The sequence below is a fragment of the Ictidomys tridecemlineatus genome, chromosome 7 (genome assembly GCF_052094955.1).
Source record: "Ictidomys tridecemlineatus isolate mIctTri1 chromosome 7, mIctTri1.hap1, whole genome shotgun sequence".
NCBI classification, from domain to species: Eukaryota; Metazoa; Chordata; class Mammalia; order Rodentia; family Sciuridae; genus Ictidomys; species Ictidomys tridecemlineatus.
In genome coordinates, this window is record NC_135483.1 from 26,133,074 (window position 1) to 26,205,162 (window position 72,089).

Below are 72,089 nucleotides of genomic sequence, written 5' to 3' on the forward strand. Positions count from 1 at the left end.
CATAATACAATTCTTGCTTCTATGACTACCAATTTTGATTTTGAAAAAGGGGATCAAGTTCCTGATTCCAGAACCATAATCCTATTCTTCTTGTTTTATTTATGCTTCTGAGACTTTTTCGTGATCCATGATACTTATTCATTTTATTTATTTATAACTGCACTATTAAAACTGGAGTTTTGAGATGAAACTCTATTTTCGTTTTCTGCTGGTAGGTAGGGTCGTGCACAAGCTGCAAACCTCTGCAGCCAAAAAGTGTGGTGTGTAGTGTTGCAGGAAGCCCAAGCAGCTCACTATCAGCTTCTTCTTTCTGTTTCTTGTCCCTGAATTCAAAAAATAAAATCCAGAGACAAAGACAAATAAATGCTGAGAATAGGATTTATTCAAGTGTGCATAGAAACAGAACTTCACAGTGTGAGAGGGGACCCCAGAAGGGTTGCTTTCTGAGTATGCTAGTCCAGGAGTTTATGTAGCACTTGGGTTGATGCTATTGGTCCAAACTTTTGCTAATCAGGGTTTGCAAAAAGTACCAAAGCTAAATAGGGTTTGGGGAAGTACTAATGCTATCAGTTAGCCCTGATTCCCATTCAGGTTTGCCTTGCTTCCATTTTCTCCCCACATCTTGGGAAATTAGAAGTTGAGGTCAGTGAATGGCACATGCTCTGTTGTGGTGGGGGACCTGAAGTTGCAGAGCTGTGTGGAGTGAGTATCTGCATTGGGCCTGACCGAGCTGTGCAGGATGACAGATATGTGGGTTTTGGCTTGCCTGCAGTGAGTGCTCCACTACGCCTCAGGCTGGTTTTCACCACCAGTGCTCCAGCCTGCCTAGATCACCACTCCCCCAGTACTCCACTTTGCTATACAGCTCTGCTGCCACTTCCTGAAAGGGACCGGTAGGCTGGCTCTTCCCCTTCGTGGTCGGGGGTGGGGGGGGTGGGGGGCTGTCACTGAATCAGGTAAGTGTGAAAGTCATAACAGATTTTATACTAAACCACACATAGAATAATTACATGGGGGTAAGACCACATTTTTCTAGTCTTTCTCCCTTTTCATCTTGTGATATGTAGTAAGTGATGCGAAGTTTCTGAAATTAGTTTTATTCCATTATAAAATGAGAATAATTAAACATATATCCTCATAATGATGTAACTCCCTTTATAATGGCACATGGTAAAGAATATTCTAAACTTGAAAATTTTTATGTTGATAATAATCATTTCTGTTGAAACTTCCAAAATAAATTTTAAAGAGTCATATACATATTAAAATTAAGTTCATAAAATATTAGAAACAATAAACAATTGTATTGAAAAATCCATGCAGAATAAAATTTATCCCTTGCTGCAAATAATAATAATAAACCACAAAACTCCACAGAAAAACCATAATGACCTTCAAATGATACAAAAACATTCATTGTATTAATATAATTTTGTGTGTGAGTTTTAGCTAACACTATACTATTATTTAAACTCTTAAACATAGAATAATTCGCTTCCATTAAGATTACTACAGCTTTCATTTTCCACTATCATAATTTTAAAAAGTTATGTGAAATGAGAAGTTAAACTTATATTTTACTGTCTCCAAATTTTTTTCAGATATCTTAAAGATCATTTTAACATAACAAAAAGATGTTTTATGTAATGCCAGTAGAATTACATTAAGTCTCCATGATATTGTCCTTTGAAAAGTAAGTTAGAGAAGGTAGGATTGCTAAAATGAGTTTCTCATAATGGGATGACTTTTGTTGCAAGTAATTGAAACTTAAGAATGCTTAAACAAAGAAGTCACAAGATAAAATGTCTGGAGACTTTATGGTGGATAACACTTATTAAGGGTTCAGTTTCCATTGCTGTATTTCAAACTGCCATTCTCAACATGATAATTGCGACATGGTTTCAGCAATTAAGATGCATTGTTTTCTTACAGGAAAATACTCAGAGGTGAAAAAGTAATTTCTTTTTGCTTTCCACTTTTTCCTTTGTTAGATAATTTTTTAGTTGTAGATAGACAAAATATCTTTTTTTTAAACTTTATTTAGATTTATGCAGTGCTGAGGATCAAACCTGGTGCCTCATACGTGCAAGGCAAGCACTCTGCCACTAAGCCACAATCCCAGACTGATTTCCACTTTTTTTTTCATAAAGAAAAACCTTAATGAAATATCAGGGGAACAGACTTACTGGGCACCTAGTAGTTGAGGGCTGAAACACAAGTCAGTTCTTGTCACCAGTTAAAAGAATAATCTTGGTTATCTTGATGGGTTAATATCTACTACCTGTGGCTCTAGAGAGGTAAACCAGACTGCCATCCCTGAATAAAACTGTGTATTCTTAGCCAGGAAAAGGGGGAGAATGATCATTGCTTAAGAGTGAGGGTTTGGAGGCCTCCTCTCAAATTGAATTCTGTTCTAATCCATAGAATGAGATTACAATATTCAAAATGTGTGTCTACATAGTCATCATATGAGGACATACAGATGCTATCCTGATGGAGAGTTCATTAAGGGATAGAGTGGGAGAAAATGAGTAGCAGGAGGAGAAAGAGAACTGCTACTGCAGTTCATCACTATGAAGTAAAGGATTATATTTCAAATAAATTGTATCAAAGAAAGATTTTCAACTTGTGATTCTCAGACCAGGGTGGAAAACAGATTTACCATAGAAATCCTCAAGTTTATGAGTTCCCTGCATTAACTTTTTAGATAAATAAAATGTTAACCCATATATATAAGAAAATAGGTGTCACTGTCGACTCTATTACTCTAAATGTATTACTGAATTAGTTAGCTTTTGTTTTAAAAAAAACATGACTACCCTATAGGGGTCTTAGAACAGGTTTTCTTTTAATTTTTAACAATAAAAAGTGAGGATCTCTTATAAAGACAATGTGTAATAAAGAAATAGTAGGACTTTCAAAATGAAAACTTACGTAAAGTAACCTCTGCACTTTTATTTTACCATCATCTTTGGAGTTTCTTAAGATAAGTTCTCCTGTGATATTGAAGCTCTTCATTAAGTGAGTCACTGGACCCATGGAGATAATGATTTATTCTTCTAGGTCTCCACACTGGGAGTTATAAATTATAGAGAAATGTGGGTCACCCCTAAGTCTCCTAAATACAATGCATGTGATGTATAGAGAATCTTGCTTGATGGTTGAAACATATCATAAAACACAAGGTTATTTCCAAATATTAAACATATACTGGGAAAGAGGTGATTCTCAGTTTAGCCATGTGCAGGCTGAAGATTTTCTGATTGAGCTCTCAGTTACAAAGTTTGAAAAGTTGAAGTATGGTACAACATGATGAATGATGAATATGATATTGTTATTGCTACTTGTAGGCATTGTAGGGAATGCATTCAGGTGGGGGAAGCAATAATTTTGACAAAGGTTAAGTTTAAGAACATGAAATAGCAGAAAGAGAAGCAATGGAAAACTGAATTCCTGGAAAATAGATCAGAAAAATAGATTAGAATTAAACTATGGTGAGTTTGGTGAGGCCTCTCTTTTCTCATTAAAGCTCTGCTTGATGCAATAATAGTTTCAGGTGGAAAGGGGATTATATGAAAAGGTAGGTGAGGATCAAATGTGATTTAAAGACAATGCCTCTAGAAATAAGATTACCAGGATATAAATCAGGAAGCTCCTCCTGCAAGATCATTAAGGCAAATGTATCCTTCTCTGTGGCTCAGTTTTGCCACCTATAAATGCAGAAAAATAATATTCTTATGCACTGGCTTGTAAGGGTTAAATTAGGTATACAACATAGAGCACTTAACAGAGGGCCCATAAGCTAATATGTGCTCAATAAATGTTATGTAATGTACTTCCATCTCCCTTACGTTTAAATATGAGAAGAAAGAGACACATGATGAATGTATTTGAAATCATTTACTTCAAAATATTCAGTTTAATATTTGGACAAATGCGTTATCATGTAGCCCATTTATTATTATTGTTTATTTAATTCAGAGTATTTTTCAATATGTCAGTATGGGACAGCTCTTTTATTCAAAAGCCATACAAGCACATTGTATTAATGTACATCTTTTCAAAGTGATCACTTTCCAAAGAAAAGACAATTGTTAAGATAGGGTTCCTTTTATTTATACACATCATGTATTTTTCTTCAGATAATAGAATAATACTCGAAAGCAGGATTATGTAAATGCAGAACTACAAAAGCAGCTTAGTTCAATGGTCTCATTGAGGGTCATGCATTAACAATTTTATGAGAAACCCTATGACAAGAAAAGGATTTAACATATTAGATGACAACATGCAATTGAATTAGTTTCTTCAGGAGAAAGTTCTGAAGTTTCTATTTGAGAACATTTTTATGAGAAAAGGCCTGTTTGTATTTTTACTGACACATGTTTTAGAGACAAGGCACACACACCTGTGGCACTCTAATCTGTTCCTAAGCATAGTAAAAAAAAAAACACGAACAAGGTTGGAAGTAATTATTAATAGATAAAGTGACATTGCTACTCATGTAAGCATGTGATTAACAAGATTTGCATAATACAAATAAATGACAAGAAAAATAAAATCACGGAAGCATAACAAAAATGCATATCACTGTCACTATCATTTACTTCCTTGAATATCTTGTCAGAGAATATTCACATTATTTAAAGATAACTGGATAAGGGAATATACTGAGTTCCATTTATTGAGTTGGTACCATGTGCCAGGCATTGTTATTCTCTTATGTACATAAGCTACACTAATTATTACAACTAATTATGCTGATATTATTGTTTCCATTTTATTGATTAAGAAACTGAGGCTCAGATATCAGGTCTGTCTCAACTTAATGACTATACTCCTGGAATTATAGTATATAGTCTCTTGCATCATAACAATCACAGGTGCTTGATATAATACAGACTTTATAGTACATATCTCAGAATTATTAATCAGACTCTCAGGAGACAGTTCAGGTACAGAATTGTCATTTTAGCATGTTGCTGGGTGATTCTGATATTCAACAAAATCTGAAAAATGTTGCTTTATTGACTAGCAAAACCAATTGATCCTGGCTATACTCTAAATCACACATTGTTAAGAAGTTTTACAGATTAATAAATTGAGTTTGAGAGAGGTCACTTATTTAAAATTGTAATAAAGTACATACATTGCATTGAATAATGGTCCAATTAATTTCTGGATAATCATCAATAATGCACTTATGTAGCCAGCATGTAAACAACTAATCTTTAAGAAGGAATCATCAAAGATTTATGTTCCTATTCTATGATGATCATGAGAGTAATGGTTATTTAAAGGAGCTGGAAAAGAAGTTTTCAACATGATCTCTGTCTTCAAGTTTCTTATAAATTTTATTGTTCTTTGCTTGTTCCATGATGGAAGTTTTCTGACTATTAAAAAGTACTTAGATTTTTGCTAGTCTAACTTTGGCTTTAAGGCTTTCAGGATTGGTCTGAACCTTTATTTTTGTATATTCTTTATTTTACATTTAATCTTTATCTAAAAGTAGTAAGTCTCATTTGCCATAAGCATGATAAATATTATAATGTATACAAATTTTAAAAATAATAATTACAAGTTTATAAAAATATTTAGGTGGATTTAGGACAAATTTCATGCTACGATATTGTGCTAATATAGTTTTAGATAATGACTACTATAGATCAAACTTCATAATGCAGTCTATGCAGATCACTATTGTAAACTAATAAAATTGGTGGTTGAATATACTGCAGTGAAGGCAGAACTAAGTTTTATCAGCTTAATGTCATATTCAGAACTACTGGGATCATATAGAATGCAAAATAAAAATAGCAGTCTATACACGTGCTAAGTATATTTTGTATATTTTTGTTATTCTCTCAGGATACTATTATACTAGCTCTACCTAGTGGTCAACTACAAATATTACACTTAGCTAATAAATTAAGAATTAATAAGTGTGCTCTAATTTACAACCTATTACTTCTAGTTGACATTTTTGAACTGAAGTCAAATGATTTGAACTGGAGTCAAATTTTTGAACTGAAGTCAAATACAGAATTTTCAACTCCATTGTCATTGATTGGTATAGTTTGTTTTGCAATTTTTTTAAAAAATTGTGGTGTGAAATTTAACTTGAGCTCTATGTTCTTACATGTTCCAGTGCACAACAGAGTATTGCAACCACAGTTTCACCCAGCAGATCTATCATTTTGCATAATTAATTTTTTCCCTTTGGTAAAAGGGAAATGAAGAGGTGCTATTTCAGCAACACTGCTAATAACCACCATTCTTCTCTCTGTTTCTGTGTGTTTGCCTGTGACAGAAGTAATTTGTAAACTAGGCTTATTTATTAAAATGGAGTATTTTGTTTTGTATTTTCTTGGCACTGAACTTTCAGTACCAAAACCACATTACTTGAACATTGCATTCCATGACCAAATCACGTCACAAGGCAGGTGGAAGGGGAAAGGAGAGACTCCCATCTTGATGTAAGTGGTTGTAAAGTCACATTGCAAATGACACAGATACAGGGAGAGGTAAAGAACAATGGTCACATTTTTAATCTGTCACAAGTTTGAGAGGATTTTATAGGTATGCATTTGTATTCATTGAGAGTGGGAGTTTCACAGACGTACTATGATTCAACATGAGGCCTTGTATTAAGTTTATAGACAAACATTTATAGCACCTTTCTTTAAATTTTAAGAGTGATAATTATTCCTTTGGGATAAGGATTGGTCAATAGACATCTTTGTTTATACATTTAATAAGATTAATTGCAATTTAATTTATTTTAGCTCTATGCCCCAAATCTATACTCTTCAGTGGAAATCAAAACTTTGGACTAAGAGTCAAAGGACCAGATTACTACCCCAATTGGTTGCATGGTCTCAGGAAAATCATATCCCCTCCTCTATGTCTCCTTTTTTTGTCTGTCTATGCAATGAGAGTATCAAATTGAATAGGCTTCTAAAGTATATTTTTCTATTTTAGGGTTTCTTCTAGTGTTGTCTGTGATAAACCTCTCCATGCTGTCACAATCCAGTATTTTCTCTGCTAAAAGCATTTGAGAATATTCAAACTAGCAATTCCTTGCTGTTCAATTAGAATCATCTTAATATTGCCTAGACTACAATGTGCACATCAGTCAAAGATAAATTACTATTCTCAACACCTTTGTGACAATGTCCACCCTGTTTATTATTTTTTTGACATGAAATTTTAGGTCTACATTCTCTGAAAAAAGGACAACAATAACAAGGACAACAACAATAAAAAATACCCAAACTTCTCATTGTTCTCTGTGTCAGATAGAATGACACTGTAGAGGCTGTATTAGAGTGTTTTGTTTTCAATTATTCACACTTAACACAAATGCTGCAGTGTACATGTGTCCCACCTCCCTACCCATGTTTATCATCAGTCTATTTGCTGTCTCTAGACTGCCCAGGAAAAGTGAAAGTATTTGGTCATTGGAACATGTAGTTTAGCTCTAAAAAATGTGTTTGCAGTAGCAATGTTTTTCAAGTTTTGATAAATGTATTGCTGGAATGCAAGAAGATAATGGTACTCAGGAACTCTGCACTATCTTCATGACTTTACTATAAATCCAAACTTATGCCAAAATAAAAAGTAGACCTAAATAAGATGAAAAGAAAAATCATGTTATGAACTTGTCTATTTATTTGTAAGTGAGTGAAGACAAATAAATTTTTTTTGCTTTGTTGTATATTAATACTACACTATAGTTAATGAAGAATTGACCAGATCAATGTATACATAAATATGGGTAGAGCTTGCAAGATATAGTTTTGAAAAGCAAATTATAAGAGTATAAGATTTAAGTAAAATTCAGAAAATGTTAAAATACTAGTACATATTTTTCTTATGAAGGCATATATATGTATTTAGGAAATTTTAAAAATCATGAGCAGACTATATACTGAATTTATAATAGCAATGCAATATGGCTAGGGAGAGAAACTTGAGGAAATCCATTCTAATCTGTAATGATGGTTTTTTAAGGGGATATCTTCAGCAAATTTGTCAATGAAACAAAATAAAAATCACTTTGTTTCAAAAATATCTGCTATAAAACCATCAAAGTGAATTTCTGTTAGCTAATTTTAACTATTTCTACACTCTCTTTGCTGTATCTGAATTTCTGTATTGGAGTAAATATGAAGAATACTTCATCACCAATTATTTTATCTCCATCAGTGTCTTCTAACTCTCAAATCCACCTTCTCCTTTCCATCCCAATTACTCTCATTCTAATTTTAATGAGGACCTCTAATCCTTGCACAAAGCCTTCTGTCTGTTGCCTTTTACCTAATTGGTCTTCCTGTCTCTGGCTCATCCACCCTCTGACTCATCCTGTGGCTGATAAAAGTTCCTCAAGTACAAAACTGATTTAATCCTTCTGCTGCTCATCCACCTTAAATGACATCCGAGTATCACTGAATTAAATAGAAATCTCTCCATCTGATTTTCAAACAATTCCATAAAATGAACTTAGCTTAAACTTTCCTGTCTATGTAATACTTGAGCAACACCCTTACACACAATACAGTAGTTGTTTAGCTCAACTGATTGTTTCTGCATGAATTTCATGCATCACTACCTTCATTTTTTTTTTGTACCTGTTAATTCTTCAATTTGGAATAACTTCTATAAACTTTGACTCTTGATAGCCAGTTTTCAAAGGAAACATCACTCTCAATAATGGCATGTTGGGATTTATTTTATCTGGTCTTGATTGACTCTTATACCCTCAGAAATATGATATTTCTTTAGCCACTCATAAAACTTATCTTGTACTTTTAATGTCTCCTGGATATATATATATATATATACACTTGCCTTAAAGCTTTGTAAATTGTTAGCCCTAAAAAGTTAGGATTTATGCTAATCACATCAGTTGATATGATTGAGGAAATCAATCTCAAAATAGATAGATTTGGTTATGTCTGGAATTGAAAAAAAAATGGAGTTGAAAAAATGGATGAAAAATATTTAGCATTTAAATCTTTGATATATTTGTGGCAAGTATTTGAGATGGAGACTTATAATATGGAGATTAAAGTGTGGCATCTATTTAATAGTAACTCAATACTTGAGTAATTACTTCAGCAATCCTCTGTTCAAGGGAGTATGTAAAACACCATAGTCAGCACTTCACAAAGAATAAATGCATAATTTTTATATTAATGAATATAGTTCAAAAATACCATTGAACCGAAGGCAAACTGATTATTCAGGAAAGAATAGTTTTCAGAAACACTTCTATTAACAACAATAATTTAATGAATTACTTATCTATTTTTTTTACATATGATGCCATAGCTTCTTGACAATAATAGAAACAAAAAACCTCTATCTTTTGCTTTTGACTAAATTATCTCTTTATTTTAGTGTACCAACTATCATTTCTTTGCTTTCTTTACAACCATGTTAAAACTAAGGCATAAAAGTTTTGGAAGTTTTAAATGTCAAATGTTAAAAATAAAGGGGTTATGGAAATAGAAATGCTGATTGAATGCCTAAAGGTTATTTGTGGAGAATTGTGATAAAAACTTCTTCCCCTCTTCTTTTTTGGTTAAGAAAAGGAATAAAATATGTGTTCTCTCAACAAGATGGATGACTCCAGCTTTCCTAAAACTATGTTCTAAAAAGTAACTTGCAATATTATTAGATGTTAAATGAGAAAGTGGTTTTGAAACAAATATGACAAATACTACATAGAATTGCCATTTCTTGGAACCTACAGTTTATATATTCTTATTATAAATTTTCTATTCAGGTATAGTTAACCTGATATTTCCCAAATTTATAATACAGGATCATGTTTTTTTTTTTTTTTTCCTCCTGCAGAATGTTTATCAGCATTTTTCTTTAAACAGTTTGGAAATGTTATACCAGTTTCCCATCATGGGTCATTCATGCATCAAGTATTTACTGAGCATCTTCTATAGCCCAGGCAGTTTTCAAGCTGGATTTAGACATAAAAGCTGGATTTAGAAATAAAAGTCATTTTCTTCCAGTTGAGAATCCTCATAGTACAACATGAAGGAAGAAATCCTAACTCTTTATCATGTGATATCAGAGGATGAAGGTAAATTCTGGACACAGCCGTGCTGGTGCTCACTCATTCCTATCTACCTACCAACCACTGATGGACAGAAGCTGGGTCAAAGATTTCCTGGAATCCATCTCTAAACTGAGTATATAAAAAGAGAAGCTCCACAGACAACAGTGTTGGAGCCTGTAAGAAAGACAGAGGACTTGAAAGAAATGAATCATCTGAAGAACAGTAGGTGATTTGTCCTAGAATCCTTAATGTGGAAGAGGAAGTAGAAAGAGGAAATGGTAAAGGGGTAAACATAGACATATCCTCCTTCTGTGGAAACTAAGGCTTGAGACCTAACAGATATCAGGGTCTTTTGGAAGAATGTAACAAACAAAATGATTTTTTTTTGTTTTGTGACTAGATTGGAGTAAAGATAGTCTGGAGGCGACTGAAGACCTAAAACATATAGACATACGAAACAAAATCGCAATTGTTTAGAGTACATCTCTTATTAAAAAAAAAAAAAGTTCTCATTCTTGTCCCAATACTTCATTCTGCTTGCTAAATTATTGTACCTGGTTATCTCTGGAGCAGTAATTTGACTATCTTCTTGATGATTGAGGGCTACATTGAAACATCCTTCCCCATTCTCACACACAGGAAATGGTGAGAATGAAACTACCTTTTGATATTGATCTTATAAAATATAAAAACATAATAAACTTGAGTTTAAATGTACACAAGTATCTTAGGGAGAAAAAAAGCCATAGATTTCATCTAGAAAAAATGATCACAAGGACCACAAACTTTAGAATGAATAACATTAAGTAATATGCAAATTAGACATTACATGTATTTGCAGGGGTGGGAGATTGTTGTTTAGCCACAAAGTATATAACTAAATAATTACAGGTTGCAATTTTGGCAGTGTGGTTAAGCAATGTTCTAAGGGAAAATAGCTGCTAGATTTTTATACCAAGGTCCTATTAACATAACTCTTTCTAAAGTAAAGATGAAGGGAAAAGTTATGGTTACAAATTGCAATAAATTTGATAAATGTTTCACATATAATAACAAGATTTTTGATGATCCCCATCTCTTATGCTTACAGTGCTCTGCCATTTTTTCTTTTAGGTTATACTATGTAGATCTTCACTCTTCTATTGGTTATTTATCACTTGTTACTACTTGCATATTCCTTTCTTCCTAAGATACTTATGTATATTTATCATAAGGGATTCCCAGACTTGTCTGTATTTGAACTAATAGCTATTTTGCTAACTGTCACCCTTCTCCTGTGATCTCTGTTGTAGATGTGGTTTCCAATGTTTTCCCTGCCACTTATGCAGAAACCTGAGGGTTATTGTTGACTCCTTTGTAACTTCACCCGTACCTTACCTATGTCATTAAATGTAAAATTCTGCCAGTTTCACCTTTTAGATATTTTTTTAATCATCACTAATTTATACACAATATTGCAATAGCTTCCCAATTGATTTTATAATTAACTTTTTTCACTAAAAAATCAATCTCAGTTTCTTAGTTGAGATGGCCAAAATAAAATTCTGATTGTTTCATTCACTTTCTACTACCATTTCATCTCCTTTCCAAGCCACCTTTACTACCAAACAAATAGCAGCTTAAAAGACTTTTTTCATATTGACTTAATATATGTAGTTCATAAGACCAGATTATCTATTTCAAAAACTATCTATATCTTACTAGCTTTGTGAACTACAAAATATACTTATTGATATGAATATACATAAGTATTATATATATGATATAGACACATAAATATACAATGCATATGAGAAGAAAATATATAATATATATAGTTCCTATATGTAAAATAATTTATATATATATATACATATATATATATATATATATATATATATATATATTCTACTACTTCTTGGCAAATGTAAATAGTATTTGGAGGCAAAAGTCTTGAGTATAAGTTTATTTCTATGTAATTTTTTCCTAAACCTTATTTTCTATACAATTGAAGATACAATAATCCTAATGCCTTTCATTTCATTAATGTTACGTTTGTCTCTGTGTGCTTTTATATATATATAATATATATATATAAATATATATATAAATATATATGTATAAATATTTTATATATTTTTTTTGCTAAAAACAAAATTATTAATTGCATATTTCTTATAAAATTCACTCCAAGAAAACTTCATATGGATATTATACCTTCAATTTATTACTGAGTTTAGAAGGTGAAAATTTATAAACATTAAAATCTTTGATTCCTTCTTGAATATTTAGCTTATATAACATACAAATTTAATAATAATGATAAACACTTGTTATATCATCTCCATCTTATATTAAATAACAGCCTTATGTTCTCTATTTTTTTAATAAACATATGGTTAATGATAAGCCCCTGTGTGATTGTAGCTAACTAGTATAGCAACCCCAACACTGCAAGTATCAATTGATAAGAAAGATTAAAAAAGAAAGACTTTGTCCGAAAACATACGAAAAACTAAGGGTATATAATATGAAACAGTGCAACAGGAAATATATTTAATCTCTAATAAAACACACACACACACACACACACACAAAGTGAGGAAGAGAGAAATGAAAGAAAATAATTTCTGAGTTTAACAAGGATGTAGTATACTAAGGACAAAATTAAGATAAAAGATCTATGTGATAAAAGGGGTTTGATTTTTAAAATTATTAATTTAAAGTTATTTTGATTTGAACATTATACAAAATTATAGGTAAATATGATGTGTTGATATGTGTATGAAATTTATTAAATGGCATGACATAATTAAGTCAAACTAATCAATATTTTCATTGCCTCTCTTACTTATTTCTTATTGTGATTATATATTTATAATTTACAATTTACTTATTTTTAAATATGTATTACCAAACATTACTATTATTGTTATTATTATTTTGATACCAGGATTGAACTCAGGGGTGCTTAACCACTGAACCTTATCCCCAGTCCCTTTTTACATTTCATTTTGAGACTTGGTCTCTCTAAGTTGCTTAGGGCCTCACTAAGTTGCTGAGGATGGTCATTGTCTTCCAAGTCACTGGGATTACAGAGGTGCACCACTGTATCTGGCTTCTAAAACGCTATTGATTATAGTCATTCTGCTGTTCAATAGAATTAGGAACCTATTCTGCTGATCGATCTGAAACTTTGCACCCTTTGATTAATGTCTCATTCTCTCCTCCCTATTTACCAGCCTTGGCTCTGGTAACTATCCTTCTACTCCACAATTTTATGAGTTTAACTATATTAGATTCTACATTCTATTTGTCACCTTTGCATTACTACAATGTATCTGTGGACACTAACTTTAAGATATAGTGCTGGGGCAGACACAAGGTTAACAGGGAGCACTAGAAAAGTAAAGAGGAGAAATTGACCAGACAAGATCCACATCCAACAGGGCAAGCCTCAAGTCTTAAATCTCTAAGTGAGGCATTCTGGGCATGTGGCAGAAGGGTCACCTCCCAAAGTTTCAGATAGTCCTGCCCCATGACTTTGCTGGTTTCATGACACATGGCTACTCTAAAGATGTTTGCATCTTTTCAAGGTTGTGTGTCACCCTGCTGGAAACTCTCCTTTCCTGAGTTCTTGTTGACTTCACTTCTATAGCTCTACTGGTCATCTCCAGTGGTTAGCTTCACTGGTGGCAAATACCCAGGAATCAAATTATCAGGAAAATAGATTTCATTCAAAGCCAGTTTTGAAGGAAGATAGAGGAGACCTATTTTCAAATAACTGTCTGCAGAGAATTCAAGGGCCAAGAAAGCATTTATAAGAGAAGTGATGGCAAAGTGGGTCAAAAGGCATACATACATGCAGATATAGTTAGGCAGAGAATCTGCCAGTCTGAATTTCCTTGGCCTCTATCAGATTGAAGGTGTGTGTGAGAAACTTCAAGCTTTACTTTCAGATTGGAGCACCGATTCTCAGTATGAGGAACTTGCTCTTAATTTCAGAGGGAGTCTGCTTCAGAAGTTGCCAAGACTCTATAACTCTTAGCTTCTGCACATGTCCACATTCAGCATTGTGTGAGCAATGCTAAGATCTGTTGCTGGCACAAGCTGTGCTCAAACTTGCATAAATCCTGGTACAGCAGCCATGGTGTTCTTTGCCAGCAAGAGAGAGCCCCAAGTGGTTTGTGTGTGCACAGGGCACCCCAGGGCTCTTTTGTTGCCTTAGAATGTCTCTGAAAAACATTGACACTTCTAGGCTTCTGAGAGGCCTATGAGGAGCTAGGCAGAGCCTGAAGATTTCTTTTTCTTTTTGTTTTCTGGAGTTGTATTTTCTTCCTTTCCTCTCATCTTTCTTTCTTTCTCTCATTCTTTCTTTCTTTTGCATTTCTGATAGGATTTTCTAAAATGGCTACACTATTTACATTTCTTATCGACAGTATAAAAATGTGTTCTTTATGTTTTTGCAAAAAGCTATTCCTTTTTAAATTTTAATTATTTTTCAATTTATCTTTCTATTTATTTATTTTTATTTGTCCTTTTTAGTTATACATGACAGTAGAATTTCATTTTGATATAATTATATAAGCAAGTAATATATCTTATTCTAGTTATTACTCCATTCTTATGTGTTATGGCGAGCTTGCAATAAATCACCTAGTCAATCTTAGAGCAGTAGACGGAAACTTTATTCACCAGTTGATGGTCTGGATTCACCAGTTGGTGGGCCAAGGGGCAGATTGCAAATCTATACCCTTTGACACCCACCTGGGATTTGAGTACACCTTTTATAGTCCAAAACCATATTAATCATAAGTGACTATTGATATGATTCAAAAACCATAAACATCATGAAATATAAAATCATAAACATAAGGGAGAGTGTGTCAAAATGTCCCTTGAGTGCAAGTTAAAGAAGGATTACTAACATCTAGAAAGTCTATCTCTGACAGGGTTCATGTTCCATGAAAAATGAAAATCAAGGAGAGAACAATTTTACATTGTATAAGAATTACCATCTTGTGCTGCCAAACATGCTATGCTAAGCAACTACTGATGGGTACAGAGGCAGGGCTTTCACATGGAAGAAACAGTTTTTACATGATGCGGAGTCTCAGGGTAAAATGGAGTCTGTTTGGTCCTTGCCCATATAGCCTGGCCCATGACATATGCATGTACACAATGGGGGGATCACTATGGTAGACTCATATATGTACATAGGAAAATTATTTTGGATTAATTGGACTGTCTTTCCTTTTCCTATTACTCCTTCCTTCCCTTCATTCCCCTTTATCTAATCTACTGAATATCTATGCTTCCTCTCTCCCCTCTTATTGTGGATTAGCTTCCACATATCAGCAAAAACATTTGACCTTCAGCTTTTGGGGAGAATTGGCTTATTTCACTCAACATAATAGTCTCCATATCCATCCATTTACCTGCAAATGTCATGAAGCCATTTTCCTTTATAGTTGAGTAATATTCCATGTTCTTTATCCATTCATCATTGAGGGTCACCTAGCTTGCTCCATAGCTTAGCTATTGTGAATTGAGCTGCTATAAACATTAATGTGGCTGTGTCAATCTGGTATGCTGATTTTAAATCCTTTGGAAATGTACCAAAGAGTGGGATAGCTGACTCAAATGGCTATTCTAAAAAGCATGAAGTGATACTCCTTGTAGTTTTGGTTTGAATTTCCATATTATTTAGAGGTGCTGAGCATTTTTATGGTATTTATTGGCCATTTATAAGTCTTCTTTTTGAAAAATATTTATTCGGGTTTCTTTCCCAAGAAAGAAACATTTGTTTCTTATTAGAACATTTATTTTCTTGTCATTTGGCTTAATACTTTTATATTTGAGATGTTAACCTATTTTTAGACATAAGGTATGCAAGTATTTTCTCTCATATGTTCTATCTTCACTTGGTTAATCATCTCTCCTGCTGTAAATAAGACTTTCAGTTTGAAGCTATCCTATTTATCTATTTTTATTTTTATTCCCTATGCTTTTGGATATCTTATTCAGATAATCATTGCTCAGATCAAAGGCAATGTGTTTTCCTCCAGTGTTTTCTCCTAATATTTTTCTTCTAGTAGTTTTAAAATTTTAGATCTTATATTTTAGGCTTTAATCTCCTTTGGGTTGATTTTTGGATATGATGTATGAAAAAGGTCTGGTTTTATTCTTCATGCAGATATTTGTCTTTCTGCTTTTAGTTATTCTTGCTTTTCTTTTTCAATGTGTATTTCTAGAACAGGCTCTAAAGACTACTTCTGGTTTCTCAATATTCACATCGCCATACATATCTCGGCTTGTTTTCCTTTCAGTGAGTGAGTGTGATTTGAACTTCTATTCTCTTTTTCTTTTGTCTATAATTATGGTGTTCCCCAGATCCCTCAATTCAAATCTGTTTGTAGGCAAAACAGACACTGCTTAATATAGTAGTTAATTTTATTCCATTATGATTCAGGAAACAGCTTACACTGCTCAGTGCTCACATTGCATTCATATGTGAGTAACACAATCTCTTCTCTATGCATAAGGTATGTTTAAAATATATATTGTATTCCTACTTCTAAAACAATAATATAAAAAATTGCCAATATTTTATTTTAAAAAATCATGTAAAAAGACATTTTTAATGTTTTTTGAAAAAGACTTTTTTCCCAGATTATACCATATTAATTATTTGGATTTTTTTTCACTCAAGCATTCATTACTCTACCATTAACTTAAATTTGTCCTAACTATTAAACTACTAGCATATTTTCCCTTTGTACTCACTTCCTATTCTACCAATTCTTTGTCGCAAAGGAGGAATATATTTTATTTTATAATTTAAAGATGTGTGCATGTGTGTGTGTGTGTCAGAGGGAGGGTAATGACTATATTTTCTTAGGATCATACAGTAAATAACCTAGAATGAATTTAAGGAGGTATAGTTTTCTTAAAGTTTAAAAGCTATGGTGAGTCTTTTAAAAATTAATAAGATGAAGCATTTCAAAAGAAGGATTAGAAAGCAAAATCACCCACTTTTACTACTCAGAATAAGAAAATTGAATCCAGACCATTTTTAAATCATTTGTTATATAAATCATATTCACATATCTTCAAAACGCCTACTCCTACTTTTCACCTACATTGTTCTGTAGTTATTAATACTAGTTATGAATGGTGGTGAAGAAATTCATTTCAAACTTGTACTGAATAATATGTTGAATAAATTGCATGTTCTGTCAGGAGTAAAATCTACTTATTTTTATAGCACACTGAATAAAGAAGAGAATTTTAGTCTTGTCAGCTCAAGATTACAGAGATGTGAAGTTTACCAGATTTAAGAATGTATTAAATCTGCTTCCTGATGCTGTGTAGGTGGACAGAAAAACCTCTATTGGCTCCAAATCCTAAGTGAGGATCAGGTGTGAGACTAGTTTTCTAAGTGTCCTGGAAATTTATGAAATTAAGATCGATTTAGGGCTGGGGATGTGGTTCAAGCAGTAGCGTGCTCGCCTGGCATGCATGCGGCAGCCCGGGTTCCATCCTCAGCACCACATACCAACAAAGATGTTGTGTCCGCCGAGAACTAAAAAATAAATATTAAAAATTCTCTCTCTCTCTCTCTCTCTCTCTCTCTCTCTCTTTCTTTCTCTCTCTCTCCTCTCTCACTTTCTCTTAAAAAAAAGATCGATTTAGACTAACAATAAATCAGCATAGCTATTGTGTTCATTAGTTTCTCTGGGAGGCATACAGTGAGATGGATTTAAAAATGCCAGAGATTTGTCAAGGGATAATTTCTGTAAAAGATAAAATGGAAATTAGTAACATTGTGCAGGAAAAAAATCTTCACATTGTGTTGCAGAACTGACATCTAGAAAATGAAAGGGAAGAAGGAAAAGAAGATTGCCCTCCACCATCTCCACTGGCTTGGCTACTTATTTCACTCAATTCTCATTCCTAAAGAGACTGAGCCCCTGGGAACATTTCCCTTGTCATGTTGAAGTTGCTGCATTTATTCCTTGATGTACACAGTTGGGAAGAGAATGCTCAGAAGAGATTCCTCAGAAGATCAGAGTTCTGTATACAATCTTCCTTCCCTGGATTGCTCAGTAACAATCCCATGTCCTCCTATTGATCAACTTCAACTATTCCATCAAAGACAGTTTCGGTAATACTCTGGGCATAGAATTCAAAAGTGTCTAGGCAACAGCCTATATAAGAAGTCAATGAATATTGTTTGATTGTTTTTTGCTTGGCTAGTGAAACATGCAATTTTCTTTTCTTTTCTTTTTTTTGTTTAATTCTCATGCATTATTCCTACCAGGGACACAGGGCCATATGGAGTTCCTAGATACAGTGTATATATTTCATTGTGTGGGATATTGGCTCCAAGAGAGCACTTCAGCTTTATGCGAAAAAGGCCATGCCAATACTCTCAAGCCATTTGCCTTTGGGTGGTAAATTATATGCTAAAACCAGTGGATTCCATGGTGATAGGTCTTCTGTGTTTCCTTTGCTGTAAACTCAGTCCTCTGTCCAGATGCTGTTTTATAGATTTCTATACCCTTAAGTTATGCATCTGTAAGCTCCAGGATAGTGGTACTGGCAGAGGTTCTGCAAGTCAAAACCCTTTTGCTGGCACTTTGACTTTAAGAGTCCTTAATTCCCTTCTCATGTTGGTGCTGTCACTTGGCCTGTATGACTTTGGGACCTTGTCATATCCATTACTATCAATAAGTCAATCTCATTGACAACATCTTCTATGATCCCTGGCTTGTAGACAAGAGTCACCATGGAATTTCTTAGTGCTTCTCTCGTTAGCACATGCCATATAGTATTGATTAGTAGTGTACTATTTGGATCATCCTATGCAACTTTAACCTCTAGTGAGTATTCTAATTTTGCAAAATATATCTTGTCGTAAACCTGCACAACGACACTTATTCAGTTTACCCCAAACTTGGGCTGATGAGGGGATTGGAAAAGAGATAAACAAACACACAAATACAGGAAAAGTGGAACCCAATGGTAAAGCCAAGCCCTGATGAGCCTTGACTGATACCAGAGAAGGCTCTGAACATTTGTTATACAGGTTTAAATATGAAAATGTTTTGTTGTGAGCAGGAACAGCCATTTAAAGCTAGAAGCTTCTTGTCCATATTTCGTCTCCCTCTGGGAAGCTGGTATTTGAACTCAAAGCTATTGAACCAGTGGAATCCATGACAAGCAGGGAATCCCCCCTATTAACAGGGGCCAATGGGCAGACCTCTCAGCTCCCTTGCACAGAAAGATTCCTAAAAGAGATGTCTCTGCTGTCCAGGACAGTTTCAAAGAAATGATTCATTCACTGCTCCCAAAAATATCCATTCTAACATGCCCAACTACTTGAGCCTTTTAATCCTTTCCTGTTCCATTTGTGTTGGTAAGTCCAGATTTTAACTTTATTCATCATAGACCACAATTTCCCCACGATTCTAGAGGTCATTTGTTATGCTTTGGACATGAGGTAACCCTCTAAAATTCATGTAGAAAAGTTAAGGGATAAAATAATTAGAATAATTAATTTGAGGGTCAATGATATGAATCGATTAATGAGTGGTAACTGAAGGCAGGTATGGAGTGGCTAGAAGAAGTAGGTCACTGGGGGCATGCCATTGGAGATTAATGTATTGTCTCTGACTCCTTACACTCAAGCTCCTTTGTTTTCTGGCTGTCATGAACATAGCAGCTTTCCTCCATCACATGATATTCTGCCTCACCTCAGATCCAGAGGTATAGAGATGGCCAACCATTGACTGAACCTTTGAAACCGTGGGCCAAAATAAGCTTTTCTTCTTCTAAGTTGTTGTTGGCTTATAATTATAATGATGCAGAAGCTGCCCAACACATTCTTTTTTGACAGGTTTTCACTTCTGTGAACAATTTTAGGGGAGGAAAAATTTATTTAGGGGCCCATGATTTCAAATGTCTCAGTCTATAGAATACTGATTCCATTCCTGGGGGCTCAAGGAGAGGCAGAACATCATGGCAGAAGAATGTAGTGGATGGTAGCTCAAATGATGAACAGATAGGAGAGAGAGAGAGAGAGAGAGAGAGAGAGAGAGAGAGAGAGAGAGAGAGAGAGAGAGACACACCACTCACCAGATACAAAATATATACTCCAAGGGCATGCCCCAGTGACCCTACCTGCCTTTAGTTCCCACTCAGTTATTCCCATTATGGGATTAATTCACTGATTGGATTAAGGTTTTATGATCAGATCAATTCAGCTCTAAATCTTCCTGCATTGTCTCACACATAAGCTTTTGGGGGACACCTCAAAACTATAACACATATCACTCTAGTAGAGAATTTTTACCATGCCCTAGGGTTCTTGTCAAACATTAAATTTTGTGTCTGAGATATCTTAGCCCAAGTAAGTAACCTATCCTTATCTAGCCCTACATTTCAGCTCCCCAATCAAGCATTTTCAAAATCTAGTCTTATGATAGTTTATTAAATTCTGTTAGTGTGAACTAATACTTTAGTGTTAGAGTGCAATATTTTCCTTTTTATCAGACCTGGATATTCCTGGTTGAGTTATGTCAATAACAAATCATAGTTATCCATCTAACATCCAAGAGTGGAGGTGAGGCAAATCTTGATAAGAAGTCCTATTGACTCATGGAAAGGGGCTTCTGAAGTAGATAATGATATTGACTTGGACTTTGAAGAGTACTATCTTTTTATAAAAGGGTTGCCTCTTCAAAACACTGGAAACTTAAGGAAAAGTAGAGAAACGTGATTATATCAAACTGAAAAGCATCTGCACAGCAAAGAAAATAATCAAAAGATTGAAGAGGCAAATTACTGAATGGAAGAAAATAGTAGCAGACTGTCCACTTGAAAAGGAATTAATATTCAGAATTTTGAAGGGACAAAAACTCAACAGCATGACATGATTAAAAAATGGGCAATAGACCTAAATAGACATTTCTCAGTCAGTAGGTAGCTGGATTATGCTCAGCATCACCAATCACCAGGGAAATGCAAATCAAAACCACAAGGATATGTCACTTAATTCCTGACAAATGAATATTATCGAAAAGACAAAAGATAGCAAGTGCTGAATGATAAGTTGAGAAATGTGAGTGCTTCAAACCATTGATGGGAATGTAAGTATCTGCAACCACATGAAAATCAATAGGAAAGTTCATCAAAAAATTAAGAATAGACAATAATGGGAGGGGCATAAGAAAAATGGAGAACTTTGATTGGGCAAAGTGGAGAGAGGGAAGGGGAGGGGCCATAGGGGCAGAAAAGATGGTGGAATGAGATGGACATCATTACCCTAGGTACATGATGACTGCACAAATGGTGTACAACTAGAGAAGTGAAAAGTTATGCTGCAATTGTGTACAATGACTCAAAATGCATTCTGCTGTCATATATATCTAATTAGAATAAATAAATTTTAAGAACAAAAAAGAAATTAAGAATAGAACTACTCATGACCAATGTTATTCTGCAACCTGTGCACTCAGAAAAATGTATTTATTCAATATGTATAATATGTCAAGATCATTGTACTGTCATGTATAACTAATTAAAACAAACAAAAAACACTAAAGAAAAGAATAGAACTACTGTATGATTCAGCAATCCCATTCTTGGTGCTTCAAAGGAAATGAATTCAATATGTCAAAAATATATCTGCCCTGCCATATTTATTGCAATGTTATTCACAATAGACAAAAAATGAAAGAAACCTAAGTGTCTATCATTTGATGAATGCATAAAGAAAATGTGGTAAATATGCACAGTGAAGTACTATTCAACTATAAAGAATAGTGAAATCCTGTCATTTGTGACTACATGGCTCAAACTGGAGACATGGATATTAAAATATTTGATCTCATATAAGTTGAGAGTAGAATGGTGGTTACCAGAGTCTTGGGAGTCTAGGAAGTGCAAGAGGGAAAGGGAAAGGTTGATCAATATAGTTTATAGTTGAATGGGAAGAAGAGATTCTTGTGTGTTATTGAAAAGTTGCATGACTATAGGTAAGGATAATATGCTGTATGTTTCAAAAAGCTAGAAGAAAATATTTTGAATGATTTTACCATGGAGAAGTAATGGATGTTTGAGGAGATGGATATGTTTAATTTGTTTTGAGATTTGCACAATGCATTCATATATTGAGGCATTGCATTGCATACAATAAATATATAATTCTTTTTTATGTATCAGTTGAAAATAAATTTAATGAAAATTTATAAATCCAGAAACAATAGCTACTTTGTAAGCTACCAAATAGGCTCCAAGGTTAGTTTCCATTTTTAAAAAAATATATTTCAGTTTTCAATGGATCTTTATTTTATTTATGTGTATATGATGCTGAGATTTGAACCCAGTAAATCACACATGCTAGAAAGGGCTCTAATACTGAGTCACAACTGCAGCCCTGAGTTTCCATTTTTAAAGGAAATTTCCCAGAGCTTTTCATTATCCCTCTATTAAACATAACATTACTTAATAATAACCAATACTTTCCATTGTCCTAGCTACATGATTATCCCTGTATGTTTCAACCTTCTAAATCTCTCTAATGACTAGGGTATTTACCTCTGATGAAACCTCCTTTCAAGTCACTAAGTCACTGTCAGCAGTATGACAACAATTAAGGCACTGCATTGTGCAAGGGATTATCCATGTCTCACATGCACACTTTGATGTTGTCCTTGTTTTCAGTAAAATGATAATGATGCAGCTTCCAAACCCCACTTCTGGCACTACTTCAGTAGAACCAGCAAAAAGCAAATGTAGATACAGAATTATGAATGCAAGAAGTCTTACTGGGCTTTGCCTGTGAAAGACAAGGGAAAGATGAAGCAGAATCAGACATAAAAACCTAAGATTATGATACTGGCAAAGGAGCTAGTTGGTAAACAGAAATAGTGAGAACTTAGTACTCCTAAGGTACTCAGTCATAGTTGGGCTTGCCAAGAAAGTGAATGTACTCCTCTGGAAAACTGCAATAAAATGTTATCACATTTGTACTTTTTTGAGATGTTATCACATGTTGCACTTTTTTGAGATGATGAGAATTTTAGGTTTCTTCTTGTCTTATTACTGACAACAATCAGGCAGTACACAAATAGAATTCTTAGATGGTGGCTCCTAAATACTTTAAAAAATTTATTTCAGATGTACATATGTATTGTCAGGTACTGTGGAATACTGCTGTAATAAGCACTAGGGATACTGAGGAAGGAGAATTGCAAGCTCAAAGCCAAACTCAACAATTGTTAGACCCTGTCTCAAAATGAAAAATGAAAGATTGGGGATATAACTCAATGGTAAGACTCTCCTGGGTTCAAAGCCCATACAAAACCAAAACACAAAACAAAACAACACAATGAATATTTATGGAGTACAATGTAATAATTTAATACATGTGTGCATTGTGTAAAAGGTCAAATCAGAGGAGGTAGCAATTCTATCTCCTTAAACATTTAAGAGTTTTTGATTAGTACATAATAATCATATATATTTATGAGATACAGTGTGATATTTCAATACATGAATACAGTGTGCAGTGATCAAATAAAGGTAATTTAGTTCTGTGTTTCCTTATTATTAATTTGTGTTTGTAACCTTTGAGACTACTAGTTCTTCATATGATAGGTTGTTTTGAACTATACTATCCTAGTTTGCTGTAGAACACAAGAACTTACATCTGGAGGCTGTCAGCCAACCATTCCTTCAAGCTAATTGGCAAGTTTTTCCTTTTTCTTCCCTCCCCTTCTCCTTCCCTCCCCTTCCTTCAGTAGTGGGAATTGAACCCATGGGCACTTTACCCCTGAGTGGTATCCTGAGAACTTTTCCTTATTTTGTATTTTGAGATAGGGTCTTGCTGAGTTGCATAGGTCCTCGATAAATTGCTGAGGCTAGCCTTGAACTTGCCATCCTCCTGTCTTGGACACCCAAGTCTCTGGAGTTATAGGTACATGCAACCAAACCTACTGTGAGTCTTCTCTTGATGGAATGTCTAAACAGCACCTTGTTGGAACTTCTATGGTCATGAATAGAATAGCCAAAGCTAGTTGACTGCATTATACACACAGTTAAATTGAACAATATGTAGTTTACACTTTTTTGTTAATTGTTAAGACATTTACAAATCAGATTAGGGAAATCAGCTAGAAAACATAATTCTGATATTGTAACTATGTTATACTTATTTAACTCTAAATAAATCACAAGAAAACAATTTTAAGGTATTTAAATAATTCAAACAGCAAAAGTAAACACCTGTTGTTGATCATACAAGACATTGTAATCTTAAAAACAGCAACAATGCTCCTGTACATTTCAATATGATTTTCTAATATCCAAAATCTTTTGGGGTGTATTTAGCACAGTTATGCTATTTTAAAAGGAAAATCTTTCTCTTCTATTAACTTGAGACTGATTATAAATATAAAATACAGAACTAACAGTCTGCAAATGATGCCAAATAAGCATATAGAATAGAGCCTTAACTTTGATAGCTTTTAAGTTCATTTTAGCAAGCACTTTTCCAGCATGCTTTACAATACACAGAGTGCTAGGATGTAGTGATTAAATACCTCTGCCTTCAATGAGATTTCATTCTAAGCCCTGTAAGAAAGGTACTAGCTGATAAGTGACTTCACTTTAGAGAATTTAGGTGCCTGGAGAGAGGAGAAAATTTAGCAAAAGAGGTGGAATTTGGCCATGCCTGGTGGTACACGCCTGTAATCCCAACAGTTTGGGGAGCTGAGGCAGGAGGATTGTGAGATCAAAGCCAGTGTCAGCAAAAGTGAGGTGCTATGCAACTCAGAGAGATCCTGTCTCTAAATAAAATACAAAATAGGGCTGAGGATGTGGCTCAGCAGTTGCATGCTCCTGAGTTCAATCCCTAGTAACCTCTCCCACCCCCCAAAAGAAGTGGAATTTCTGTAGAGAGAGAATATATGTATAAAATTTCAATAAAATAAATGAAGGTAAGAAGCATGTATAGAGAAAGGGACAAAGACATAAATTACAAAGTAAGAAATTGCTAAAGAATACCCAAAACAAACCAAAAAACTTGTTTCTTTGGATTCTCAAGAGAGTTGTAACAAACTAAGGCATAAAGTCAGAGCTGAGTGGTAGAATCAGAATTTTTCCATAGGTGATTTTGGAAATCATGCATCTTTGTTAAAAATACATATTTCAAGGTTGATGGATCTTGTTCTACAATATTTGGAGAGGACAATGTTTTTGCTCCTTTTAAACCCAAGTTTTATCACTTACTGAGTAAAAAGTACAGACATGTTCTGGTTACGTAAATAACATACCCTTGTGGCTCATGCCTGTAATTCCAGTGACCCACTAGGCTTGAGACAGGAGGATCACCAGTTCAAAGCCAGAGGTACCATGGCTGAGGCACTAAGCAACTCAGTGAGACCCTGTCTCTAAATAGAATACTAACTGGGGCTGGGGATGTGGTTCAGTGGTTGCATGCCCCTGAGTTCAATCCCCGATACACCCAGCCCCCCAAAATAGAATATATTCTTTCATTTTCAAGTCACTAAGGAGATGAAAAGTCACTAAGGAGAGGAAAAGCCTGATTTTAGAACTAAATCATAAAAGAGTTAGAAGTATGGTTTACAAAAATATATGATTTAGATAGAAATTGTTAAAATCAGGCTGGGGATATGGTTCAAGCGGTACCATGCTAGCCTGGCATGCACGGGGCACTGGGTTCGATCCTCAGCACCACATAAAAATTAAAAAAAAAAATATGTTGTGTCTACCGAAAACTAAAAAATAAATATTAAAAAATTCTCTCTCAAAATAAAATTGTTAAAATATCTCGTGTATTAGAATTAATTAATTAACTGTAATGACAAGGATTACAGTAGATTTTTGTTAGTAGTAAAATAAAGCTTTTGATTATAGAATTTGAGGGTCATGAACATTGTTTCAAAGAACATATTTTATTTCTTTACAGAGTTATTTTTTTATTGATTCATTTTTGATTAAAATAATAATAATTTTTCTGAGACAGTTCATTGGTAATAAGCTTGTATCTTCTAGAAATAAAGCAGACTATCTTAAAACAATTAAAAAATAATTGGAAATTTCAACTATTTTAGGATGAATAGAAATTCTTAACAGGTCAGTCAATTTTAGGTTTATATAGAAAATAGATTAAAACAAACACAATGGCGCTATGACAACAACATTTTATTGAAGTAATTTACAGTTTTTACTATATATTATTTAATATGATGTGATATTGCAGGGATCTCAAAACCAGAGAAAATCGCCCTTCAAATATCATGGATATTAAAACTTAACTTGACTAAGAAAATAGTAAGGGAATAGAAGACTTTGGAATTGCTTCATTTTACGTTAAAATAATATACTTTTCTTTATCATTAACAGAAGTTATTTATTAGAGTGACAGGAGATTGAAAGCACTGAGAAGCCATAAAAATTACCTGTAAGATACTAGAGCTACATAAATGAACCCACTGATATTCTCAGTTTGAATTAAATGCTGCTGTCTAATCTTTGAAAACATGAGTTCTTATTTTTTTTTTCCTAAATACAATAACCAATGTAGAGGAATATTCTATCAAGAGTAAACAATGTTTATCACTCTCTTGAACATGTGAAAATGTTCTTCTAATGGTTCCTCTGTGCTAAAATTCCTAACACTAAAATTCTTCAGAACATTCAACCCAAAGAATTTTCATCTTGTGCAGAGGCATGAGTGAGAAGGAGCACTCACAAAAGCATTATTCATGAAATAACTACACTAATAATATGGATAATAGTTAATTTTTATTGAATACTTATAGTGTTCTTTGAGAAATAGGTTTATTAAGGGAGACCCAGCATTCTTTAAAAGCTCTTTCCTATGTACCAAAACTTACAGTGAAAATTACAATACAGTGGGAATAATTGAATATGGTGGCACCAGTATCCAAATGGTGGCGCTCAACTATCAAAGGCAAGGTGGGTATGGTTCCAGTAGTGGATACCAGAGACAAGGAAACTATCAGAATAGAACAAACATGCTAATAAAAATGTATGTGGTAGAGAGCCTTCTACAGTCAGCTGGAACCTACACACACCCAGGCCTGTGCCCCTTCGTAAGCCCTTGCAAAGCCAGTTGGTCCACAGTACATAAAAAATATCAATAGTGCTTCTATATACCAATAACAAACCGAAAAAGAAATAAGAAACAGGAGGGAAACCAAATCAAGGAAACAATACAGTTTACAATAGTTACAAAAATAAATAAAATACCAAGGAATAAATGAAACCAAAGAAATGAAATAACTCAATAGAGTGTTTTCACTTTATTAAAAAGTGAGTATACTCTCTAAAACATGGATGAAAATAATTGAACAGGACAGCCAAAAATGAAAAGACATTCTTATTTTATGGATTGGAGGAATTTATATTCTTAAAATGTCCATGATACCCAAAGCAATCTAATTCAATGTCATTCTTATTAAAAAATACTAATTGCCTTCTTCAGAGAAATAGAAGAAAACAACACTAAAATTTCTATGGAACCACAATAGATCCCACAACTGGAGCTGGAGGCATCACAGTACCCAACTTCAAAACATCTGCACAGTTTTAGTAACCAAGACATCATGGTCCTTCATGGACAAACCAATAGAAATGAATGAAGAACTCAGTAATAGATCCATGTATTTATAATAACTAAGATATCTGTCTATGTATTTATTGCCAACTTCTTTTGGATAAAGACACCAAAAAATTCATTAGAGAAGATAGTCTATTCATCAAATGATTCTGGGACAACTGATAACCATTTGGAGAAGAATAAAACTATACCTCTTGGAATTTATCAAAATCAATTCAAAATTGTTTAATGACTTAAATGTTAGACCTCAAACTATAAAATTACTAGGAGAACATGTGTGAGAAATTCTTCAAGTCATTGGGATGGGTAAAGATGTTTTCTGATATGACCCCAAAAGAACAGGAAAGAAAATACAAAGTTGACAATGATATATGATATATCCTATCAAAATGTTTTCACACTACAAAGGAAACAGCCAGCAGAGCTGAGACAACCTAGACCACAAGAGTTAATATCTGCAAGCTAATAAACCAATAAGGGATTAATATCCAGGATATTAGAAACTCAACAGAAAAAAAATTAATTTGATTTTAAAAATGTGTAAATGACCCTAATAGACATTTTTCAAAAGAAGATATACAAATGACTAGCAAGAATCTGAAAAAATGTGCTCAACCATCACTGATCATTAGGAAATGCATATTAAAACCCAAATAGATATCATCTCTGATTATTATTAAGAGGACAAAAAATGCTGGTAAGGATGAGGATAAATGTTAAATGTTATGTAAATGTTAATTTCTTCAGGCATTATGAAAAAAGGTATACAGATTTCTCAAGAAAAGAAAAACCAACTAGACATAGAATCACTGAAAAATTTAACAATCCCACTATTGGTTATATATCCAGAAGATAAGAAATCAGCATGTTGAAGCAATACCTGCACCCCCATGTTTATAGAAGCAGTATTTACAATAGCCAAGATATGGAATGAATGTGGGTGTCCGCTGGTGAGTGAATAAATAAAAAATATATATAATACCTGGTGAAATATGGTTCATCCATAAAAAGAATTAAATCATTTCATTTTGGCAACATAAATGAACTGAAGGATATTATGTTAAGTGAAATAAATAAAGCAGAGAAAGACAAATATTCCAGGTTTACATTTATTTATTTTTTATTTTTTTAAAGAATTCTTTTTTTTCAAGAGAGAGAGAAGAGAAGAGAAGAGAAGAGAAGAGAAGAGAGAGAGAGAGAGAGAGAGAGAATTTTAAAATATTTATTTCGCAGTTTTTGGTGGATACAACATCTTTATTTTATTTTATGTGGTGCTGAGGATCGAACCCAGCACCCCGCGCATGCCAGGCGAGCGCGCTACAACTTGAGCCACATCCCCAGCCCCTCCAGGTTTACATTTATATATGGAAGCTAAAATTGTTGATCTTCTACAAATAAAGAATTAAATACTAGTTACCAGAGGCTTTAGAAGAAAAGGTGAGGAGAGAGAGAGAGGTTGGTTAACAGGTATAGGAAAACAGTCAAATTAAAGGAAAACCTTCTACTATTCTATAACCCAGTGGGGTCACTACAGATTACAACAATTAATTACATATTTTAAAACAGGTAGATGAAAGAATTTTGAATGTTCAAAGAAGTGTCAAATGTTTGAAGTAATGAATGTGCCAGTTACCTTAATCATTACAAATTGGATACATATATTAAAGTATCATACTGTATCTCAAAATATGTAGAATTATGATGTATTAATTTAAAATTTAAAAATATAATTAAAATTGTTTATGGCTCGGTTGTAGTACTAATGGCTATAAAATACAGCCCTGATGTCAAAATTTTTAAAATTTTGTCTTTAATCTGAGTCTAGTTTTGTAATCTTCACATGATAAAATTGTGTTAATTTGACTTGCAATATTCATGGGAATAGCACAGATATATTTAAAAGAGGATATTCAAAGAGGTACCTAAGAATTAATGGAGTTGAGATTATATAAGTTATAGTCCATTTTGTGTTACAGAATTTTTATATTTGGGTTAAGATTAACAAGTAGCTGGGGATCCAGTCAAAATTTTACTAAACCACCATCTGTAGCTCCAGAGAGGAGAATATGAATTAGATTTAGATAAAGCAAAATACCCATAAGAAATCTGTACTATTGCCATCTGGAGATTTTTTTTATGTGAAAAATGAAAATTTATTTGATTGCATAATTCTAGACAATTATTTTGTGTAGCACTTAGGTTATTTCATCAAACATGTAATTTTTACATAAAACATATTTTCTCTATGAACTTCTCTCAACAAGAGAGGGAATTTTTGAACATACTGAATACACCACAGGGAATCTCAACATCAAGCATATCCGCATGACACTAATTTAAAAAAATTAAATAAATTACAGAAAGATTAGTCAAGTAGAGAGAGGGGATCAGGAGGAAGTGGGGAGTGCTGGGAACCGAATCCGGAAATTATATTCCATACTTTTGTGATTATGTCACAATGTATCCTAATATTATATAAAACTAAAAAGAATCAATACTTTTAAGAAATTATAATTTCACATATGTGTTTATCATACTTTTTCATTCAGTTGACAATTTAATTAATCTTATTTACCATTCTAATTAATGCCATTTACCATTCTTGCTTTTATTTCAAGTATAATGTTTGTGGAATTTTGCTGTGTTTTGTTATTATATACTTTTGTCATTTGTAATGGTTAATATTTTAATTTATTTCCTTAGTGCAAAAAAATTAAAATGTAAGTCACTATATTAGAAAGTAAGAAAGAATAAATGACTATATAGGAACTCCATATATTAGTAGTTTTTTATGATATATTGGTTTGTATTTATTTTAACAGAAAGGTCGCTTTCTAAGAAAGAAATATAAATATCATGTACTTTTACATTCCTAATGATAATATAGAAAAAGTAACTCATAAGAATTATTAGGCCATATTAATATAAATATTCAATTGAAGAATCACTGATCTCATTTATATTCTAATTTAAGTATGTATAAATATTAAGTCATTTTATTTGAGTAGAATAGAGGCCTATATTGAATGTACAAGAGGTAGAATAGTTAGCATAAGTGAATAAAGCAAGGAGGTGCAGGACAACAGGCAAAGGCTGAACTTGGGTACCTGTCATTAAGCATAAAATTATGTATGTGTGTGTGTGTGTGTGTGTGTTTATATGAAATTTTTGCATAGCACCAGGATACAAGAGGTTGCTGGGAGAATAAGTCACAGATTTAAGAGATCTTATATACAGGGTTTGGAATCCCAGAGTCAGAGAATTTCAGGCTTTTAGAGATTATATTTTGCTTTTAAGAATGTTCCATCTACTGATTACTTAAAGCTTTTAGAAAGAGTAAATTAGTTCTCTTATAACATCAGTATCAAAGAAGAAATAAAAGCATAAATGTTATTTATTGGAATGACTTACTCATAAAACCCTTTTCAGAGCAGTATTTTTTTTTGCATTTACCAAAATGGCTTTATAACAGGGATAAAAAGCCATTAAAAGTTTACAACTGTGGCTATGGACCATAAAAAGTATATAACTAAAAAAGTAGGATAATTATTTCAGAGTAGAAAATCATAACGTAATCATACAATCATGTCATACTTTTTATGCCCTTTTAAAACAATGTATTTTTCTCCCCTCCTGCCTGATCAAGTTTCCTGAACTCCTACATAAAAATGGATAGTACTGGGATAAAGATTTATAATCTCCAGGAATGATTTGATCGTGTTGATAGGAGAAATAAACATATTTTACAACTTAGAAATTTAGTTTTGGGGGCTACAATAAACATTTATTCAAATATGAGATACTACATAATAGCAATTATATTCTTAGAAATATAAATGCTGAAAATATTAGTGTTAAAAAGCATTTGTTAATAATAGTAAAGTAAATCAATCCTAAAGCTGGTTTATAAAAATTATTGTGCAGGAGCTGGGGATATAGCTCATTTTGTAGAATACTTGCCTCGCATGCACAAGGCCCTGGGTTTGATCACCACCACCACCACCATATATATATATTTTATTGTGCAAAATACCAAGAGATTATTGAAACATTTTGACACAGAGAATCTAGAAACTATATACACACATCCACACAAATCATATTACAAATGAATAAAGACTTGGATTATTGAAAAAAATCTATAACTGAAGTAAAGAACATAAGACTATATTTAAACTTAGATAATGGAAGAAGACAAAATATTAAATAGCTAATACAATTATTAAATGCATAAAATGGCAGTAGTTTACCCAAGGAAAAAAATTGAAGTCAATGGATAGAAAAACAGTTAAGTTTAAACACATAATTATGAATATCTATATGTCATAGTGGAACTTGAAAAATAAGTAATAAACTGGAAATATACTGTCAGTAGATTGGAAAAATCATGATGTGGATAATGGAAAGATACAGAACTTCTACTTTTACCTCTTTTATTTAAAAGGTACACTCCTTATCTTCAATTTTGTTTTCTGTGTGTACAGATAGATTGACTCTTAGAAACTTATCTCTTTTTTTTTTCATTTTAGTGCCTGTTGTTTACAAAGTTAATCCTCAGGTATAGAATTATATGTAACATTTTTTATCCTCATTTGCTAAAGAAAGACAATTTGATAGATAATTGTGGTGGGGGTGGTTATAAAGCAAAAAGAAATATACAATGTACATACAAAATGTCACAGATCTACAGAAGTAAATAAGGTATTTCAATGTAAAATAATAATGATATAAAACACTTTATTATCTTAGTACGTTTTTAAGTTCATAATATCTAGTTTTAAAATTCTGGACACTTCTATTCTCATACTCTGAGTATACAATGGGAGAAGCTATTTGGAGAATTATGTCAAATACTGTCAAAGTTTAAGAGCTATATTTCTTTTCTTCCAGCTATTGTACTTGTAAAAGTGTGTCCAGTAGAAATATGTGTTGTGTACAGTGACAGAAAAAAAATAGACCTTATAAAAATTCATTTTGAAGAATGAAAGTGAACAATTAAGTGGCTATAAATACTAACTTCTGCCAATCAGTAGCTATGTGACCTTGGGGGAGCTACTTAACGTATGTTTGCATTTCAGTTTCCTTTTCTAAAGATCAATCTATTTTTCCCTGAAAAATTTATGTACTGGAATTTAAACCCCAAGGTAATTGTATTAGAAAACAGGGCCTTTGGGAGGTGTTTGTCACAGGAATCATCCCTTTTGCTCTTGTAACATATGAGCAGCAACCGATGACTGTATTGGAAAAGGAAAGAGCTAGCCCTGACCAGATGCTGAATCCACTAGTATCTCCATCCTTGGACTTCTCATTCTCCAGAATTGTAAGAAATAAATTTAGGTTTATAAAATATCCAGTCTAAGGTATTTTGTTATAGTAACAAAGATGAGGCTAATAATATCTGATATTATTTACATTAAGTATATGGAAAATTATTATTTGACACTTACTAGATTAGTGTCTTACAACAACTACATGGCACCAAGCCAGCTTTAACTCTGAATATTAGGACAATGTGGAGGGAATGATAGAGCCATAGGATGTTGAGAACTTTGGTTTGTGAAAGCTTATGCCATTGGTGCCCATGTGCTTTGGACCACACTGTTTTGTGAATCTCTTCATTATAACCCTTTAACTTTTATTCTAACCATTCTCTAAAATTAAATAGAAATGTTATTCTCTGCTCATGTTTTATAGGTATATTTATTTTTTTAAGGGATGAAACTTAAAAAACTTAATTCTAGTAATTTTTTCAGGAGGAAAATAGCACTTTGGATGTAAATTTTATAACCATATGTACATTTGAGATCTTTGATCTTTCTTTTCTAATAAGGCTGATTTATAGTTTTATAACAACTATGTTTTTATAAAACAACAAAATGATAAAATATGATATGCATTGCCAAGTTACCAAACTCCACAGAATTTATGCAATTAAATTTTATAAGAACCCTATAAAATTTGTGTATAGTGTGTCTACATTTACAAAGGAGGACACTGAGATTCAGTGATTATTTTTATTCTGATTAGAATTAAAATATTCTGGGAGTGTATATTACAAATGGGATATAACTGGAGTCACTCTGAATTTAGGGCCCATTTTCTTTCATTGTGTGTTGACTCTCTTTTATATATGCAAAGACAGATGATAGGCAGAGTTTGATTGTTAGAAATAAATATAGGTTACCTTGTTTAAAGTCTTCTAAGAGCAATGAACCTAAGATGTTAGTTCCTGTAGGAGACACAAAAAACATTTGCTTTACCTTCATAAGAACTTAACACTAGGTGTTCTTAATAGACAATATATCTTTTATGAGGATCTTTACTTATTTTCATTTTGAGACAATGTCTTTATTTTAGTTATTTAATAGATTTATTAGGAAACATGAAATTCTTACTTTGTGCTCAGTTTGGTTCTATATCCTAAGAATTCAGATCTTCATATTCGTTTTTTTCTGAATCTCAAGAGGCTGACCTCTAATTACTCAATGATACATTAGTCCTAACCTGATAGATACAATGTTACCTGTCTCTATTAATATTATTATGATTCTAAATGATCCAACTTTAGTATTTCATAATAAAAAACATTATAAGTTAATAATTGAATTGCTAAGAAGGAGAAAATGACATAAATAAACCAAGTTAAAAAATTGCTTTGAATATTTTAAAAACACAATCACAGAATGCTGGACTTTTCTGAAAAACTACCATAGGTATAACTGAAATATCAACATTTTGTGAAAACAGTGTCTGATCTTCTCTTAAATACTGTTTATACTTATTATTTTTGTAGGCTGTCATTCAAATTTCCTCACTATGGTTGAGTAAAACATGTCTAATGAATTAAGCAGCACTGAAAAACAATTAAAACTTAAGTCAAAAATTAGAAGGATGGGGGATGGGGTTGTGGCTCAGTGACAGAGCTCTTGCCTAGAACATGTGAGGCATTGGGTTCAATTTTCAGCACCACATAAAAATAAATAACTAAATAAAATAAAGTCATTAAAAAATTAGAAGGACAGGAATGAACTCTAAACATTAAATTCTATGTGTTTTAGACTTTTTAAAACTATATGCTTTTATATATGTAAAGTCAGATTGTAGGCAGAGTTTGATTGTTAGAATTAAATATAGGTTACCTTGTTTAAAGTCTTCTATGAACAATGAACCTAAGATGCTAGTTCCTGTAGGACACACACACACACACACACACACAAAAAAAAAAAAGAACATTTGCTTTACCTTATGATCTTAACACTGGGATTGAATTACACATCCTCAAATGATACAAGAATGATTACAATGAAAGTGGGGAAGAAAAAGGTTGGTTGTACTATGTATTAACCAGAAATTGATCTGGTATATCCAATTTTCTTTCTTTCTTTCTTTTTTTAAATACCACACAAGCTGTAAACTGTAAAAAGGTAAGGATTAGCATATTACATTTGCAACTGTTAAGAAAGTATAACATAAGGAAGTACACACACATATACACAAATACAGTATCAGGAATTCAACACAGAGCTTTGTACATGTTAAGCAAGCACTGAGCTACATTCACATCCCCTTTGAAAAATGTTACAGGGTTCTCCCAGACATGTCTCAAACTTGCAATGTTCCTGTCTCAAACTCCAGAGGAAGTATATTTTAAGCTTTAAAAATTATGCTGTTTTGGATCAACATCAGAAGTCTATACTTCTCATACTCATCTAAAAGCAGAAGAAGGTTTGTATGCTTCCATGAGGATCATATTGCAAAGTTCATGAAATGCTTTCTGCTCTTGGTCACAGCAGTAGAATAGATAAGAATGCCTAGGAACACAGTTCTGAGACCTCTCAGCCTTGCTTGTAATCCAATCATTGAACAGTATGCAAATGACCTAACAGGAATACAATCAAGGCTACAAGAGCAAGTAATTTCCATTTCAATTACTGCTTAATGAGATTGTGCTGTAATTTTAAGGTAGTACACCTCTAGGAAGGGCTTTTACTTCTTCTCTTTTTGCTTTATTCAGATTACTTCCTCCAATTACACTGAGCAACAAATTATTGCTTTATCTGATCAAAGATTTAAAGGCTGCTCTTTCACATGAATCCAGATATTCCATTCTTTGTAAAAGTCATCCACAGCTAACTTTTCAAAGTATTCTTATCAACTGATTAACAATGAAGTATGCAGGAAAAGTAGAATGTGCTTTCTTTCAGGAGACATTTGACTTTTATCAAAGGAATGGGGCTATTAGCCAAAGGATTAAAAAAATGTTTTTAAAATAAGTCCCCCCCCCCTTTATGAGTGTCATTTGAAGGGTTCTAACATAAGAACCCAAAAACCATGACTATAATATATTGATTTTCTCTACATTTACCAGAGTGATAACCTAGATTCTATAAGATCTGCTTGCTCTATATCCTATCACCTAGCCTATCAGCTTTTAAATAAGATTAAAATAACTTCTAGAGAAAGCTACTTCTTAGGCATTGAAATTCACTATGTAGAAAAGGTGTTTCCAGGTTGCTATAGTCAGGGACAGTACTGGGCACAATTATGAAAATCACTGAACATTTGAAATGAAAGGACGCTTTTGAGATCATTATCCTCCCATTATATTACCCCTCATTCTGCAAATGAGTTACAGAGAAGTTGAAATTATCCATGCATAAGTTCACAGAAAGCTATTGATGAAGTTGCTTCTCATGTCCCCTGACTGGGTTAATTGTTTGGGTATCCCTTGTCTTTGAGATCTTCACATTCTTTTCTTCCTTCCCTGGTAATATCATTGCATTAATATTAACAGTTACTACATATGTATTATTTACATGAATATACTTGGTATGAATTGTGATTAGTGTTCTATCCATCTTTAATTCTAATAACAGCCTATGAAATGAGTACACTTAGTGACCTGTTTTCACAGATGAAGTGAAGTTTAACTGATTTTCCTAAAGTTACACAGGAAGCAGTGGTGTCAGGAAAATGAACATTTTCAAAATGAACAGGTCTCTCTGATCCTGGGCTTCATTTGTAAGCATGACAGAAAAATGACTCAGGAATATTTTGTGCTTAGGCTGCTCTTTCACATGGATCCAGATATTCCATTATCCAAAGCTAACTTCTAAAAGTATTCTTATCAACTGATTAACAATGAAGTGTGCAGGAAAAGTAGAATGTGCTTTCTTTCAGGAGACATTTGACTTTTATCAAAGGAATGGGGCTATTAGCCAAATGAATGAATGAATGAATGAATGAATGAAATTTTAGAATTGAAAATTCACTCCTCAATGAATGGCTGTTAAGAAAGAGATTTAAAGTAATGAGTACTGTATTGTGTCCTCCATTTAATGTCCTTTACGGAGTATGATGAAAAGAGATCAGGCTTTGGAGGTGCAGTTTATTTCATAGCTGCAAACTCATTTAATGTAAGAGTAATCTTTTACTAAATCAGTCACTATTTATTTGCAAAGAGCTAAGCAATCCCTATAGTCTAATGATGCTTAGATTTTTCTGGGAAATTCATTGACTTCTAATGAAGGTTATTCAGTGATATAGTGGGAATAGAATGGACAGTAGTTCAGAAACAGCTCTCCCATCTCTCTCCACACTTCATTAAGATAAACTCTTCCTTAATATAATATATGTATTTCATTTTTCACACACACAGAAAATGTTTCTTTAAGAAAGGGTACCGTGCCAGGAACAGTGGCACACACCTGGGATTAATCGTGTAATCCCAGCAGCTCTGGAGGCTGAGGCAGGATGGATTGCAAATTCAAAGCCATCCTCAACAATTTAGCAAGGCCCTAAGTAACTTGGTGACACCCTGTAAGGGTTTTAGCTGTGGAAATATACAAGACATCAAATTTCCTCTGGTGGGCAAACTCCCAGGGAATAATAGGTGTTTTGTTTTCCACAGCTCTGAAACATTCTGTAGTTTCTCTCAGGAATAGTAAGATAACTAATATGTGTTCATTGCCTAGGAAAATTTCTGTGCAAAGGTGCAAGATGCCTAGCTGCTGTGGTAATGCCCTCTGTAAGGAGCCTCTGTGCTAGAGTCTATCAACCTCTACCTTAATCTCAGACACTTAGCTCCTGGGAATTAAGGAACTATTTTATTAGATAACTACAATGCTTCACCAAGCTCTGCTGCTCCTAAACCTGCCCACAAAACTGTAACTTTAAACAACAGACTTTCTTGAAAGCTACACAAAGCTCCTAACATTGAACATGGCAACTTAGTATGTAAATGAGGAAAAAGCTGCATAATGTTGCTAACTCTGTAACCTCCCTAGTGATACAATGAATAATATGCACTAAGGATGCCAGTGATCTAATGTAACTTATTGATAAAAATAAGACTGGCAGTTCTGAAGAGCATCCATTATTCTGCCTCTGCACCTTGCTTGTGTCTCCTTTTGCTCTCTTTATAAGACCCTGTCTCAAAATAAAATAAAAAAGGTCTGGGGATGTGACTCAGTGGTTAAGCACCCTTAAGTTCACTCCCCAGTACCAAAAAAACAAAACAAAACAAACAACAACAAAAAAGTGTTCCTTTTTCTTCACATCATTTCCCAGCATTTATTATTGTTTGTATTCTTGGTGACTACAATTCTAAACTAGAATGAGATGAAATCTGAGTGTGGTTTTGATTTGCATTTCCCTAGGTGCTAATAATGTTGAACATTTTTTTTTCATCCATTTATTTTTTCAGGAAAAAGCCTTATTATTTCTTCTTTTGAGAAGCATCTGTTTAGTTCATTTGCCCATTTACTGAATGTGTTATTTGTTCTTTAGGTGTTAAGCTTTTGAGTTCTTTGGTTAAAGATAACTTGAAATTCTTTGATTTGATACAAATTTTTCACTTAACAAGAAAACAAATTACCTTAGTGATTTTGTAGAATTTATAATATGCAATATTATACAAAATCCATCTCACAGCAAAACTGTTCAAACTGCTCAGGGTTATTAGTTTAGTAACAAGGCTATCTATTATACAATACATCTTGTGGGATACTCTGCCCTGTGATACTATCTAAAGTGGGTTTAATTCAGTAATACTTTCATAAATTCCCTAATATGAACATATACTTTTTCTTTTTAGCACCAACATAATTTTTCTTTCCTACCTAAGAACAAAGCTCTCAAATAAAAATACTTAATATCTATTCATAATTTTCACTTACATAGCCATTTTTATAAAATTTCTACTTAAAACATATTAGGGCATGTTAATCCTTATGTATTTATTTTAAAACAGTAACTTTCTTTTCTTTGTAAGAATTTTGATATTCTAATTCTAAATATTGTATTCAAATTAATAATTTATATATTTTACCAAATAAGTCAATAGCACAATTTATATTATATCCACAAAATCTAAATATTCTAAATTATTATTGAGTAGATTTATTTTTAATGGAAACAGTATTTTATTTTAAAATTCCATCTATATAAAACATATACAGGCTTCATTTACATTGTGTTAGAATTTATAAATAATCTAGCGATGATTTAAAATATTTGGAAAGATATGCATTTGTTAAATGCAAAAATGGCACAGTTTTATACAAGGGATTTGAACATCCTCAGATTATGGGATCTATAGGGGTCCTGAAACCAATCCCCTACAGACCTCAAAGGATAACAATATCAATTGAGCCCCCTAGTAATGAACTAACAATATCACTACTGCTTAGTATCAAAGTTTGATATTATTCTAAAGCTTCATGAAATATTAATTACAAATTTTTATTATAAGACATCAAATTCACTATTAGGAAGTTTTTTTTTCTTAGAAAAGGTTGCATAAAACACTAGCTTTATTGTTTCTATATTTTGGTTATGCTTTCATGAATTATATAAAATCCTAAGAGAATATATAACATTTTTAAAATTTTCTTGTACATTTGTATATTCCTACATGTATTTTTCTCTGCTTCATCATGTATGCACAGCAGTTATTCTGATATTCATCCATGCTGATAAAGGCAACTGTAGGATTCCATTGTATCATAATGCACAACCATTTACTTATTAGTATATATTAGGGCTATCTTGACTTTGTTTTGCTGTAAAAAAAATAATAATAATATGTAAAAATCTTTTTATATTCTTCTACCTCTCTTCTGGTGAACATGTGCAAAATTTCACTTATAACATAACTCAAAATATAATTGATGGCTCCAGAGTGTAGATACAAATCAAGCAAACACAAAGGCAAATTGTCTTCTGAAGAGCTTCTATCAATTTTGATTAATGCCAATATTGCATACAAATTTCTTAAATATTGTACTCTTCAAATCTTTCTGTACTGTCAAATGTCTTTGGGTATCTTACTTTTTACTAGACAGATAGGTTTTAAAATGCATCTCATTGTAGTTGTCTATTTCCCTCATTACTCTGAGGTAGAGCAGACTCAATGTTTTAGGCTGTATTTGTTTCTTCTAGTAAATCCCTCTTCATATCTTTTGACCACTTTTATATAGGTTTTTAACATTCGAATTTATTTTTAGGATTTATATATTCTGTGTATTATTATTTTGTGGAAGGCAAATTCTTTTATTTCTAATGCATGATATGATTTTATAAAGGATTGATGCTGACTTTTATTGAGTATTTTTTTTTTTTACTTATTGAGATGATTGCCTTTTTTTTTTTTCCTTTTAATCTGTTATACCATCTGTATTAGTCAGGATTCTCCAGATAATAGAAGTGAGACAGAAGAAAAGGAGAAAGGGGCAGTGGGTGGGGGGAAGGTTTGGAGGTAGACAGATTGGCTTTAAGGCACTGGTTAATACAGTAGTGGATACTGGCAAGCCCAAATTCAGTAGGCTGAAGATCCAGGGAAAGATTGATGTTGCAGCTCAAGTATAAGTACTGTTCAGAATTTGGTCTTCCTTAGGTAGTCTCATTTTCCTTATAAGGAACTAAACAAATTGAAAATGATTTTATTTCCGCTTAATTATCTCTTGGAAGTGGATAATGGGCATGACTCAAAAATATTGAGGAACAAGAATAGTAAAGGCATAGATTGTGTTTAACATTAAAAAAAACTTAGAAATATGCATTTAATTTTCCTGGAGAAAACTCGAAGGAAGTAAGGAACATGGTACAGAAGAGATTATACACATTATTTTCAGAGTAAACTTATAAATGTGTAGCACACCATCCTTTACTTCATAGAATCACAGACTAGATAAGGAGAAAAATGTTCATGAAAATATTTTGCACAGTACAACATGTAATCCTCAGCATGAACAGGATAAGCGATAAATACCACATTTTATGAGTCTTAAATCAGTTTTTAATTCACTAGTTGACATGAATAACATATCCATCCATGTAGCACTATAAATGTTGTCCATCAATCCACATTCTGCAGGAAGTTATCTATTTCCAAAAGCATAGATATCATAACTAGACATAGAAACTTTTGGCTTCTCTAACTTATTATGTCTTTGGGTATCTTACTTTTTACTACTATTTCTTTAAACATAATATTAACTACAATCCATAGCTTTCTTTTTGTACTGCTCCATAATTGTAACAACTTCTTCAAAATCCTTATTTGCTAATTTTAACATGTAGTTATCTCAAGATCAATATCACTTTCCTTCTACTTACAATATCAACCATAATATATGATATATAAACATGTTCCTTCTGTGCTTCTGTTTGCCTGAGAGAATAGATTTCATGCCTGTGCTAAGATCATATTTAGAATGCTTTTATGCTCTTCATTTTTCCCTCAAATTGCCTTTGAACCTTTTTCAGACATATATGTATGCATATATATGTATATATGCATATATATTTTTTCAGCATATTTACATAAATTTGCAGTTTATAATTAATTCCTTCTTATATTTCTCCATTGGTGCAGATATACTTTGTTTCATATTCAGAATTTACACAAGTACAGCTTGAAAGCTTGAAAGACAATATAGAGAGTTTCACAGAGCAAGTGAACATAATAATGACAAGATTTGTATACAATTATGATTTTATTATATCATATAATAAAATAATAATGACATATTTCACTATATACTTAGATATGTTCATGTTCTTTTGATAGTTTTGTCATATTTCATCAATTAAAAGAGTTTGCCCTCTTCTGGGGAGACAATAAAATGTATAAAATTTTCTCATTATTTCTGTGTTTGATTGGGTGCTTCACCTTTGCCTTTATCTAAATAATTATTGTTATTAGCCAGGCATGTTGCTGCATGCCTGTAATCCAGTGACTTCAGAGGTAGAGGCAGGAGGATTGTAAGTTCAAAGTCAGCATCAGCAACTTAGGAGGCCCTAAGCAACTTAGTAAGACCCTGTGTCAAGATAGAAAATAACAAGGACTGGGGAATGTGGCCTAGTGATTAAGTCCCCTGTGATCAATCCCCAGTACAAAATAATATATACACAGATACAAAAGAATATATATATATATATATTCTTTTGTACTTGGGATATATATATATATATATATATATATATACACACACACACACACACACACACACACTCACACACACACAAATACACACACACACACACACACACACACACACATATATATATATATATAATCTCCACACACATACCCAGAAATCAAAATCAATGATCTAAACAGTAAACACTAGAAAATACAACATTTTTATTTTTTATAAGCTATTCAAAGGGGTCTTTTTCTTATAGCTTTTAAAGATGATAAAATAGAGTTACAAGAAATATATTCAATTAAATAGTAGTCTTGACTAAAAACAAAACAAGAAGAAAAAACATCCCAAATTCACAAACAATCTCATTGGAAATACCACTATTTAGATACCTGTAATCAAAATGAAACAAATAACTGTTTTCTAAGTTTTGTGAAAGTATTCCTGTCATTTACCATAAGATCTGACACTTTCAGACACTGCATCTTCTCTTGCAAGCATTAACTATCACTTTCTAGAAGATGATAAGAAAAATTGAATTTTATTTCAACTACTTTGCAATTGAGAAAGGCAAAAAATGCTGTATATTAAAGCTTAACTATATTGATATAAATGTTTGGGAAAGTACCAAAGCATTTTCCAGAACCATACCTGTGTTCCCCACATACTTTTATGAAATGCTAATTTAAAAATATTTGAAAATGATCTTTTGGAAACAGTTAACATTCTCTGTACATAAACGTCTTAAAATGTCTTCTGCTCTGACTGAGATAATGAGATAAGCATAGCTGGAATCCTAATATGATTGTGCTTTTATGCTCTCATTTTCGTTCACAGTTCATAAATTGCTATATTATCTGTCAATGCTCTGACTCCACTTGAGAAAGAAATAAGAAGACGCTTTTAGGTGAAAAGGCAGATATACATCTTTGGTTCTTTAAACATATAATATTTGATACACCTAATAGCATTATAATATAACAATGTTGTCTTCTCTCTATAAAAATGACACCACTGAAATATGCTTGGTAGAGTGGTGACTATGAATTGCTTTCCCGGAGCAATAGGATGTCTGTCATTACTCACCTATGCTCTTTGCTCAGCCCTCTCGTAATAAGCACAATACACTGGCTATATTTTTGTTTTATTGTAGGTGTTCCACTTATGATTTACGTAGATCTATAAAGATGATATCTGAGAACAGCAGTGAGTTACAAAATATACTGTAGCTATGGAATTCTGTTTTCAAATAAAATCTTTCTTGAAGGCACAACATGTGAATCTTATGAAAGTTGGACCACAATTCCAGAAGGGATAGGAGTTTTTCTCTTCTTTCTCCCAGACAATTCTGGGCCCAGAACACTAAGAATCAGTATTTAAAACTCATTGTATCAATGCATCATTACAAAAATATTCAGGGATAAAAGGACCAGACTGATACTTATGTTGCCACAGTCACAGCAAATATTCTAAGTGATTATTATTTGTGAACTAATTTTCTAAGTGCTTCAATTACTTAATTTTTCTAGTTTTTCCTTATCTCATCATCTAAAGGTAACCATGAATTCTGGGTATTGTACCTAATCCATCTTATAAAAATGAAAATGAAGTACAATGTGCTTACGTACATTTCCCCATATGTAACAGCTAATAAATTCTAAATGTGGGTTTAGACTGAGGGTCACCAGATTCATAAGATGACTTACATAGTGAACATTCATTGTTTTTATGTGCAACATTAATTTCATCATTTTACAAACCATTCTCTTACCTATCTAAATCTATATGAAATTAATGGAATTGAAAGTCAAGAGCCAGTCCACTCAAAGCATGCATTTTATTTTTATTTATTTATTTTCAAATATTTATTTTTTAGTTGTAGTTGGACATAATATCTTTATTTATTTATTTTATGTGGTGCGGAGGATCGAACCCAGGCCTCGCACGTGCTAGTTGAGTGCTCTATCCCTGAGCCACAATCCCAGCCCCCAAAGCATGCATTTTATCCAGGGTGGTCATTCAAAAATTTCCCTTGTGTGAAGCAAGGTTATAGGAAGAGATATTTAAATAAGTGCAGTCTCTCTTTCTGGGATTGCTATGTATGCAGGGAGTTTAAATAAGTTAAATTTTTGATCTGCTGGGGTTAAAGCAGCAATGGAGATGGCAGTATATATCTCACCATAGGGTTGTAGTGTACATAAACTGAAGTCAAGAGGGATGTGATGATAAATGTTCACCTGAATTCCTCAATCATGAGAAAAAATATAATAAATTATTTTATTTATTTATTTTTTGTGAGCCAATTTGAGTTGTCATATTTCTTACATTTATTTGTTCCTAATTGCTACATAATGGTTTTATTATTTAGGTTTTTAGATCTCATTTATCATTTAGATTGAACTAATCCCAAACACATACAATAAAAGGAAATATCTTTCTCCAGCAAACTATTACGGGGAATATAATAATACAGAAGACCAAACTTTATTCACAGAAAGGAAATGCATAAGAACAAACTTTACTCATAGCAAAACCAGACCTAAAATCAAGTGCTGTAGAGGGGTATTTAATATAACTGAGTTGTGTTTTAATGATAACTTTGCCACTGGAGGAGTGTTATAGACTGAATCTTAAGGATGGAAAGTCATGAAGAGGGTTGGGAACTCTTCATAGAATGAAGAAATAGGTGTACAATTATCATCATAGAGTTGGAATAAGGTATATAGTCCTGGAAAAACTGAATCATTTATTGGGGGATAAAATTAAAAACTAAAACTTGGTCCATCACTGAACCACTGTTAAGGATTCAGCAGCCTCCCACCCAAGCCCCTCTCTTCCTGTTGCTCTGTCTCTCTACTGCCCCAGCTGCCTTGTGCACACTGGTTCCATTGAAGAGAAGGAATTGGATCTTATATCTACTATCCAGAACCTCCACTAATTCCACCCCTTAGCTGATACAAATAAGTGATAACCTGCTTCCTGCTGGCACTGAGGATTATATCACAATTCAACAGAGAAACAGTGGGAATATCCTTACTGATGATTATGATAAAAAGAAGCTAGTGAAGGTATTTAAGAAGAAATTTGCCTGCATTGGTACTCTAATTGAGCATCCAGAATATCTAGAAGTAATTCAGCAACAGGTGATCAGTGTAAGAACATATACCAGTTCCTGGTAGATTGGACTGACCAAGGTGATCAGCTGAAGGTTCAATGGAGTTTAAGTGCTTGCATCTCACTGAAGCTTAAGGGAAGACATCCTGGCAATGAGTAGAATGTCCCTTCTGTCCCTTGTCACAAGTTTAAAAACCTCACAGCTTGTATAATGTAATCATTTTGGGGTCCACTTTTAACTTGGACTAGTGTAACTCTTTCATGCAATAAACTGAAAAGAACCATGCTGTCTAGTCTTGAAGTCACTCATTTAAACAAAGGACAAGCAGTAGGCGCCTGGCAGCATCCACCCTGAAACAAAGCAATAATGTGATGCTTCAGTGATGCTCAGACCCTACAATCACAGATGGCTGTGTCTGGCCAGAAGCTCTTTCACTCTCCCACTGCAGAATCCCCTACCCTAAGAGAGTGTCATGACCTGAACAATCAGGAGAGGATGAGGTAAGACAGCAATGGCAATAGCAGTAGCAGGACACCACTCCAGGGAGCCTTTGGTAGCAAAAAGAGCCCCTGGTGTCTCTAACCTGACCAGATGGGCAGAACTCAGAGGCCATCTTCCCTCCAGTGAGGTGATGTGACATCTGGCTTGCCACCAAGGTCTTCTTTTTGAGAGCACATATTCTAGCTATGGTATGTGCAGAACAACAGAATGTAGGGGCAGCTGAATATCAGTTACATTTTTGACAAGGAAACAAATCCCAAACTGATGTTATCAGTCCTATAGCTAACAACAGAGCTTGCAACTCACTAGCAACAGCTGCCCAGGTCCACATGAAGTAAAGCGCTGATTTTTGGCATTCTTTTTCCCTTCCAGTTTTAATGTTATGTAATGTACTCAAACCCGTATTTAAACAAAAAACTTGTTTTCAGAAATTAAAAAAAAAAGAAAAAAAGGCAAAACTCAGACTATGATACTTTGTATTACTTATATGCATGATGTAATGATAGCTATCATTTTATGTATTTAAGAAATATTTCCGAGTTCAAGAGAGAATGATACTCTTTAGCTATTATGAATAAACAAGATTTCTAATAAAATATAAGCTTATTTATGAAAAATAAGTATTATTGATAATCATATTTTTGTTAATTGAGTCTTGGGTCTGTAAGTTCTTTTAATATTCGTTTCTTATACAGATATTCCAATTATTAACTCACTAACCATACAACAGTTTTGATAACTGCCAAGTTTCTCCAATCTGATAAAAGAGAAAGGAGAGGAAAAAAAAAACCTAATATTTTTATGACATTTTTTTAATCTAAACAAATATTAAGCATAGATGGGTAATAAGACAGCAAGGAACTCAATTCCCTTAGTGAAACATTCTAGAATCATGACAATCTAATCAATCTATGTTACCAATCAAATTTCCTTCCATTTTATTGAGCCACATATATTTCTTTTTCTTTCTTTCTTTCTTTTTTCTTTATGTACTAGGCATTGAACCCAGCAACACTTAACCACTGAGGTATATCCCCAGCCATTTTTTGTATTTTATTTAAAGACAGTGTCTCACTGAGTTGCTTAGGGGCTCACAAAGTTGCTGAGGTTGGCTTTGAACTCAACAATCCTCCTGCCTCAGCCTGCTGAGCCTCTGGGATTATAAGTGTGTGCCTCTTTTCCCAGTTTATCAAACGTCTCTCTGTTTTATATAGTTCCAAGTGCATTATAATTTCCATGCCAGTATTGTCCTTACTCTTCTCATTGAAAATAAAACTCTTCATTCTTCAGTATATGATTCAGAAGTCAAATCTGAAAATATTATATTTTTTATTTATATTTGAACAACTTTCTATCACTACCTCTACTGTTTAGGGAAGCACTCATACATAGTATGTCACATTTATGTCACTCAATAAATGAAAAACATTTGAAGGGGCATGGAGAGATAACAGAAAGAGAGAAACACAACAAACTATTCAATTTGATAACATTATGCTGGAATGGCCTTCATTTTCATACAATTATGTCTTTTTATTAGGATATTTTGTGCTTTTAATACTTACTTTTGTAACTAGTTTGTTCCTTCACTTATTCATTCACTCATTCATCTAACCTCAGTGATTTTACTATTTGAAAAATTAAAACATTATTTTCCTTAAGCTGTAGATATACTCTTATTAGAAAATTTTTATATCATTAAATATTTTCCACATAATATGATAATTTACAGAGGACTATGGATGTACAAAGGAAGGAGCATTTAGTTTTAAATAAGACTTTTAAAAAAGGGGTCTTTTAATTTGTCTCCACAAATAATTTTATAATGGATACAATTGACTTTATTAATGTTCTTTGCTATTAAAAAGTCAGAAATAAAATTAGAATATCATATCTTATCATTTATAATTTACAATTAAGTTTCTCATGTTTTAAAATTAAAACCACTAGAATTATTTTGATAATATCATATAAAGCATCAAAATATTACATAATCTCATACACAATGTCTCTTAAACATGATGGCTATGGGTGCACTAAAGAAAATAACAAATCAACCAAATCAATTATATGAGCAAACAGACCCATAACCTGTAAGTACTTTGCCCTCAGCTTTTACCACACACAAATGGCTTCCCACTTCCTTATGCAAGGAAACCCTTATATAGTCCATCAATGTCAAGGCTAGATTATAATTAACATAAATACTTTACTATTAATCATTTTCCTCAGTAAATTGTGTTTTCATTAAAATAGTCATGCTCATTAATCATAATTGTAATTTACAGTTTTCTTAAGCAAAATCTTTATCTTCACATAAATTCTACTTTTCTTATTATCCATAATTATACTAAGGAAAATAAGTGAGACAAACTGGAAACAACTAGTTTCTTTAAATTTTGTTTCAATATTAATAATGTCCTCAGGCCTATCCATCACTATAATGGATTTTGTCATAACATGATTAAGTGAAGAGGTAATTTGCACTGTTGTGAAAATGGCTTTGACTATGGAGATATACTGCTTTCATCTGGTTCCTTCAATCAGGGTTATGCTATTACATATTCCCCTAATATTTAAAAATATATTAGAAATGTACAGAGGGCTAGGTTGCCATAAAGTACCATTATAACATTGAACAGTTATTTTCTACACAATATTTTATTTTAGACAACCTTCACAATTTGGAAATTACTTCTATATATTTCTCTTTGAGGGGATAGTTTGCTTTTGCTGTTTTTCTTCTTGTAGAAGAAATATCACACAGTATGATTCTGTATTTTGAGTTTATCAATAATAATAGCATCAATAGAAACTTGAATAATCATTAACTCTTTCATTCACATGTTGAGCACCTACTAAATGCTAGGGATTGCATTAGTGGTAGACAAAGTATACATGAATAGAGTTTAGAATATAATGGAAAAAGCTGTTTTAGAATATTACAAACAACATCCTAACAAATGAGTACAAATGCTATTAAATTATGTGTGTGTATTTATGTGTGTGTATTTATGTGTGTGTGTGTGTGTGTGTGTGTGTGTGAGAGAGAGAGAGAGAGAGAGAGAGAGAGAGAGAGAGAGAGAGAGAGAGAGAACTGCATTGTACAAAGAACAGGGAACTAAATTACTTCTTTAAGAGACACTACTTATAATGAGGCTTGCAGGAGGAGTCAGAAGAATGAAACATTAATTGTCACCAAAAGAGATTCCAAGAGTGAAGAAGTAACACTTGCAAAAGCTATGGTTTTGAAACTCTCTGCACTTTCAGAGAACTTGGGCTAGGTATTGACCATTTATTTATTTTTTTATTTTTTTATTTTTTTAAATTTTTTTTATTGGTTGTTCACAACATTACAAAGCTCTTGACATATCATATTTCATACATTAGATTGAAGTGGGTTATGAACTCCCAATTTTACCCCAAATGCAGATTGCAGAATCACGTCAGTTATACATCTACAATTTTACATAATGCCCAATTAGTAATTGTTGTATTCTGCTACCTTTCCTATCCCCTACTATCCCCCCTCCCCTCCCCTCCCTTCTTCTCTCTCTACCCCATCTACTGTAATTTATATTTAAAAATAGTGAAGCTGGATACTTCAATACTATTATGTATATTATGCACCAATTATTCTCTGAAGCAGATACTAACACACTTAATAATTTTTGTGGAATTTGCCCCAAAACGCTATGAAGCAATGATCCACTACAATGTAGCTTAGGGGAAATGTCAAGACAGTTATTATCCATGGATTGAAAGTCAAGATTAATTTTTAAAGGTTATGGTCAATAAAAGCCCTTTTCTGATGAACTTCATTTAATCACTAAGAATTGAATTAACATGGTCTTTTTTGAATTGTGGAAATAATTTATGAAAGTTTGTGTATCTCAGTGAAGAATTACTTTCTTTACCCATGCCCAAAACTGAAGTCAGGCTTTGATAATGACTTCAAACACAAAGGACATTCCTGTGGTGAAGGGAAATAGTACTTAGAAATGATGAGAACTTACTCAATAGCATGCCATTCTTCTACTGTCTGCATATATTTTCTTGCCTGAAATATTTTGCTAAGTCATTAAAATATTTCTAATAATGGTGTTGCTGAAAAATAATTCTTGTTTTTCTCCATAGAATTTAGATGACTTTCATTTTTTAGTGCTTAATAATATTGAACATATTTCAGTTAAAATGCAAAGTTTTAAACTGTGTAATAAATCAGTGAGCAAATTTGTGTGATTAAAATTTGTATAATAGCAGTTATTTTTCTTCCAGCAGCCAGAGTGATCCTTTTCAAAAAGATTCCCAGCGTCCCTACAATTAAGTACCAGCCTCTAAAGATCCATCTTCTCTCTCACCTTTCATGCCTTGTTCTCCAGTCTGTCTTAGGTTCACAGCCTGCTGTCCTGTCTGTCTGTACTCTAGCTGTACTCCTACCTCAAAGCCTGTACCCTGTGTCCTCACAGAATGAACCTGCAGCACTCATCTCCCAGATGTCCATGTGGCTCACTTCTTCTCAACCCCCATGTTTCTTTTCAAATGACACCTTATCACAGAAGCCTTTCCTGATCAGACTAGAAAAATTAGTAGCCCCAATTTACACAGTACTGAACCTCTTGACACAAACTATTTTTCATATCCTGCTTTATTTACCCTATGATACTTATGAAATGTGTGCATCAGTTTTTTTTTATTGCCTATTCTATCCTCCATGAGAATGGAAATTTTGTGTATTTCCTTGCTCATGTCCCTGATGTCTGTACAAATTCCATGAAACTGATAATTAGGAACATTTGTTGTCAATGAATTAATCTGAAACTTCATTTAGTGTTTCATTGGTTCATTTCAAGTAATTCATAATTGATGAAAACAAACACATTTATTTTATTCACAAAACTCAAGAAATAAATTAGCAATTTTATTAATATATTCAAAACTTTACATTGTGTTGTTTTTTTTTTTTTTTTTTTTGTACTGGGGATTGAATTCAGGGGCACTTGACCACTGAGCCACATCCCCAGTCCTATTTTGTATTTTATTTAGAGACAGGGTCTCAATGAATTGCTGAGCACCCTGCTGTTGGCTGAGAATAGCTTTGAACTAGCAATTCTCCCGTCTCAGCCTCCAGAGCTGCTGTCATTACAGGCTTGCGCCACTGTGCCCAGTGTGGTGTTTTTTAATGGTGAGAATACCTGAAATCTATTTTCTCAAAAAATTTCAAGCATCCAATACAGTCTCCTATTAAATTTAGTCACCATGCTGTGCATGTATATCCAGAACTTATTCATCTTTTAACAGAATTATAATACATACATATGTATATATAATGTAATAATTATAATATCTTTCCTTTACCCCACTTCTCAGTTTCTGGTGAACATCATTATATTCTCTGTGACTATGCATTCAATATTTTTTATTCCATGTATATATTAAATCATGCAAAATCTATTTTTCTGTGCCTGATTTTTACCTAGCATAAAGTCCTCTCTTCTACCTGTGTTATCACAGTGGCAAAATTTCTCCCCTGTTTTTAAGACTGAATAAAATTCTGTTGTGTGTATATTTGTGCATGTGTTTTTTTAAATCCAGTTCTCAGTTGATGGACTTTCATAGTTCAATTTCATTTCTCAGCTATTGTGAATAGTGCTGCAATAAACATGGGATTGAAAATATCTCCTTGACATACTGATTTTATTTCTTGGATATATATCTAGTAGTGAGATTGCTAGATCATGTGGCAATTCTACTTTTAATTTGTTTCAGGAACCTCCATACTGTTTTCTATAATGTTTTTTACTGGCTTGAATTCCCACCAAGAACTTTCAAATGTTCCCTTTTCTCCCTGGTAGTTATCCTATCAAACATAAGGTGATATTTCATTGTGGTTTTGACTGGCATTTTTCCAATGATTAATGAAGTTGAGCATCTTTTCATGTACCTGTCCATTAGTTCTATGCCATCTTTGGTTCAGTTTTTTTAAAAAATAGGCAATAGTATTGTTGAAGATGTCTTTTAAAATATAGATGCAAATATATTTAATTAGGTTTAATTCACATGGTTTCTATTTCATAATTGCTTATATTGCATTTATTTACAAAAATGTGAAACAAAATCATAGGGCTATTAATTAACGAGGATGTAGTGGATACTGGCTACTGACTAAGTAGGCCAGTTTTTGAACAACATAGTAGGAACAACACTAATACTTTTTTCTCCTTCTTTCGATATTTATGGGTTAGAAGATCTTGGCTTGGAGCCTCCTTCTTTTATATAAGGAGATATTGAGGATGCCTTATAATCTAGGTCAAGAGTAAAGTATTCTTTTCATCAAATAGCACTCATAGTCTCTGTGAGATTGGTAGCAGGCATCCGCCTTTCTTCGCCCTTTCCATATTTCCTGTTGTTTGCCTTTATTGATATAATTCTAGTCCAATTTTTGCTAAATCTCATGCTTATTCTGCAATCTTCCAATCTTTTAAGTCTGTTGATCAAAGTATAAAATTCAAGCTGTTTAATAATATTTATTTGCAGTGTACATCAACAACTGGAACTGGGAAACACATAATAAAATGAGGGATAGATAATAGTAAGTTCTTACACAGCAATCTCCAGAGCTGTAGTTAAGATGTGAGTCTCCTACAGGGAGAGATTAAGATTCTAGACAACCACCTATTTAAAAAAAAGAAAGAAAGAAGGAAGAAAGAAAGAAAGAAGAAATAAAGAAAGAAAGAAAGAAAGAAAGAAAGAAAGAGAGAAAAGTAAAAAAAAAATAAGCTACCACCAATAACAGGCAAATTAAAATTGTAGGAGGACAACTGTGGCCAAAGAACAAGACAGAGACCATGTTATCAGAATATGCTTTCTGTTTTAAACTGATATGCCAGATATCAGCTGCGCTGTGCTACAATTTTTTTGACAGCAAAATGGAAAAGAAAAAAAAAGCAGTAATAGCCTAGAGGGTTATGAAGATAATTAAATATTATTAAGTAACTTCCATGCAATAGGTGACTATTGCCTGTGTTCTAATCCTTCTTTGTATTCGAACATGGTGGAATATTATTTAATATTTGGAAAATAAAGAACAGTGTTTTGCGCATATTCACTAAGCCCCAGTGTGATATCTATTTTTAAAATAATCTACATAAAATCTAGCAAAAATATGCAGCACATGTTGTGCAATAAGTTCCATTTTCTGGTTGGCTAAATTTCATAAATAAGATTGTTACTACTCTATGAACCACTGTCACCACTGGGTTCTTATGTGTTTGCTTTTATCAATTTGTTAATAGAAAATAAAGTAGGGGAACAGGAGGGGCCTTAAAAGGCATTTCTTTTCCTCATATGAGAAGAGGCTGGAAAAACGTGATTAAAATAAAATTGAGTCATATGCATTCCTATGCTTTTTGTTTAATAATCTTTTGACATATGACTTAAATGAAACAAAATTACTCCTGCTGAACTAAAATGTGCTTACATCTATGAAGAGAGAAAATGTCTATATTCAGTGGAGCAATTTGAAAAGTGAAGGGAGTTAATCACCAAATTAAGAAGAACATGGTTGGTTTTCATTTTTAATGTAAAGAAATGTCAGGGCCCATAGATATATGATTAAGCATTTGGGTCAATCAAAATTGAATGAACTTTTGAATTGAGAAATATAGGTTAGGATATTTTATATAGGAGTAAATTTTTCTTAGCTGATTTGTTACCATAATAATTCATTAATATATGATTCAGAAGTGTTTTCAATGTGTGACCATAATTATCCCCTTTCAATATGCATATAATTAATTATATGGTGGTAGTCTTTAATAAAATTAACCTGCAATGTACACTTAGCACATACTTGATAATATTGCAAATTATTGAATATTAGTTGATGTAAAGTAACTCTAGTTATCTCTGTGTAAAATGATAAAGAACAATAAATATTGGTACCAAAGAAAGATATCTTTTGATAGTTGTGTAAAAATATTAACTTTTCAAACACACCTCATTTGAAAGTATTTTTTATTTGTCCATAGACTATGGTACTAGCTGACTTTGGGTTGATACTCCTACCAAATTCTGCAACAGGAAAACATACCTTATAATTTTAATTTTTTTAAATTTAGCTTTATCATCAATAAGATCTAATGAAAATTTTAATTCTCAGTAATGTTAAATTCATGGTTTTAACATCTCGACATTGGTTAGAGTGTCTATTTATACATATGAATGATGCGTTTTTTAAAATTCAGCATTGCATCTAGATCTCATGGAATATTATTTTCTGGGTTTACTTCTTTTTGTGAAGTGCTGTGAGACCCAGTGGACACCTGGTGAGACACATACTATATTCTGCTATGCGGGCAGAATTCATTTCATTCTCTCCCTGGGAAATGAAGAGAGTGAATCTCACAAAATAACTCTATATTTTCACTTAAATTTCCTTTCTACTTTACTGATTCCATTCTAATTTTATTTTCACACCAATTTATAAAAGCAAGTTAATAATCATTACAATTATTTAGAAACCAAGTTCAAAAAAAGACTTGTTATAATTAACATAAATATGATGTTATGAACTTATAGATTTTATATACTTGACATTTGATTTTTACTGAGTGGTGCTCAAAATGATTATATTATTACATCTCCCTCCCTCTCTCTCTAATACACACACATACACAGACAGACATCTTAGAATTCTATTGCCAGCCTTCCTCATATCAGTGAATGGCATCACCATCCAATTGCTAGGACAACAAAGCAAACACAAACAGAAAGGCAGACATTATCGTAAACCCCTACATTTTCTCATCTTCCACAGTGATCCTGTTAGTTTGTTCTATTATCTCTCCCTCAAAATACATTTTAATGCCCTTTATGAGATATAGTGGGATGTGTTCATCTCAATTTTCAACACCTCAGTCAAAGCCAACACTATTGCTTCTCTACATTAAATGCAGTATCCTCAACACTAGATCTCTACTTCCACCTCTCTCTACACAGAAGCCAACATGATCTGTGATAAATCATTACACCCCCAACTCACATTTCTCCAATGGATTTCTTGCACATAAAATAGAATGTAGACTCTATAGCCAGTCTCTGGGACCCTGAAGGATTCAGTCACTACTTAGTCTCTCTCTCCACCGAGTATTATGCCTCAACTTCATAGAACTTCTTTACAGACTTAGGATCTTCATGTTTGACATCACTTAAGACTTCTCTTTTATCAACTATGGGAATGGGTGATTCCTTCTCTTCCTTTGGAAACATACCAAATACATCATGTCTTTAAGGAAATCTTTCCTGACTATACTGAGAAACCCGGTTAAATCCTAATTCTCTATCCTATTATCCCATTTATTTCCTCAATAGAATGTCTATTTCTGACCCAAATACAAGTCCCTTGAAAAGATAGAGGGTGTAAGGCACTAAGCAACAATAACAAAACCAAGAAAATCATTCAACATTTTATCAGTTACAATTTTGCTTTTTCACATGGGTAAAAATTAGTAAAATACTTAGTGATTAAATGAAAGAATAGATAGTTCTTTCATTATCATTTCATATTATTTTGTATTATTTCAAAAGTCAAATATATTAAATTGAAACATTCATGTTCTTAAATTGAATGATAATGTTTTGCTAACACAGTTATTCTCTATTAATGTTTAATTTCATTTCTTCATACCTTTACTTTAAATATTAATTATCTGCAGTTTTTCTTTGTTGGCGTTCCTTCAATTTCAACCCAGGGCCAACAAACAAAAAGGTTCAATGATTCTTTCCTAACTAATGACTACTATATTTTTCTTCTTTTCCTAGTGCCCTTGTTTCAGAACCTTGACCAATATTAAGCCACTGTTAAAGTATCTTAATTAATTGAATTGCCTCTATTGGTTTTTCTTTTCTTTTTTTTTTCATGGAGGTTGAAAACAGTGATTGTCATATTTTTGACATATAGTGTGATGTGTAGGTTCATGTATACACTGTGCAAAGATCAAATTAGGGTAATTAGCATGCGTATCACCTTAAATATTAATATTTATTATGGCAACATTTTGTCATTTTTTATGGCTGAATAATTTTTCTTTTTGCCTTCATCCACTAATGAATATTTAGATTTCCTATCTTAGCTATTTGAAGAGTGCTTCATTAAACATAGGAGGGCAGGTGTCTCTTTGAAATACATACATATATATATATATATATATATATATATATATATATAATTTGTTAATATACATCCAGAAGTAAGATTTTTGGGTGATATGATACTTCTATTTTTATTTTTTTGAGGAACATTCAAACTGTTTTCTATAATGGCTGTACCAATTTACATTCACAATCACAATGTGTAAATTTCCTTTTCCTCAATATCTTGTTAGTATTTGTTATTTTGTGTATTTGATAATAACCATTTTATGGTGCTGGGAAAACTGGATATCCATATTTGGGAAAACTTGATATTCACATGTAGAAAAATGAAACTAGGTCCTTATCTTTTATCCTGCTAGAAGAAAACATAGGGTCAACACTTCGACACATTGATGCTGACATTGGTTTCCTTAAGAAGACCCTGAAAGTGCAAGAAATAAAATTAAGAATCAGTAAGTGGGATGACATCAAATTGAAAATATTCTGCACATCAAAGGAAATGATAAAGGGTGTGAAGAGAAAGCCTACAGAATGGAAGAAAATATTTTCCAGATACTCTTTTGACAGGAGATTAATGTCCAGAAAATATAAAGAACTTAAACTTTTTTCACCAAGATACAAATAATTCAATCAACAAATGTGCAAAAGATCTAACCACATTTCTCAAAAGAAACATAAATTGACGATAAATATATAAGTTCAACGTCCCTAAAAATCATGGAAACACAAATCAAAACTACACTGAGATTTCATCACTCTCCAATCACGATGGCAGTTATCAAGAATACAAATAATAATAAATGTGGGTGAGGGTATGGGGGAAAAGATACACTCCTACATTGTTGGTGGGCCTGCAATTAGTATCACCACTCTGGAAGGCAGTATGAAGTTTTCTCAAAAGACTAGGAATGGAATCATCATGTGACCCAGCTATCCCATTCCTTGCTATTTACCCAGATCGAAAATCAGCATACTATAGTGACACAACCACATCAATGTTTATAGCATGCATCTCACAATAGCCATGATATGGAACCAGCCCAGGAGCCCATCAATAGATGAGTGAATAAGAAATTCTCTCTCTCTCTCTCTCTCTCTCTCTCTCTCTCTCTCTCACACACACACACACACACACACACACACACACACAAACACACACACACATACACCCCAATCACTCGGGCATAAAGAGAATGAAATTATGGCATGTGAGAGTAAATGGATGAAACTGGAGACCACCATGCTTCGTGAAATAAGCCAGACACAGAAAATTAATGGTTGAATACTCTCTCATGTGGAAGCTTCAGCAAAGTAAGATAAAATAAAGGCAGGGGGGTGGATATCATAAAGACAGAGGGAAGACCAGGGAAGTAGGAGATTGATGGGGAGGATGGAGTGACAGGAAAGGGGAAGAAATGCAGAACGAATTTGACAAAATTATGCATATGCATATATAAATATATCACAGTGAATTCCATCATTATGTGTATCTTTAAAACACCAATTAAAATATATAAATAAGTGAAAGTTAGACACATAAGTAGAAGAAGAGAAACAGACGGAGGGAGGAGGTGAGGGAAAGGAGAGGCACAAGAGAGTGAGAGAGTAAATCAAATTCCATGCATGTATGATTATGTCATAATGAACCTCAATTATTCTGTAAAACTATAGTTCACTAATAAAAGCAAAAAAGTAATAAACATTCTAACTGGGGTGAGATAATATCTCATTGTGTTTTTTGATTTGCATGTCTTTCATCATAAGTGATATTACACATTTTGCACATACACACATACACACACATAAATATGTATGTCTTTTTAAAGAAATATCTGTTTCTTAGCCTATTCTTTAGCATGTGTATTTCCATTGAGTTGAGTTTCTTAAAAATTCTGGAAATTAACTCTTTGTTGAATATACATTTTGTGAATATTTTCTGCCTTTCATGGATCGGAAGAATTGATATTATTAATATGACTAATCTTTAGATTAAAAACAACCCCTGTCAAACTACCAATTTCATTTTCCACAGAACTAGGAAAAAAATCCTAAAATCAATATATAAATACACAAGACACCAAATAGACAAAAGTAATATTGAACATAAGAACCAAGCTAGAAGCACTATATTACCTGACTGTAAAATATATTACAAAACCATTATAATTAACATGGCATGACATTGTCTTAAAAAAAGACACATAGAAGGATGAAGCAGAATTCAGAAAACATAAATAAAACTACACATTTGCAACCATTTTTTAAACAAATATATGGCCAAGAACACACAATGGGGAAAAGTGCAGTCTCTTGAATAAATGATGGTGGGAAAACTGGATGTACACAGGCAGAAGGAATTTAAACCCCTTTCTCACTATACATAAAAAATCAACTCAAAATAGATGAAAGACTTAAATGCTCAATAAGAACCTGTGAACCCACTAGGAAAAAAAAAACCAGGATAGTGCTAAATGATACTGGTCTGGGCAATGAATTTTTTAGATATAACCTCAAAAATGCAGGCAACAAAAGCAGAAAGAGACAAATGGGATTTCATCAAACTAAAAAGCTTCTGCACAGCAAAGGAAACAATCTAGTTGTGCTTTATTTTCCAAATTGTGCTGCTGCATTTTCAAATAAATCTTCCAAATTATCACTTTCTTCTTGCCATTCTGTTCCACAGGATTTCATAGCTTTCTCTAATCTATTGGCTACAATACAAACTCTTTTGTTTGGCATTCAAGTCCTGCAGAATTCTGGCTCTGAATACATTTCCAGCTATTTTTTCTCTTTCAGTACATATATAACTTTTGCTTCTTGAAAAAAAATGTACATTCCTGTGCCTGAATGTTTATTCAATATTTAGTCTTCCTATTTAAATTTTATCTGTCCTTCAGAGAACACTTCAAATTCTTCCAACACAGCCAACAGTATGGATTTCTCAATAAGTCATCTGTAAATGGCACCCAAATCTCTCTTGCTAGTCTTATTTGCATCCACTCATCTTCCAGAATGTTTTTTTCTATGGATTGGTTTAGAAGGATTATGATGCAACAATGAAAAGAGCAGGTATTTTGGGATTTCCCATGCTGAACCAAATTCCAAGTCATACTACCTTTACCCAGTCTTAAAAAGGTGAGCTATTTAACATCTTTGAGTTTTGAAATTATCCATCTATAAAATTGGATAGACAGTGCCTGAATCATGGGGTGGTTTTGAGTATTAAAGAATACGTGTATGCATCGACTGTGTAGTTAGTCTGTTCTTCCCACATCTTCCATTCCAAAACAGCATTGTTCAAATCCCAACTCAACCCCTATTTCTTTCAAAGATGTTTTCCTGAGCATGTCCGCATCAAAGGTTTGCTTTCTTCTCAAAGTTGATGGAAGGATTTTTTGTTTGTTTGTTTAGGACGATTATTTTGTCTTACACTCTCTTGACATTAGTTTTATATTTTATTAATGCTAAATTTAAAAATAAAGTATTTAGTGACTATGTGGTGTTTTAATATTGTGCTAGATAATTGTCACAACTAGGAAACATAAGGTAAATCATTTTACACATGAGAAAATCATAGGAACAAATAAAATAAATCATCCAGGGTCCTATGGCTTTTTCAGAGTTAAAGATTCAAACTCAGGTCTATATAGTTCATCCTTATAGTTGTTCAAGTAATATCATAATTCTTCTTTTTTTGTTGTTTTATGCCAGTTTCCCCAACTGATTGCAAATTATGCAAGATAAATATTGTGTAAGACACTGTACACCTTGTATAATTCTTTAATTCATAGTACTTATTTCAAGTTTTAAAACCTAAAAATGTTGTTTATTTTACTTTAAATGAATGCACACATGAACTCTAAAAATCTTATATGTGCATTTATGTAATTTACATATTTTAATATGAAATTTTACATGTATGAGTGTATGTGCATCTGTGAATATATATATATATATATGCCCATTAAATCAAAAGGTCTCTATATATTTACATATATATGCATTTATGTGTATGTGTAATTTATATATAAATTATATTGTTGTCATAATAATTCCTTTCAATATTTTCTTTTAATTTTGAAAAATTTCATTGCTTTATTTTGGTCACAAATTCTATCAACCTTTCCCTCTGATATGTACATATTTCATAGAGTTTAGGGTATGTTAACATGAATTCACTTTTTTTGGGGGGGGATTATTAGGTCTCATTCAGTCTGTTTTTTCCTCTTCTTCTTTTTTTCTCTCTGCTTTATTTGCTCCTTTTTTTCACTTTATTTTTCTGGGGAAAACAAACACACACACACCTGCAGAAGATTGCTGAAGAGCACAGCTGAGCCTTTTGGTCCTCAAGGTTCCTAACAGTGACCTTTAGACTTAGATACTCTGATCTTTACCATCCTAGGAAGCTCATTTACTTTCCTGTCACCATAAAATTTAATTTTTCAAAAAATATTCTGTACTGTGGTTACAGAATAAAAAAGTAAATGTATATCTGTTACTGTTTAAATGTTAAAATGTCACCTGAGTAAGAAGTTAGGCAACTATAGAATCAAGTAAGTTTTTCATAGGCTGTTGCCTTTGTAACAGAATTCCCAAATATGTAAGTTACTGATGCTTTAGGGAGAACACTGATAGGGAGTAAAATTTGCAGTTGCTTGGACTTATTAAATACTGGAAATTTTAAGGAACATGAGTCAGTCATGGTATTTATGTTAACAACACCCCTAAATTTCAAATATTTAGCTGTTAAATATTAGTTTAACCACTGATCTGATTTGCATTTTAATTATCTTGTGCATTGTAGGACTCATTTTTGCTATCTTCCTATTCAAAGTCCTCAAGCTCAAATCAGTAGTGAGTCTAACCAGAGCAATGGATGGCTAATAATTAAGAAATATCAACAATGACCCTCTTAAAGTTTCCCCAGGACTTCTTGGGAATACTACTTAGGAAAACACTGATATATTTTATAATTAGTATTCATCTCCCTCACTCAGAAATAAAAATTATGTTTTCAAGTGAGACTAACTGCCTTCAGGAACCCCTGTAATGAACCTGCTGCCTAAAGAATCTGCAACAAAAATTCTATTGAAAGTAAGATTAAAGGAAGCCTTCATTCATGAGATGTGTGGTGAGGTTAACTACTTCCCTGGGCTTTCAAAAGGTCAGTCACACAGTAGGTAAACGATGAAAGTTGAGATAATTGGTTATCATTGGTACCAAAGTGTCAAAGAGTAATGGAGCAGGATAGCTCTCCGAGTGGGAAGAATGTCCTGGAGCTTTTTCAAAGGCTGCTTGGAAGGTTTTCTGAAGACCAGAAGTCTTTTTCTTTAATAACTGTGGCACACTAAAGCATCTTGCTAATATATGCCAATAAACAGAATAAAACTGTTGATTTGGATCATGCAAAATTCCCAAATTACTAGTAGCAAAAAAGAAACAAAACTCTATTTCTAATTTTTACATTATAGTAAAATTTTATAACGAGAAAACTTTATACTCTGTACCAGATATTTCAATTGCTTATTCATTTCATCCTTCCTCTGTGCCAGTTCTCTCATTCCAGCAGAAACGACATATTATTGAATGTTTGCCTATGATCTGTGACAATTTCCTTTATTCCCAGCCCCACCATAGTTTAGAGATAGATCATTGTTTTACAAGCCTAAGAACAAATTGCAATGACCTGGGTGTGCTTGAGAGCTTTTAAAAATTAATAATGAATGCTTGAATTTTTGCATGATGTTGTTGTTTTAAACTTGGTTACAACAATCTATAGCTGATTTTTGATCAAAGCTACCTACCACGTGATTCTGAAAAGCAGGTAGGATTGAGTTACTGAGGAAATGTTATGTCTTTGCCAGTGATTGGTTTAGGTAGAGAGAGGCACTTTACCAATTTTTAGCCAATGAGATGTTAGAAAAAACATTCACTTGTTGGACTTTGGGGAAAAGTTTTCTTATTTTTGTAAAAATTAATAATAATAATAATAATAATAAAATGATAAGATAAAATTAATTAATTAATTGCAAGAATAAATCATTGTTCATTTGCAACCCCTAGAAATTGTCAGCAAAGCAACAATATTAGGATCAGGAGAAAAGCAAGGGTAAGAGAAGACATCAAAAAGCCAATTATGGCAAAGTGACGTGATGGGAAAAGTTTTAGGTTCTTGAGGGCGTTGGTAAGTCATGAAGTCAAACGAGTCTAGAATCACCATGTATTTAGATTTCTTAGGGGAGGTCAATCACTTTTCGCCTGCTTCAGATGTTTTACTGGCAATTACATTCTTGCCGATCTAAGTTGTAAAGAAACCAATTTGTTATACCTTTAAAAGAATAAAGCCTATAAAGTCTTCAGGAACTCAATAATTATTTATTGAGCTCCTACCATAAGCCAAGAACTGTTTTGTGATGGTGGAGCTAAGTGAGTAGTGATGAGAAGAGGAGACGTAAAGCTATATAGGTAGGGGCAGCCAGATCACAGGGAACCCAGGAAATCACATCCGGGTCTGGCCTTCCCTTTGTGTCAGGTGTCAAGGTGATAGAAGTTGCTCTTCAGAGGAGTAATATGATCCCACTTGTGTTTCAGAGTATCAGTCTGGACAAACTTCTAAATGCATAGTGTAAGTGATCATAGAAAGTAAAAGAGAAGTGGACTACTTAGGCGTTATTGTGATGCTTGTGGATAGTGATGCCTTGGCAATGTGATTGCAATAAGGGTGCTAAAAAGTGATCAGACTCTGAATGTATATTTAAGGTTAGCAAACAACTTTGACAGTCTGCAAAGGATACAAATAGTTTTTATATAACAAGCCTTCTAGCTAGGGACACTAATTGTTAATCCATGAATTTTCTCTTTTTTTTTTTCCCTCTCAATTCCATTAAAATTTAAAGCATAGAATTCTCATGACAGGTGCTTTCCTACCTCTCTCCACCCTGCTTCAACTAACGTCATCAAGTTTTTATTAGAGAGAAGGAGAGAAAGAGAGAATGGATTACTAAAAGGTAAAGTCCTTTTTAATAGATTGGGCCTACAATGTTCAAAACTTTCAGGTGAGAATTGCATAGAATTCAGAATTCAGTTTCCCAACACATTCATTTCGCAAGTACTCTACCACTGAACTACAACACAGCCTTGATCTCTCATTTCTTTAACCCATCTAAGACATTCCTTTTAGTCTCATCTGGTCTTCCAGTGCAAGAAAGGCCTCATATCTAACTGCATAAAGTTCACAGTAGTAATGTGCCATTAGTGTCATTAGTGATATTTTCCAAGAGTGTTTTACAATGAAAAAATATTCATGTTATTGATCAATATTGTCCTGATTTTTTATTTTAGTTTGGGAAGTATATTCCCATGTCTTTTATAAAATAGCAAGATTTCACCCATGTGAGTCCTTGGCTAACATAAACATTTTATTGTAAATTGACAGTTTCCAATCATATAAATTTGTGAGGTATAAACTGATGTTTTGATTTATGAATATAACATGGATTAGTTAAATCAAGCTTATATATTCATCAACTTAATACATATTAGTTTTGTGGTGAGAACATTTGTAATTAATTTATTAGAAATTTTGAAATATGTAATACACTATTATTAATGATATTTACTATGTTTTGCAGTAGACCTAAAAACTTTTTCTCCTGCTGTGTGTGGTGGCACAAGCCTAAAATTACACCGGCTAGGGAGACTTAGGCAGGAGGATAAGGCGTTCAAAGTCAGCCTCAGCAATTTAGCGAGGCCCTAAGAAACTCAGTGAGACCCTGTCTCTAAATAAAAAAATAAAAAAGGGCTGGGGATGTGGCTTAGTGGTTAAGTGCCCCTGGGTTCAATCCTTGTTACCCTTCCCTAAAAACTTTCATTCTAACAGATTTATACCACTTGCCCATCATCTCCATTTCCCTTGCTACAAGCCTCTGTAATCACCATTCTACTCTCTGTTTTTGTGAGTTCTAGTGTTTTAGATTTATCACATAAGTAGGAACATACAGTATTTATATTTCTGTACCTGGCCTATGTCACTTAGCACTGTATCCTCCAATTCCACCCATGGCATTGCAAATGAATTTCCTTCTTTTGTAAGTCTGAATAGGATTCCATAGTATATATATTCTAGAGCATATATACCAAATTTTCTTTATCTATTCATCTGTTGCTGGAAAGTCAGGTTATTTTCATGATTTGTTGCTTTTCATTATGCTGTAATAAACATGGGTATGCAAATATCTCTTTGTTCAACAAACTGATTTCAAATCTTTTGATTAAACGCTCAGACATGGAATTGCTATATCATAAGGCAGTTCTACATTTTAGTATTTTGAGTAAACTCTATAGAGTTTGTTATAATGTCTTCATTAATTTACATCCCATCAAAAATAAGGATTCCCTCCTATCCACATAAAATGAATTTTTTACTTTGAACTTTATAAGTGTTTCTTTAAAGTGCAAAAACTACCTTATTAAAATTATATGAAATGATTATGTAAATGCAGATTCTCCAGGGCCTTGATATCAGACATCTTAATCAATAGGTTTTAAACTTTAACTGGAATTTTAAGTAATACTTAATTACATAAAGAACCATGTCTTCGAACAGTTAAAAACATTTTTGTTTCAGTGTATTATCTGAGGTTGGATGCACTGTTTTCTCAAGGGAAATATTTACCTCTTAGGACATAGATCATAATACACAAATTGATTTTAACTCTGCATTAGTGGTTTAACTTGGAAAGAAAAAGTTTATATCATCTTGAGTAAATAAGAAATAATTTATTAAGAAAAATGAAATTAAAACAGGACAAAAACTGATAACATATATGAGATTCTCCAGAGACAAGTATAAAAATGTAATTATTAGCAAAGTATCACTTTTGCTTCTTTTGTACACTAGAAAAGATGTTTATCTTCTCTTTTTTCCCTGTAAGAAACTTCATTGGAGTGAAAGACTTTCATTGCTTTATAGACACTCTTTATTCTAGGATAAGATCTTACTGTTTTTACATGGGTTGGCAAAAACAAGTAATGAACAAATTAGGTTATTTGGAAGATAAATCAATAAATCTTTGATAGTTTATAGGACACTAGTAACTTCAAGAATGGAATATTAAAATAATTATTATAGATTAATATTACAGTGATTTGGATTTTATTCATTCAATAAAAATTTGAGTGAAATTTAATCTAAGCCAAGTTTTACTTAGAAATGTAGAAGAATGATAAATGAAGAATGAATTATTATCCATTTCTGCAGTTATATAAAATTAACATACTGACACATTTGGACTTTGACCTAGGCAGTTATGTAGCTCAAATTTTCACAAACAAAGTCCAATGATTGAAATTGGCCCAATTTCTGTTCATGGAAATAAAGTTTTATTAACACCAGTAGTAACCATTTATTTATTTAATATAGGTGGCTCCACTCATGCTACTGTGGAGTTGAGTTTTCAGTTCAAACCATAATGTTTGGTGTCAGATCCATGAACACACAACTTCGAGGTCAGAATTTCATTCATTACTTCAGGACATTGCACTCTTGAGCTATCTCTCTAAAATCATGCAGTTCTCTTTCTCTTCCTTTGAATGATCTCATATCAAGAAAACTGAGGCTTCAGTATGCTGCTATTCTACTGATACTTCCTGTGATCACATTTGCTTTTTTTGTTGTTGTTGTTGAGATAAGTAATGGGAAGACACAAAGAAGATACAAGCAATGGAAATTTGTCCATATTCTTGGTAAATATTTTTTCTGGTCAGAAAAAAAAAATGATGCCCCTTCCTCAGAATGTTAGACTTTTTCCCCACTGTAACTGTTGTCATTATCACTACGGTACCTTTGTCACTGTGATTGCCTAAAAATTGAGAAAAGCAAAAACAAAACACACAAACAAAAAAAAAGTGGTTTCTCCCATTTTCTCTGACCCTTTACTAATTCTGCAACCACAAAGTGAGGATTTTACTTGAAGCTATTTCTTTTCCCACCCAGCATGAGTATCTTGGTTTCTGGCTCATTGAGTTTAGGCCTGGAGATATCAACGGGTGTAGATGAGAAACTGAAGAGATTTCTAAAAGATTTGATGGTGCATCAAATTCTTGTGTACCACCCTAAGCCTCCAACAAACACTGGCTTCTCAGAATCCTCGTGAAGCTTCTTCTGAGTTCTGTCAAGTCCATAGTTACATTCAGTGAAAGAGACAGGATGAAGATTGCTTAGTTAACTTGCCAAAGAACGAGAACCATTTGATAAGTTTATTTTCAAATCTGAATAATATACTTGCAGAGGGCCAAACACAAACCTGGTATCATGACTGGTGCATTTCAATTTTCTTCTATCATAGTAATCTCCCTGGCTTTTATTTCTCATCCCCCTCATTCTAACACAAGCAAATTGGAGAAAGAAAACCACATCTCTGCTTCTGAAATAATTCTCCAGTTTCAAATAGAACACTATTTGATCCACTTGAAGAGTTTGTAAAATATATTGTCTTAACTTCTCTTTGAAAATATTATCCTGTTTCATGCTCTCTCATAGTCTACTCTTAGCATGTGTTTATCCTCACAGAACAAATATATAATGACTTAATGTGCAATTTGTTAAGTTGATTTTCTCCTCTTCATAAATGGTTGGTGATATTTAGAGAGACTTTCTGGCGGAGTTGGCTCCAAAGGGCATAATCTTTAGCTCTTTCCTAATCTCTTCAACCTTGTAAGGACATAGAGCCTTTTAAAATAGTCTTTTCTTATGTGATTAACAAACAGGAACAGAAAACACAAAAATGCCCAAATAACTTTGAAAAACTTCTAGTTTAAGACAATAACAACAAAATGACCCAATCACCAACATGTGAAATGTCAAAAAGAATTCAAGACATAAGCATCTTTTGAGGAATTATCTATCTTGATAGAAACTAGACTTTCAATCAACATACAATATTAATTCTATTACTATACTTGAAGAGTGTTGTTAATTTTCTCCACTTGTTAGGAAGGACATTTATAATAGTAAAATGTTTTGTCCTAGAAAACACAGAAGATAAATTCTCAATCTTTTTATAAAATCTCAACATGTTTTAGTATATTTCCCCTAAAAAAACTTTTTATCATGTTATTCTAATTGTTTTTAAATTTAAAATATCTTAAAATGATTTCTGATATTGGCTTAGGAAGCTAGTGAAAACAGAACATGATTTAGTTATGACTAATGATTTGATGCTGTAAACAATTCTGGAAAGAAATCTTCCAGGCAGAATATAGAACAATAAACAATCAGTGATTTAATAAATTTATCAAGTCTACTTAGTTAAGTCAGTTTTAGAATTGCTAAAACACCTATGGTTCTTAGATTCTTAATGATTTTATAGTAAACATAATTGTGTTATTTAATTGTATTGCTACTGTCTTTATCCATTTGATCTCAGTATTTCACACTATAAACTCCATATTAAACCAAATCAGAAACATGCTGATAGACAATATAATTGAAAAACAGATTTAAAAAATTAGTAAATGAAAGTTTATATAAATAAAATCAGTGGAAAATGCATGAAATATCTTTAAATAAAACCTAAATCTATAAAAACTTATCGAAGGAAATGTAAGAGGACATTTGGGTAACCTAAATTATGCAAATGTTTCTTTAGACAAAAACCCAAAAGCATGTAAAAACAATTAATAAATTAGACATCATTTAAGTTAAAAAAATTGCTCTTCAAAAGACATTGTTAAGAGAATGAAAAGGTCAGCCATACAGTGGAGGAAAATATTTGCAAATCATATATCTGACAAAACATTTGTCTCAAGAATGTTTAAGTCACTGTCAAAACTTAATCATAAAAAGATCCAAAAAATATGCAAAAGCTGTGAACATACTTTATCAAAGAAAAATAGGTAAAGAGGCACATAAAGATAAATTGGCAAAGAGCTGCATGAAAAGATGTTATCATTAGTCAGTAGGAATATGGAAATTACATAGTAATTTGATTTATTATGCAGTTATATGAATGGTGAATTAAATACTAAATAGTCAAAGATTTGGAAAGACTATATCCTTCATACGTTATTGGAAGAAATGTAAAATGAACAATCACTTCAGATAAATACTTTTATATTTTCTTAAAAATTCAAAAATAACTTACCATATGACGCAATTATTACACCAAGGGGTATACCCTGCCTGTCATACTGCATGTGTTCATGCAAAGATTTGTTCACTAATGTTCAAACCAGCATTATTTGAACATATACTGGAAGTAATGGAGCATCCATTAATATGTTAATGGATAAACTGTATAATTAGTAGTATATTGAAATACTAGTAAGTAATAAAATTATTAATGAACATAGATGTTTATGGGTAAATCTCAACACATGGATGTATCTCAAGATATACTGTATGAAAGAAACTACAAGTAAGGGGGCATAATTTATTATTATACTTGTTCAAAATTATAGAAGTGAAAACTAATATATTGTGACAAAGGCAATCAATACTGAGATGGGAATATGGTAGTAGAAAATCAGTGGGAGTGATTTCCAAGGAAACTTTTGGGGATAAATTGCATCTCATTATTATGATGATTGTAATGGTTTCATGATTCTGTATGTGTGTGCATGTAAGAAAACTTACCAAATTGTACTCCTTTAAATATGTGCACCTTATTATATGTCAATTATGCCTCAATACAGCTGGGTTTTGTTGTCTATATTGATGAAGGCTAGGGTTTTACTTTTGAGCATGAATATGAAAATGGCCAAAGAAGTTATTTTTTATAATGTACCAAGTGCCTATAATGAGGCAGAAAATATAAACATCAATGATTCCTGGATGGCTGTTAATTTATTATTTTGTTCCTAAGGAAAAAAAGACTTTTATGTACAATGGATGAACTATAGTGCAGTAAGACAGGAGAAAGGTGACATGGCAGGATATTCCTCATTCATATAGAATGAAAGTACATATGAAACTGTACTAAAGTAAACCAAATGGTGTAACACTTAGTACTAAGTACAATTATTTCCAAAATGAAATATACCCACTTAACTGTAGAAATATCAAGATATTTTGTGATGTTTGAATTAATATTAACATATTATAGTCTTGTTATTGTTTTGTGGTTATTTTCTTTGTGATTTTTAACCCTCTTTGACCCAATGAATGGGTTTATTGTCAGTGTTAATCATAAATGTATCCCCCAATCCCCAATCCCCGCAACCTCCAAATGAGGTTGGTGAAAACTTGATCCCCTGGTGTGGTATTAAGTACAGCCTTCAGGGAAATAATGGAGTCATAAAGACTCCACCTTTATGTAAGGATTAGTGGTTTATAAAATCTTGCAGGCAATTAACTTAGCCCTTATTTGATCTTTTACTTTTTCACCAGATAGGGTCACAGCACCTGTTACCACTGTAAAATGCAGCAACAAGGAGTCAACTTTGAGGTGGAGACTAGGCCCCAGCAAATACCAGATTTGCTGCTGCTTTGATCTTGAACTTCTCAGCCTGTAGCACAGTGAGAAATTCATTTCTGTTGTTTATAAAATACCCAGTCTTTGGTTTTTGGTTATAGAAGCACAAATAAACAAAGAAAAAGAACAGTTACATAAAAATTTCAAATTGATGAAATGACAAAAGAAACTTCAAAAATAAAATAATCAATTTTTATAAACTCACAAAAACATGTTTTATAGTTGTTAAATAATAGAATTATATGTCTGAAATGAGACAATTAAGAAAGTCAAGTTCAAGCTATGTGACATTTCCATTTAGTTTTTCCAAGAGACTTATTATTGCCCTCTGTTACACATCTTATTGCTATACTATAAGCTCAATCAGGGCTGGGATTCTTTCATTTATTTATTTTTATCCTTCTATAGTTTGGTGGACCCCCAGCATTTAGATTTGTGCCTGATGTGTGATAGATGATGATGGAATAACCAATATCAATTTTGAACTCCAATATTGCATATTAATTTTCTAAAGGTAAATATTAAATATTGGGTGAAAATTATTTCTACCTATGAGGACAGATGTCAATATTGCATATATTGAGTATATATTTTCTATACCAAATATGGTAGAAAAATATTTGCATATATCTGTATGTGTAGACCTAAGAAATTATAAAAATGAATGTAAGAGGGTGTCATATTCCTGACTGAGAGGGGGTTGGACAGAACCAGCATGGCCAACACAGCAGAGTACAGTGAGTTTAACAAGCTCTCTTTGTGCTGCTGGTTCCACAATCTTTATGATTTTGAATTCTTCAACTTCCAAATGCAGGGGGTTATAAAATGGTGAAGATGCACAGCAAGTAATAAAATATTTATTTTCAATAAAATATTGAAAAAAATTCTTCAAAAGTGAATTCTTGGCCAAATTTTTTTAAAAAAAGTTTTTTTTTTTAATAATAAAAGAAAACCATCAGGAAGAATAAGAGAGGGTAAGAGGAAGGATAGATATGATCAAACTACGTTATATGCATGTATGTGAAAATGTCACACACTCCACCATTGCCAAGGAAGTCATTGAGATATTTTATTTAATATTTATTTTTTAGTTTTAGGAGGACACAATATCTTTATTTTACATTTATGTGGTTCTGAGGATTGAACCCAGTGCCTCATGCAGGCTAGGCAAGAACTCTACCACAGAGCTACAACCCTAGCCCCGCCCATTGAGATTTTTCAAAATAAGAAAAAACTGAGAAGTGTATGCTTCAAAGTACAATTTTTTAACCAGATATGGATTATACCTCAATAAATCTGATTTTAAAAAATTTTAAAAATGTAAAATGTTTTATGCAAATGCCTATAAATTTCTACTAATAATTTCTTTTCTTAATCTAGCCATTCAAAAAATTTAAATTTTTTTTAGTTGTAGCTGGAGGTAATACCTTTATTTTGTTTATTTATCCATTTTTATGTGGTGCTGAGGATCGAACCCAGTGCCCTACACATGTGAGGCAAGTGCTCTACTACTGAGCCACAGCCCTAGCATCTAGCCATTCAAATTTTATATTTTGTTATATATTTATTTTAATGTGAGATGAAACATGTAGGAAATAGCGTACTATTATCAATCTAAAACTTTTAACACCCATTTTAGATTCACCTATTCTCTTTAATAAACTTGGATTCCTCAGATTCAAGTTGGAATTTATTACTATACACTCCCAGTAGTATAGTTAAAAAAAAAAAATCATTTTGAGAAGGAGCTAGCCTTGATTGTATAAACAGAGGATAATATGTTTTTTTTTGTGTGTGTGTGCTTTAGCCCAAAAGAATACATTTGTTATATCTAAAATTACATAGACTCATACTTTTAACTAAGATTATTCAAAAATTTTATTTGCTTCTTCATAATTTTGTACTTCTGTTAAAACACAAGTTTGGATGACAGTTCAAGATGGCACTACATTTCAGGCAGCCTACTAATTTTCTAAAGTTAAAGATTACATGTTGGGTGAAGATTAATTTTTGCCTATGAGGACAGATCTCAAAGCCTTCATTTGATTTACAAATGGATTTTTGACACAGGAAAATAAATACAAACTACAAATTTACAATCTTTCTTTTTCAAAACCAATGATTTCTCTTTAACAAAAACTACGTAAGACTGAAAGTTTACAATACTATAAAGGACATAAATGGGTACCTAAGGATTGATATTTTCTGTGTTACTTTTTTAAAATCAAATTTAGATGTCTTTGACACTGTTTCAAGTAAATCTAAACATGTTGCTGGTTACAGTTAGCTTTGCATTGCTGTGATCAAAAGACCTGACAGGAACAGCATGAAGAAGGAAAAGCTGATTTTGGCTCAGAGGTTCAGTCTGTTGTCCAAATACTCCATGACTATGGGCCCTAGATGAGACAGAACATCAAGGCAGAAGGGCATGGCAGGGGAAAGCAGCTCAGGATATGGTAACAGGATGCAGAGAGAAGAGCTCCCTTCACCAGGGAAAAAATGTAAACTCTAAAGCCATACCCCCAGGGATCTACTTCCTCCAGTCTCAGCTTACCTGCCTACAGTTACCACCTAGTTAATCCATATCAGTCAATTAATCCACCAATTAGGCTACACTTCTTATAATCAAATCCTCTCACCTGTTTGCATTGTCTCTGACATGAGCTTTTGGAGAAAACCTCACGTA